This window comes from Triticum aestivum, chromosome 7D (assembly GCF_018294505.1).
Source record: "Triticum aestivum cultivar Chinese Spring chromosome 7D, IWGSC CS RefSeq v2.1, whole genome shotgun sequence".
Lineage (NCBI taxonomy): Eukaryota > Viridiplantae > Streptophyta > Magnoliopsida > Poales > Poaceae > Triticum > Triticum aestivum.
This window is the reverse complement of record NC_057814.1, coordinates 520,627,405-520,698,929: the sequence shown is the minus strand read 5'-3', so window position 1 is coordinate 520,698,929 and position 71,525 is coordinate 520,627,405. Positions and strand designations below refer to the sequence as shown.

The window sequence follows — 71,525 nt, the reverse complement described above, 5'->3', positions numbered from 1 at the left end:
CTGTACCCCCAGGATATTTTTAATGTCCGCTCTAGTTGCCCCCGGGCAAGCCTCACTGAAGAGAATTGAGCATTTGCTCTCACTTAGAAGTTGTCCCGTACACTTCTGAAAAGTGGTCAACACTCTTTTGATGGTTTCGGCTTGCTCGGTCGTGGCCTTGAAGAAAATCAAACTATCATCCGCGAAGAGGAGGTTTGATATGCTCGGGCTGTTTCTCGCAGTCTTAATGGGTGTCAAATTGTTTCCAGTGATTTCCTTCTTAAGCAAGTGCACTAGGCCATCCGCAACAAACAGGAACAGGTAGGGGCTTAGGGGGTCCCCTTGTCTCAGCCCTCTAGATGGGATAAACGGGTCCAAGAGTCCTCCATTGCATCTCACTGAGTACCTCACGGTTCGCACACACTGCATAACCCAGTCCGTCCATTTCCTGCATAAACCAAACTTCCAGAGCACTCCTTCCAAGGAATCCCAATCCACTCTATCGTAGGCTTTGGCAAGGTCCAGCTTATATGCGCAGTAATTATCTCTGACATTCTTGGAGTGTTTGATTTTGTGGAAGCATTCGAACGCAATGATGGCGTTGTCTGTGATCATTCTACCTGGGATAAAGGCACTCTGCGTTTCGGAAATAATCTAATCTAAGATGGTCGTAGTCTATTGATAAGGCATTTTGACACCACCTTATAAATGACGTTGCACAGACTGATCGGCCTATAGTCCTTGATCGACTGCGGCTCACTTCCTTTGGGGATGAGAACGATCACTGTATCATTGATTCCATCCGGTAGAACCCCCCTCTCAAAAAACTCAAGGACTGCTCTGATTACATCATCTTTCAGCTCCCCCCTAGTTCCTTTGGAAAAAATTACCCAGAAAGCCGTTAGAGCCGGGGGCTTTCAGAGGCCCTATTTGAAAAAGGGCGTTACTTATTTACTTCGACGTGAACTGCTTTGTCAACACGTCGTTCATGTCCCCGCTCACTCGGTTTCCTATTAGGTCCAGAATTTCCTTGGGGTCGACCGCCTCTTCCTTCTTATATAGCTTCTTGAAAAAGACGTTTGTTATTTCATGTATTCCTTTGTCATCCTCGACCCACTTACCTGAATCATCTTTCAACCTGCTAATGGTATTTTTCTTCCGTCTCCATGTGGCTTTTTATTGGAACCATTTGGTGTTCTTGTCTCCCTCTCTGAGATATGTAGCACGTGACCGCTGCCTCCACATAAGCTCCTCTCTCAGAAGCAATTCATCCAATTCCCGGGCTAGAACATCTGCTCTTTTTGCGTCTCGGGTGTGCTGGTCGAGTTCCAGATTCTGCTCAGTTTCGATCTAATATCCGTTGTTTGTTTGATGACCGAGCCAAAGTCACGGTTTGCCCAGCTTCGCAGCTCCCCTTTCATTTGATTCAGCTTTGAACACACATCCTTCAGGTTCACCGCAGGCCCTTTTCCTTTCTAGGTTGCTGTAATGGTTGGCTGAAGGGACTCCACTCTTTCGCACATCTGCTCGTATCTGAATGTTGGCGTAGACCCCTTCTCTTTTGGCCTCCATTCCTTTCTCCCTCCTACTCTCAGTAGGATAGGCAGGTGATACGTCTCCAACATATCTATAATTTTTGATTGCTCCATGCTATATTATCTTCTGTTTTGGACATTATTGGGCTTTATTATTCACTTCTATATTATTTTTGGGACTAACCTATTAACCGGAGGCCCAGCCCAGAATTGTTTTTTTGCCTATTTCAGAGTTTCGCAGAAAAAGAATATCAAACGGAGTCCAAACGGAATGAAACCTTTGGGAACATGATTTTCGGAACGCACGTGATCCAGAGGACTTGGACCCTATGTCAAGAAAGCTACCAGGAAGCCACGAGGTAGGGGGCGCGCCTACCCCCCTAGGCGCGCCCTCCAGCCTCGTGGGCCCCATGTTGCTCCACCGACGTACTCGTTCCTCCTATATATACCTACGTACCCCCAAACTACCAGATACGGAGCCAAAAACCTAATTCCACCGCCGCAACCTTCTGTACCCGTGAGATCCCATCTTGGGGCCTGTTCCGGAGCTCCGCCGGAGGGGGCATCGATCACGGAGGGCTTCTACATCAACACCATAGCCTCTCCGATGAAGTGTGAGTAGTTTACCTCAGACCTTCGGGTCCATAGTTATTAGCTAGATTGCTTCTTCTCTCTTTTTGGATCTCAATACAATGTTCTCCCCCTCTCTTGTGGAGATCTATTTGATGTAATCTTCTTTTGCGGTGTGTTTGTTGAGACCGATGAATTGTGGGTTTATGATCAAGTTTATCTATGAACAATATTTGAGTCTTCTGAATTCTTTTATGTATGATTGGTTATCTTTGCAAGTCTCTTCGAATTATCAGTTTGGCTTGGCCTACTAGATTGATCTTTCTTGCAATGGGAGAAGTGCTTAGCTTTGGGTTCAATCTTGCGCTGTCCTTTCCCAGTGACAGTAGGGGCAGCAAGGCACGTATAGTATTGTTGCCATCGAGGATAACAAGATGGGTTTTATATCATATTGCATGAGTTTATCCCTCTACATCATGTCATCTTGCTTAAGGCGTTACTCTGTTCTTATGAACTTAATACTCTAGATGCATGCTGGATAGCGGTCGATGTGTGGAGTAATAGTAGTAGATGCAGGCAGGAGTCGGTCTACTTGTCTCGGACGTGATGCCTATATACATGATCATACCTAGATATTCTCATAACTATGCTCAATTCTGTCAATTGCTCAACAGTAATTTGTTCACCCACCGTAAAATACTTATGCTCTTGAGAGAAGCCACTAGTGAAACCTATGGCCCCCGAGTCTATTTTCCATCATATTAATCTCCCGACAACAAGCTATTTCTGGCGCCGTTTTTATTTTACTTTGCATCTTTATCATAAAAATACCAAAAATATTATCCTATCATATCTATCAGATCTCACTCTCGTAAGTGACCGTGTAGGGATTGACAACCCCTTATCGCGTTGGTTGCGAGGATTTATTTGTTTGTGTAGGTGCAAGGGACTCGCGCGTAGCCTCCTACTGGATTGATACCTTGGTTCTCAAAAACTGAGGGAAATACTTAGGCTACTTTGCTGCATCACCCTTTCCTCTTCAAGAGAAAACCAACGCAGTGCTCAAGAGGTAGCAAGAAGGATTTCTGGGCCGTTGCCGGGGAGGTCTACGCAAAAGTCAACATACCAAGTACCCATCACAAACCCTTATCTCCCCCATTACATTATTTGCCATTTTCCTCTTGTTTTCCTCTCCCCCACTTCACCCTTGCCATTTTATTCGCCCTCTTTTTTCCGTTCGCCTCTTTTTCGCTTGCTTCTTGTTTGCTCGTGTGTTGGATTGCTTGCTTGTCATGATGGCTCAAGATAATACCAAATTATGTGACTTTACCAATACCAACAATAATGATTTCCTTAGCACTCCGATTGCTCCTCTTACCGATACTGAATCTTGTGAAATTAATGCTTCCTTGTTGAATCTTGTTATGAAAGATCAATTCGCCGGCCTTCCTAGTGAAGATGCCGCTACTCATCTAAATAGCTTCGTTGATTTGTGTGATATGCAAAAGAAGAAAGATGTTGACAATGATATTGTTAAATTGAAGCTATTTCCTTTTTCGCTTAGAGATTGTGCTAAAGCTTGGTTTTCGTCTTTGCCTAAAAATAGTATTGATTCTTGGAACAAGTGCAAGGATGCTTTTATCTCTAAGTATTTTCCTCCCACTAAGATTATCTCTCTTAGAAACGATATTATGAATTTTAAGCAACTTGATCATGAACATGTTGCACAAGCTTGGGAGAGGATGAAATTAATGATACGTAATTGCCCCACTCATGGTTTGAATTTGTGGATGATTATACAAAAAATTTATGCCGGATTGAATTTTGCTTCTACAAATCTTTTAGATTCGGCCGCGGGAGGCACTTTTATGGAAATCACTTTAGGAGAAGCTACTAAACTCCTAGGTAATATTATGGTTAATTATTCTCAATGGCACACTAAAGATCTACTAATAAAAAAGTGCATGCGATAGAAGAAATTAATGTTTTGAGTGGAAAGATGGATGAACTTATGAAATTATTTGCTACTAAGAGTGTTTCTTCTGATCCTAATGATATGCCTTTGTCTACTTTGATTGAGAATAATAATGAATCTATGGATGTGAATTTTGTTGGTAGGAATAATTTTGGTAACAACGTGTATAGAGGAAACTTTAATCCTAGGCCTTATCCTAGCAATTCCTCTAATAATTATGGTAATTCCTACAACAATTCTTATGGAAATTTTGATAAGATGCCCTCTGAATTTGAGACTAGTGTTAAAGAGTTTATGAATTCACAAAAGAATTTCAATGCTTTGCTTGAAGAGAAATTGCTTAAAGTTGATGAATTGGCTAGGAACGTTGATAGAATTTCTCTTGATGTTGATTATTTGAAACTGAGATCTATTCCTCCTAAGCATGATATCAATGAGTCTCTCAAATCCATGAGAATTTCCATTGATGAGTGCAAAGAAAGAACCGCTAGGATGCGTGCTAAGAAAGATTGCTTTATGAAAGCGTGTTCTTCAAATTTCTATGAAAATAAAGATGAAGATCTAAAAGTTATTGATGTGTCCCCTATTAAATCTTTGTTTTGCAATATGAATCTTTATATTGATGGGACTGAATATGATCCACCTTTACCTAGAAGGCGTTCCAAAAATTCGGAGTTTTTTAGATCTTGATGCTAAAATTGATAAAAGTGGGATTGAAGAAATCAAAACATTAGATGTTAATAAACCCATTATTTTGGATTTCAGGGAATTTAATTATGATAATTGCTCTTTGATAGATTGTATTTCCTTGTTGCAATTCGTGCTAAATTCTCCTCATGCTTATAGTCAAAATAAAGCTTTTACCAAACATATCGTTGATGCTTTGATGCAATCTTATGAAGAAAAGCTTGAGTTGGAAGTATCTATCCCTAGAAAACTTTATGATGAGTGGGAACCTACTATTAAAATTAAGATTAAAGATCATGAATGCTATGCTTTATGTGATTTGGGTGCTAGTGTTTCCACGATTCCAAAAACTTTGTGCGATTTGTTAGGTTTCCGTGATTTTGATGATTGCTCTTTAAACTTGCACCTTGCGGATTCCACCATTAAGAAACCTATGGGAAGAATTAATGATGTTCTTATTGTTGCAAATAGGAACTATGTGCCCGTAGATTTTATTGTTCTTGATATAGATTGAAATCCTTCATGTCCTATTATTCTTGGTAGACCTTTCCTTAGAACGATTGGTGCAATTATTGATATGAAGGAAGGGAATATTAGATTCCAATTTCCATTAAAGAAAGGCATGAAACACTTCCCTAGGAAGAAAATAAAATTACCATATGAATCTATCATGAGAGCCACTTATGGATTGCCCACCAAAGATGGCAATACCTAGATCTATCCTTGCTATTATGCCTAGCTAGGGGCGTTAAACGATAGCGCTTATTGGGAGGCAACCCAATTTTATTTTTAGTTTTTTGCCTTTTGCTTCTGTTTAGGAATAAATATTTGTTCTAGCCTCTGGTTAGATGTGTTTTTATGTTTTAATTAGTGTTTGTGCCAAGTTAAACCGATAGGATCTTCTTGGATGATAGTTATTTGATCTTGCAGAAAATTCCAGAAACTTTCTGTTCACGAAAATAATTGTTAAAAATCACCAGAACGTGATAAAATATTGATTCCAATTGCTGCTGATCAATAAACAAATTTTCTAGGTCGTCCTATTTTGGCTGATTTTTTGGAGTTCCAGAAGTTTGCGTTAGTTACAGATTACTACAGATTGTTCTGTTTTTGACAGATTCTGTTTTTCGTGTGTTGGTTGCTTATTTTGATGAATCTATGGCTAGTAAAATAGTTTATAAACCATAGAGAAGTTGGAATACAGTAGGTTTAAAACCAATATAAATAAATAATGTGTTCATTACAGTATCTTGAAGTGGTCTTTTGTTTTCTTTCGCTAACGGAGCTCACGAGATTTTCTGCTGAGTTTTGTGTTGTGAAGTTTTCAAGTTTTGGGTGAAAGATTTGATGGATTATGGAACAAGGAGTGGCAAGAGCCTAAGCTTGGGGATGCTCATGGCACCCCCAAGATAATCTAAGGACACCTAAAAGCCAAAGCTTCGGGATGCCCCGGAAGGCATCCCCTCTTTCGTCTACTTCCATCGGTAACTTTACTTGGAGCTATACTTTTATTCACCACATGATATGTGTTTTGCTTGGAGCGTCTTGTATGATTTGAGTCTTTGCTTTTTAGTTTACCACAATCATCTTTGCTGTACACACCTTTTGAGAGAGACACACATGATTCGGAAATTATTAGAATACTCTATGCGCTTCACTTATATCTTTTGAGTTATATAGTTTTTGCTCTGGTACTTCACTTATATCTTTTAGAGGACGGTGGTGGATTTGTTTTATAGAAACTATTGATCTCTCATGCTTCACTTAGATTATTTTGAGAGTCTTAAATAGCATGGTAATTTGCTTAAAAAATCCTAATATGCTAGATATTCAAGATTAGTAAAAACGTTCTTATGAGTGTTTTGAATACTAAGAGAAGTTTGATGCTTGATGATTGTTTTGAGACATGGAGGTAGTGATATTAAAGTTGTGCTAGTTAAGTAGTTGTGAATTTGAAAAATACTTGTGTTGAAGTTTGCAAGTCCCGTAGCATGCACGTATGGTAAACGTTATGTAACAAATTTGAAACATGAGGTGTTCTTTGATTGTCCTCCTTATGAGTGGCGGTCGGGGACGAGCGATGGTCTTTTCCTACCAATCTATCCCCCTAGGAGCATGCGCGTAGTGCTTGGTTTTTTATGACTTGTAGATTTTTGCAATAAGTATGTGAGTTCTTTATGACTAATGTTGAGTCCATGGATTATACGCACTCTCACCTTTCCACCATTGCTAGCCTCTTCGGTACTGTGCATTGCCCTTTCTCACATTGAGAGTTGGTGCAAACTTCGCCGGTGCATCCAAACCCCGTGATATGATACGCTCTTTCACACATAAACCTCCTTATATCTTCCTCAAAACAGCCACCATACCTACCTATCATGGCATTTCCATAGTCATTCTGAGATATATTGCCATGCAACTTTCCACCATTCAGTTTATCATGACACATTCATCATTGTCATATTGCTTTGCATGATCATGTAGTTGACATAGTATTTGTGGCAAAGCCACCATTCATAATTCTTTCATACATGTCACTCTTGGTTCATTACATATCCCGGTACACCGCCGGAGGCATTCATATAGAGTCATACTTTGTTCTAGTATCGAGTTGTAATCATTGAGTTGTAAATAAATAGAAGTGTGATGATCATCATTTTCTAGAGCATTGTCCCAAGTGAGGAATTAAAAAAAGAGAAAGCCATAAAAAAGAGAAGGCCCAAAAAAAGAGAGAAGGGACAATGTTACTATCCTTTTACCACACTTGTGCTTCAAAGTAGCACCATGATCTTCATAATAGAGAGTCTCTTGTTTTGTCACTTTCATATACTAGTGGGAATTTTTCATTATAGAACTTGGCTTGTATATTCCAACAATGGGCCTCCTCAAGTGCCCTAGGTCTTCGTGAGCAAGCAAGTTGGATGCACACCCACTTAGTTTCTTTTGTTGAGCTTTCATATATTTATAGCTCTAGTGCATCCGTTGCATGGCAATCCCTACTCCTTGCATTAACATCAATCGATGGGCATCTCCATAGCTCATTGATTAGCCTCATTGATGTGAGACTTTCTCCTTTTTATCTTCTCCACATAACCCCCATCATCATATTCTATTCCACCCAAAGTGTTATGTCCATGGCTCACGCTCATGTATTGCGTGAAGGTTGAAAAAGTTTGAGATTACTAAAGTATGAAACAATTGCTTGGCTTGTCAACGGGGTTGTGCATGATGAGAGCATTCTTGTGTGACGAAAATGGAGCATGACTAAACTATATGATTTTGTAGGGATGAACTTTCTTTGGCCATGTTATTTTGAGAGGACATAATTGCTTAGTTAGTATGCTTGAAGTATTATTATTTTTATGTCAATATGAACTTTTATCTTGAATCTTTCGGATCTGAATATTCATACCACAATTAAGAAGAATTACATTGAAATTATGCCAAGTAGCATTCCATATCAAAAATTCTGTTTTTATCATTTACCTACTCGAGGACGAGCACGAATTAAGCTTGGGGATGCTTGATACGTCTCCAACGTATCTATAATTTTTGATTGCTCCATGCTATATTATCTTCTGTTTTGGACATTATTGGGCTTTATTATTTACTTTTATATTATTTTTGGGACTAACCTATTAACCGGAGGCCCAACCCAGAATTGTTGTTTTTTGCCTATTTCAGAGTTTCGCGGAAAAAGAATATCAAATGGAGTCTGTCGTGGAATTAACACGTCAGATGTCCTAGGTGTAAGGACTTAGTCGTGAGGCCAGCGCATCTATGTAGTAGCTTGAGAGGGGTTGATTGGGATGAGAGACGCAGGGCGGGTCAACGCACAAGACAAGGGTTTAGACAGCTTCGGGCCCCGGGAAACATCATCCGGTAACAACCCTACATGCTGTTTGAGGCTAGGTCTCATTATGATCATGGGAGAGTCGCCGGGAACCGGCTTTCGGTGTCTAGCCCTAGAGATTGATTCTTGTTTCTTGTCCCTCTTGGGGAGCCCTGCCCCTCTTTATATAAGTTAGAGGGGCGGGTTACATGTGGAGTCCTAGTAGGACTAGGACTAGTCTATCTTCTCTTACAAGTTAATTACAAGTCCGGGTTTTGCTTCCTCGTGAAGGAAATATTCGTCATCCCTTTCTTCTTAAGCCGGCCCATCATCACATGAGCCGGCCTTCTGGGCCTTGGGCCTAGTCTTCTATCTGACCCGCCGTAGGGGTCATCCGTGAGTCGTCAGGCTCGTGAGTCGTCTGACAGTGAGCCGCCAGACCCGTGAGTTGCCAGTCCTCCGGCGGGTCACGGTGAAGCGCCAAGTCCGACCGGGTCACACCTCCGGCCGGGTCATACCGCGGGGTATATCCCCGACATTAGCCCCCAGTTTAATTTGGATTTATCCATGTTAAACTAATCTGCAATATAAACATAAGAACAAATTTGATAGGTTGTGTTCCGGGTTAAATATTCTTTGTAAGCCGGCACTTGATCATCCTTAAGTCCTTGTCATCTTCCTTCTTGATATGTATCCATAATCTCATAGCAAATCTCTTTAGCAGATATGTTCAATTTTTGCCAATGCAAAAAATCCAGATACTTCCTTTGAAAAATCCGAGTCAACAGGCCAGCTTCAGTGTCAATTTGCTGACATTGGTCTCTTGTTGAGAAATATTGTAAGAGATAATCCACTTGAGTCGGCTTTCAATGCTCTGACTTGACAAAAATATTGGTCTTCAAATATTCAACTTATATTCAGTCGGCTTAAAGATATAAAACTTGCCGGTTTATGAGTACCAAAATTGCCGGGTTATAAATAGATGATGCCAAGTCATAATTGTCGCCGACTCCGGTTTATGATTTTTGCAGACACCAGGTCAATCTGATTTACTCAAAACTGAGAATTTGAAGATTTTTCTCCCTTATATCCATATTACCTGTAGCCCCCAAGGGCCGGTTTAATCAGCATGAATAAGCCGGGACTTATCACCATGGCTTTAAATAAAATCCAGTTGTGTAGCCCCCATGAGTCGGCTATAGTCATAGTAGTGTAGCCGGGTCATCCTAGAATTGTCTTGAATTTTCGACAGGAGCAATTGGTAGCCCCTAAGGGCCGGCTCATTAGGATGTGATGATTCGGGTCTTCAATGAAGTAAGCAAAAAATGACTTTGCATTAGCCCCCAAGTGCCATGGTGCATGCTGGCAGTGACATGGGACTTGCATATTTGATGTAATCTCAACTTGAATAATGTAGCCCCCAAGTGCCGGGTTGTAAGCCTGCAGCGACTCAGGACTATTCCTTTCATTGTAGAATCATATCCATTGATAAAATAATAGCCATTGCGCCAAAGCGACTTTGAAAACCTCAATCATAATATTATAGTGAAAATCCAGCCAAGTTTGGCTATTTAAAGATTCAAATATCTTATCTGTTGACAAGTAAATCCGGAGTTTAAATACCCGGCGACTCTTGGCCGATGGCGATTTATTACGCCTCCATTGTAAGCCGGAAATTTTATAACCCGGCGGCTTATAGCCTTTGAGAAAACCAAGAATTGACAACCCTTTTGAGACACCAATTTCAATCTTTGATGACGGTCTTGAACTTAATCATTTATGTAAGTCATAGCCCTGTAAATCCTGCACAGAGTTTAAACAACATATGCCCTGGCGACTTAACGTTAAAAACCAGAGTGGGTAATCACCCAAATGTAGTCTTATCCTGCATACAAGTAGATCACAAGATCCCTTGGCGGTTTACCGCAAGTCGGGTCATAATATCTCACATATAACCACTGTGATATTGATTTTGTACTGCCGGTTTACATGACCTGTGCAGTAAGGGTGATAACCCAATCCTTTAGAAGCCAATGCTTCCACATAAATGATGATTGTTATAACCTGGCGATTTACCATTGAAAATCAAACCGGGTTAAATAACAACCACTCATATACACTTTAGATATGAAAAAGAGCTTCAAATGAAATCCAAAAATTGTTGGCAAAAAGAGACTTCAAAATTTTTAAGGCTTCTGATTCGAATACGATCAGAAAACCGTCCCAAAGGGGTTAAGCTAAGATTCGAATACGATCATATAGCCCCCGGTGGCTTTGGCGTTGCCGATCAAGAGGGTACCGACAGCTATGTTCTCTTTGGTTCGAATACGACCTATGTTTGAACAGGAAGCCCCCAAATGACCTTGAGAGTTGTTTAACGACGCTGATTCGAATACGATCCACGTCGGTTCCCAAAGGGGGTTGAGCTATGGTTCAAATATGACCAAGAAACTCCCCAATGAGCTCGGCAGTGTGCCGATCAAAAGGGTATCGACAGCTATGTTCTCTTTGGTTCGAATACGACCTATGTTTGAACAGGAAGCCCCCTAGTGATCATAAGAATATTTAATGACTCTGATTCGAATACGATCAGGGTCACACCAAAAAGGTTAAGCTAAATCCGAATACGATCAGCTCCCAATGGTCATTAAAGCAGGGTACCTATGTTTGGGTTGTGCTTTGTAAAGACTCTCTTTGGTCCCTTTAATTTTTCCTGAGAACTCGAACTTTGCGAGAGATAACCTCTTTTTGAACCGGAAATTTGTAAACCGGATATTAAGAGCTTCAAAGTTTTATATGATATAAATTTACCTTGAGCCGGACGTTTGAACCGGATTTGAGAGCTTCAAAACTTTGCGGGAGAAAAATATCTCTTGAACCGGATTTTAAACCGGAATCTTTATTTGAACCGGCAATTTTCTGACGGCCTTTAAAGTTTCATCAATATGGTAGCAGCCTCCGAAACCGGGTTATGATTCCCTCCAACGACCCGGGGTTCCCGAGTCATGTCACTGTAGCCCCCGAGTCTCAAGATGACTCGAGGAGTTGGCTTGAGATTCTCCATATTTAACCGTGATATAAACCGGCATAACTTATATATCATTGGTGTCGATAACACGATGTGTATCCACAGAAGGTTGAGGTGACTGCGGCGGGTTACAAATGATCCCGTATGAGCCGTGTCAGCAACTCGGCCAATGGTTCCTTCCAACCGGTTGTTTGAAACCAAACTGTAGTGATGGCGACTTATAGACCGACGAAGCGGCTTACAGCAGGGGCTTGATCCGGCGGCGGTTCAAGGGAGCATGCGGCCGGAGTGGAGGTGGCGACGGGGAAGCCGGAGCCGGCCAATCAGGGGCGCGAGCCAGTGCGGTGATCCGGCGATGCGAAGATGGCAAATTAGCGGCGACGCGGCTGACAGGTGACGCAGGGCGTGCGGTGGCTGCAGCAACACCTCGCCTCCTCGCCCGGCAGCGCAACACGGCGGGTTAGTACGCCGGTGAAGGGGACTCTTGGTGCGGCACGAGGCCTTGGCGAATCGAAGACGGGTTGAGCTTTTGAACCAGCGGGTGCGGTTGACGGAGTGAGGCGGCGCTTGGCAGCTCGTCTCACAGTGGTAATTGCAGTAGAGGGCCGGCTCGGGGCACAACGGCCGGCGGCGACGATGGAGGCGACTCTCCGGCGGTGGCGACTCGCGTCCAAAACCGAGGCGGTGACTCGGCGAAGGCAGGCGAGCGGCGGAAGGCCATGGCGGCTCAACCGCGGTGGAGATCAGGCGGCGACTCAATGGAGGCGGACGAGACGGAGATGGCGGAGATGAGCCGATGCGACGGCTCATAGTAGTTCTGCGAGGCCGGCGACTTGAGGCCGGCGGTCCGAGGTTGTGGCGACTTGCGACACAAGTAGGCGGGTCGTGGCACTTGGCGGTTTGGGGACGCATCCAGGATGGCCCGACGCCGGTTCATTGGCAGCGAGACGAGCAGGGCCGGCTCACGGGGCTCGGGAGCCGGGTCGCCTGAATGGAGGCGCGGCGCAGAGGACCACGGCGGTCTGGGCGTCGAGGGTTGAGAAGCCAGTGCCGAGCAAACCGGCGCCGTGGCAGAACAACAGAGGTCGGCGGCTCACGGGCGGTTCGTCCGGCTTGCAGGTGACGGCCGGGGCACGAGCATGACCCTCCGGTGTGGTGAAGCGGAGGCGATTCAAGCGCGGAGACCCGGCAGGGTGCTGGAGGTCGAGCGCGGAGGCGGAGGCGCGAGGCCAGCCGCGGCCAGAGATGGCTGCGCGACCGGGCGGCTCACCGGCGGAACGGCTCAGGCGCGGAGACCCGGCGACTCACGGCGGCTCACTTGCGGTGGAGACAAGGCCGTCCGACGGCGGGCGGGTCAAGGCGACCCCAGCAGAGGCAAAGCCGGCGGCGCAGCAACGACCCGGCGGGTTGGATGCGCGAACCGGCGACAGCGGGGGCGCAGTGGGTCGATGAGCCTGATGTTGGAGGAGTCCGAGCCCGTGGATCACCCGGGTCCGGGTCGCTGACTGCTTTCCCTCTTGGGGTTGACTCTGGATTGATTCTGGAGATCCTGTGGTTGGCCCGGTTTCCGAGTCGTGGCAGGCTTGACCGCCCACGTCCGGGTCTTCCTTCAGGTTTCCATGCTGGATTTACTCGTTTGGTGACAGTAGATGATCCTGCTGAGAAACATGGCGGCTTATGCCAAATTTTCGGGGGCTTCTCTGATGATTTTGTTAATAGAGATGATGGTTACTGCCCATAAAATTTCTGATCTCAATCCAGTGAACTCGAAGTTGATGCAGATCCCTCCAAAAAATTGGTCTTTTCTTTATCCAGACACGAACTTCTCAATCCCTAGATGAAATCCCTTCAAGGACTCAACACCACCGTGCGCGGGCCCCACGGTGGGCGCCAACTGTCGTGGAATTAACACGTCAGATGTCCTAGGTGTAAGGACTTAGTCGTGAGGCCAGCGCATCTATGTAGTAGCTTGAGAGGGGTTGATTGGGATGAGAGACACAGGGCGGGTCAACGCACAAGACAAGGGTTTAGACAGCTTCAGGCCCCGGGAAACATCATCCGGTAACAACCCTACATGCTGTTTGAGGCTAGGTCTCATTATGATCATGGGAGAGTCACCGGGAACCGGCTTTCGGTGTCTAGCCCTAGAGATTGATTCTTGTTTCTTGTCCCTCTTGGGGAGCCCTGCCCCTCTTTATATAAGTTAGAGGGGCGGGTTACATGTGGAGTCCTAGTAGGACTAGGACTAGTCTATCTTCTCTTACAAGTTAATTACAAGTCCGGGTTTTGCTTCCTCGTGAAGGAAATATTCGTCATCCCTTTCTTCTTAAGCCGGCCCATCATCACATGAGCCGGCCTTCTGGGCCTTGGGCCTAGTCTTCTATCTGACCCGCCGTAGGGGTCATCCGTGAGTCGTCAGGCTCGTGAGTCGTCTGACAGTGAGCCGCCAGACCCGTGAGTTGCCAGTCCTCCGGCGGGTCACGGTGAAGCGCCAAGTCCGACCGGGTCACACCTCCGGCCGGGTCATACCGCGGGGTATATCCCCGACAGAGTCCAAACGGAATGAAACCTTCGGGAACGTGATTTTCGGAACGAACGTGATCCAAAGGACTTGGACCCTACGTCAAGAAAGCTACCAGGAAACCACGAGGTAGGGGCGCGCCTACCCCCTGGGCGCGCCCTCCACCCTCGTGGGCCCCATGTTGCTCCACCGACATACTCCTTCCTCCTATATATACCTATGTACCCCGAAACTACCAGATACGGAGCCAAAAAACTAATTCCACCGTCGCAACCTTCTGTACCCATGAGATCCCATCTTAGGGACTGTTCCGGAGCTCCGCCGGAGGGGGCATCGATCACGGAGGGCTTCTACATCAACACCATAGCCTCTCCGATGAAGTGTGAGTAGTTTACCTCAGACCTTCGGGTCCATAGTTATTAGCTAGATGGCTTCTTCTCTCTTTGTATCTCAATACAATGTTCTCCCCCTCTCTTGTGGAGATCTATTCGATGTAATCTTCTTTTGCGGTGTGTTTGTTGAGACCGATGAATTGTGGGTTTATGATCAAGTTTATCTATGAACAATATTTGAATCTTCTGAATTCTTTTATGTATGATTGGTTATCTTTGCAAGTCTCTTCGAATTATCAGTTTGGTTTGGCCTACTAGATTGATCTTTCTTGCAATGGGAGAAGTGCTTAGCTTTGGGTTCAATCTTGCGGTGTCCTTTCCCAGTGACAGTAGGGGCAGCAAGGCACGTATAGTATTGTTGCCATCGAGGATAACAAGATGGGGTTTATATCATATTGCATGAGTTTTTTCCTCTACATCATGTCATCTTGCTTAAGGTGTTACTCTGTTCTTATGAACTTAATACTCTAGATGCATGCTGGATAGCGGTCGATGTGTGGAGTAATAGTAGTAGATGCAGGCAGGAGTCGGTCTACTTGTCTCAGACGTGATGCCTATATACATGATCATACCTAGATATTCTCATAGCTATGCTCAATTCTGTCAATTACTCAACAGTAATTTGTTCAACCACCGTAAAATACTTATGCTCTTGAGAGAAGCCACTAGTGAAACCTATGGCCCCCGGGTCTATTTTCCATCATATTAATCTCCCGACAACAAGCTATTTCTGGCGCCGTTTTTATTTTACTTTGCATCTTTATCATAAAAATACCAAAAATATTATCCTATCATATCTATCAGATCTCACTCTCGTAAGTGACCGTATAGGGATTGACAACCCCTTATCGCGTTGGTTGCGAGGATTTATTTGTTTGTGTAGGTGCGAGGGACTCGCGCGTAGCCTCCTACTGGATTGATACCTTGGTTCTCAAAAACTGAGGGAAATACTTACGCTACTTTGCTGCATCACCCTTTCCTCTTCAAGGGAAAACCAACGCAGTGCTCAAGAGGTAGCAGTAGGTGATCCGATCTCGAGGAGTAGATGTGCTCAACAGTAGCTTGGTTGAAGTAGTCAGACCATTCACCAGAAGCCACACATCTATCCAGGCGTGCCCTCATGTTGGTGTTTCCATCTTGTTTATTGTTGTACGTCCAGCCCGGTCCCTTTAAGCCCAGGTCATACAGTTTGCAATCGGACAGCACCAAACGAAAGTTTTCCATGTTTCTTTCAGATCTCTTTGCTTTCGAGTAGTGTTCTGATTGCCACATGGTTTCGTTGAAGTCACCCATCATCAACCTAGGTAAAGTGCTTGTGTCCTTTATCCTTCTCAGCAAAGTCCACATATGGTGTCGTTCGTGTGCTTTAGGTTCACCATAAACAAAGGTTCATCTCCATTGTATGCCTTGCAGATTCAAACGGATCAACACGTCGATGTACCTCGCCCCCACGGCAATCTTCTTTATTTCAACACTCTCATCATAAAATAGCGCAATGCCGACACCTTTTCCAGTACCGGGTTGCGTGATACAGTGACATATATTGCATATGGAGTAGCTCAAAGTTCAACTCCATCTCCTTCCATTTACAGTTTAGTTGATTTGTTTGTTTTACTTATCACTCGCGATCGAGTTGTGGTGCGAAGAGCAGCTTCATAACAGAGGCGCACATCATTAAGATGTAGCACAATATCAACATGTAATTTGGTGAAATGTCTGTGATCCAATGAGATTTGTCGGTTCTGAAACCCTCGCCGGAACATTGTGCTAAAAATTTACTGTATTTTTCTCAAAATTGAGCTGCCACTACTACGGAAAAGCCTAGCAGTAGCGCGGGTTTTAGGTATATCAGTAGTGCGGGTGCACGCCCTACTGATACGGCGCTACAGCTAACTAGTAGTAGTAGCGCGGGTGCCACCCGCGCTACTACTACGTCCATTAGTAGTAGCGTGGATACCACCGGCGCTACTACTAACCAGTAGTAGCATTGGTCTGGACCCTCCCTACTGCTAACTAATTAGGAATTAAAAAAAATTCCAGCCATGGCTGCTGCTGCTAGCTAGGCGTCATCGTCCTCTTCATCCATAGTCGATGCTGATCCTAGAGGGGATGAAGTCGTCCATGGTGATACACCTCTCCTTTGCTGCTGCAACAAAAAAAGAGACAAGGATTAGAAGAGGAAGAGAGAGATAGAGAGGAGTAGGTGTAGCAACTCACCAGTGGCCGCCGGAGCTGGAGCCTAAACCCTAGATGACGCCATGGATGGTGCTCTGCTCGATTTGGAAGATGAAGAGAGAGAGAGAGAGAGAGAGAGAGAGAGAGAGAGAGATTGAGAGGAGTAGGAAGAACAACTCACATGTGGTTGTGTCCATGGCGGATCTAGCTGCCTCCATGGATGGCGCTCTGCTGGATCTCCCTCTCCTTCCAACATTGGAGAAGGAGGAGGAAGGAGGGGGAGGGGGCTGCGGCGTGGGTGTGGAGGTCGCCGGATTTGGGGGAGGCATGAGGTGCGAGGCCGGCGGTGGTCGTGGATGAGGAAGGGAATCGTGGGTGGGAGGGAGAAGCGGAATGGGAGAGCCCATGGAGAGAGGGGGGAGAATGAGGGAGAGAGGAGGGATTCGACCGAGGATATGGAGACTTCACCTACCTTGTACTTAGTAGTAGCGAGGGGTATAAACCCGCGCTACTACTATCAACTTAGTAGTAGCGCGGGTTCATACACCTCGCTACTACTATGGCATGTCCCGGGGGGGCACGGTAGAGACTGCTTAGTAGTAGCGAGGGTTAAAAACCCGTGCTACTACTATCAACTTAGTAGCAGCGAGGGGTAAAAAACGCGCTACTAGTAAGTAGCAGCAGCGAGGCGTATAAACCCGCGCTACTAGTAAGCGCCTGTCTATAAGCTTTTCCCTAGTAGTGTGCATGTGTAAAAAGAATTTATATTTTGCAGGAAAAAGCTCTACTCATATAAAATAAATGTTCTTTTATGTTTTTGTAGAATTTGTACAAAAACAATGGTACATAAAAGAGCTCCACATAGCTTGAAAAACTGTTTGTATGTTTGAAAAAGAGTGTTCACATAATTAAAAAAATAAGTGATTATGTATATGAAAAAAATATTAGTGTATTTTACTCAAAGAACAGAGAAAAAAGAAGCAAAAAAATAAGGGAAAACAAGAATGAAAACGAAAGAAAAGAAAATTTACTGCACTGCTAGACCCAGCCCATGTGTTTGAGTATAGGGGTTCCCTCATTTTTGCCTCTCTGAACAAGCATGTTCAAATTGCGACGTTAGAATTTGGCCCGCGGGGCGTGGCCCAACTGTTGGGGAACGTAGTAATTTCAAAAAAATTCCTACGCACACACAGGATCATGGTGATGCATAGCAACGAGAGGGGAGAGTGTTGTCCACGTACCCTCGTAGACCGAAAGCGGAAGTGTTAGCACAACGCGGTTGATGTAGTCGTATGTCTTCACGATCCGACCGATCCAAGTACCGAACGTACGGCACCTCCGAGTTTAGCACACGTTCAGCTCGATGACGTCCCGCGAACTCTGATCCAGTAGAGCTTCACGGGAGAGTTCCGTCAGCACGACGGCGTGGTGACGGTGATGATGATGATGCTACCGACGCAGGGCTTCGCCTAAGCACCGCTACGATATGATCGAGGTGAATATGGTGGAGGGGGGCACCGCACACGGCTAAGATATCAAGAGATCAAGTGTTGTGTCTCCAAGGGGTGCCCCCCTCCCCGTATATAAAGGAGTGGAGGAGGGGGAGGGGGCCGGCCACCCTAGGCACGCCCCATGAGGAGTCCTACTCCCACCGGGAGTAGGACTCCCCCCTTCCAAGTGGGAGTAGGAGAGGAGAGGGAAGGAGAGAGGGGGGGAAAGGAAAGGGGGGCGCCGCCCCCCTCCTTGTCCAATTCGGACTGGGGGGGAGGGGGCGCGCGGCTGCCCTTGGCCGCCCCTCCTCTTCTCCACTAGGGCCCAATAGGCCCATTAGTCTCCCCGGGGGGGTTCCGGTAACCCCCCGGTACTCCGGTATGTGTCCGAAACTCCCCGAAACCATTCCGGTGTCCGAACATAGTCGTCCAATATATCAATCTTTATGTCTCAACCATTTCGAGACTCCTCTTCATGTCCATATCCGGGACTCCGAACTACCTTCGGTACATCAAAACACAAAACTCATAATACCGATCGTCATCTAACTTTAAGCGTGCGGACCCTACGGGTTCGAGAACTATGTAGACATGACCGAGACACGTCTCCGGTCAATAACCAATAGCGGGACCTGGATGCTCATATTGGCTCCTACATATTCTATGAAGATCTTTATCAGTCAAACCGCATAACAACATACGTTGTTCCCTTTGTCATCGGTATGTTACGTGCCCGAGATTCGATCGTCGGTATCTCAATACCTAGTTCAATCTCGTTACCGGCAAGTCTCTTTACTCGTTCCGTAATACATCATCTCGCAACTAACTCATTAGTCACAATGCTTGCAAGGCTTATAGTGATGTGCATTACCGAGAGGGCCCAGAGATACCTCTCCGACAATCGGAGTGACAAATCCTAATCTCGAAATATGCCAACCCAACAAGTACCTTCAGAGACACCTGTAGAGTACCTTTATAATCACCCAGTTACGTTGTGATGTTTGGTAGCACACAAAGTGTTCCTCCGGTAAACGGGAGTTGCATAATCTCATAGTCATAGGAACATGTATAAGTCATGAAGAAACCAATAGCAACATACTAAACGATCAAGTGCTAAGCTAACGGAATGGGTCAAGTCAATCACATCATTACCCTAATGATGTGATCCCGTTAATCAAATGACAACTCATGTCTATGGCCAGGAAACATAACCATCTTTGATTAACGAGCTAGTCTAGTAGAGGCATACTAGTGACACTCTGTTTGTCTACGTATTCACACATGTATCATGTTTCCGGTTAATACAATTCTAGCATGAATAATAAACATTTATCATGATATAAGGAAATAAATAATAACTTTATTATTGCCTCTAGGGCATATTTCCTTCAGTCTCCCACTTGCACTAGAGTCAATAATCTAGATTACACAGTAATGATTCTAACACCAATGGAGCCTTGGTGTTGATCATGTTTTGCTCGTGGAAGAGGCTTAGTCAACGGGTCTGCAACATTCAGATCCGTATATATCTTGCAAATATCTATGTCTCCCACCTGGACTTGGTCCCGGATGGAATTGAAGCCTCTTTTGATGTGCTTGGTCCTCTTGTGAAATCTGGATTCCTTTGCCAAGGCAATTGCACCAGTATTGTCACAGAAGATTTTCGTTGGACCCGATGCACTAGGTATGACACCTAGATCGGATATGAACTCCTTCATCCAGACTCCTTCATTTGCTGCTTCCAAAGCAGCTATGTACTCCACTTCACACGTAGATCCCGCCACGACGCTTTGTTTAGAACTACACCAACTGACAGCTCCACCGTTCAATATAAACACGTATCCGGTTTGCGATTTAGAATCGTCCGGATCAGTGTCAAAGCTTGCATCAACGTAACCATTTACGATGAGCTCTTTGTCACCTCCATAAACGAGAAACATATCCTTAGTCCTTTTCAGGTATTTCAGGATGTTCTTGACCGTTGTCCAGTGATCCACTCCTGGATTACTTTGGTACCTCCCTGCTAAACTTATAGCAAGGCACACATCAGGTCTGGTACACAGCATTACATACATGATAGAGCCTATGGCTGAAGCATAGGGAACATCTTTCATTTTCTCTCTATCTTCTGCAGTGGTCGAGCATTGAGTCTTACTCAACTTCAGACCTTGTAACATAGGCAAGAACCCTTTCTTTGCTTGATCCATTTTGAACTTCTTCAAAACTTTGTCAAGGTATGTGCTTTGTGAAAGTCCAATTAAGTGTCTTGATCTATCTCTATAGATCTTGATGCCCAATATGTAAGCAGCTTCACCGAGGTCCTTCATTGAAAAACTCTTATTCAAGTATCCTTTTATGCTATCCAAAAATTCTATATCATTTCCAATCTACAATATGTCATCCACATATAAGATTAGAAATGCTACAGAGCTCCCACTCACTTTCTTGCAAATACAAGCTTCTCCAAAAGTCTGTATAAAACCATATGCTTTGATCACACTATCAAAGCGTTTATTCCAACTCCGAGAGGCTTGCACCAGTCCATAAATGGATCGCTGGAGCTTGCACACTTTGTTAGCTCCCTTTGGATCGATAAAACCTTCAGGTTGCATCATATACAACTCTTCTTCCAAAAATCCATTCAGGAATGCAGTCTTTACATCCATTTGCCAAATTTCATAATCATAAAATGTGGCAATTGCTAACATGATTCGGACGGACTTAAGCATCGCTACGGGTGAGAAGGTCTCATCGTAGTCAATCCCTTGAACTTGTCAAAAACCTTCCGCAACAAGTCGAGCTTTATAGATAGTAACATTACCGTCAGCGTCTGTCTTCTTCTTGAAGATCCATTTATTCTCAATTGCTTGCCGATCATCGGGTAAGTCAACCAAAGTCCACACTTTGTTCTCATACATGGATCCCATCTCAGATATCATGGCCTCAAGCCATTTTGCGGAATCCGGGCTCACCATCGCTTCTTCATAGTTCGTAGGTTCGCCATGGTCTAGTAACATGACCTCTAGAACAGGATTACCGTACCACTCTGGTGCGGATCTCACTCTGGTTGACCTACGAGGTTCGGTAGTAACTTGATCTGAAGCTTCATGATCATCATCATTAGCTTCCTCACTAATTGGTGTAGGTGTCACAGGAACCGGTTTCTATGATGAACTACTTTCCAATAAGGGAGCAGGTACAGTTACCTCATCAAGTTCTACTTTCCTCCCACTCACTTCTTTCGAGAGAAACTCCTTCTCTAGAAAGGATCCATTTTTAGCAACGAATGTTTTGCCTTCGGATCTGTGATAGAAGGTGTACCCAACAGTTTCCTTTGGGTATCCTATGAAGACACATTTCTCCGATTTGGGTTCGAGCTTATCAGGTTGAAGCTTTTTCACATAAGCATCGCAGCTCCAAACTTTAAGAAACGACAACTTTGGTTTCTTACCAAACCACAGTTCATAAGGTGTCGTCTCAACGGATGTTGATGGTGCCCTATTTAACGTGAATGCAGCTGTCTCTAGAGCATAACCCCAAAACGATAGCGGTAAATCAGTAAGAGACATCATAGATCGCACCATATCTAGTAAAGTACGATTACGACGTTCAGACACACCATTACGCTGTGGTGTTCCGGGTGGCGTGCGTTGCGAAACTATTCCGCATTGTTAAAATGTAGACCAAACTCGTAACTCAAATATTCTCCTCCACGATCAGATTGTAGAAACTTTATTTCCTTGTTACGATGATTTTCAACTTCACTCTGAAATTCTTTGAACTTTTCAAATGTTTCAGACTTATGTTTCATTAAGTAGATATACCCATATCTGCTTAAATCATCTGTGAAGGTGAGAAAATAACGATACCCGCCGCGAGCCTCAACATTCATTGGACCACATACATCAGTATGTATGATCTCCAACAAATCAGTTGCTCGCTCCATAGTTCCGGAGAACGGCGTTTTAGTCATCTTGCCCATGAGGCACGGTTCACAAGTACCAAGTGATTCATAATCAAGTGATTCCAAAAGTCCATCAGTATGGAGTTTCTTCATGCGCTTTACACCAATATGACCCAAACGGCAGTGCCACAAATAAGTTGCACTATCATTATCAACTCTGCATCTTTTGGCTTCAACATTATGAATATGTGTATCACTACTTTTGAGATTCAACAAAAATAGACCACTCTTCAAGGGTGCATGACCATAAAAGATATTACTCATAAAAATAGAACAACCATTATTCTCAGATTTAAATGAATAACCATCTCGCATCAAACAAGATACAGATATAATGTTCATGCTCAACGCTGGCACCAAATAACAATTATTCAGGTCTAAAACTAATCCCGAAGGTATATGTAGAGGTAGCGTGCCGACGGCGATCACGTCGACTTTGGAACCATTTCCCACGCGCATCGTCACCTCGTCCTTATCCAGTCTTCGCTTTATCCGTAGTCCCTGTTTTGAGTTGCAAATATTAGCAACAGAACCAGTATCAAATACCCAGGTGCTACTGCGAGCTCTGGTAAGGTACACATCAATAACATGTATATCACATATACCTTTGTTCACCTTGTCATCCTTCTTATCCTCCAAATGCTTGGGGCAGTTCCGCTTCCAGTGACCAGTCTGCTTGCAGTAGAAGCACTCAGTCTCAGGCTTAGGTCCAGACTTGGGTTTCTTCTCTTGAGCAGCAACTTGTTTGTTGTTCTTCTTGAAGTTCCCCTTCTTCTTCCCTTTACCCTTTTTCTTGAAACTGGTGGTCTTATTGACCATCAACACTTGATGCTCCTTCTTGATTTCTACCTCCGCAGCCTTTAGCATTGCGAAGAGCTCGGGAATTGTCTTATCCATCCCTTGCATATTATAGTTCATCATGAAGCTCTTGTAGCTTGGTGGCAGTGATTGAAGAATTCTGTCAATGACACTATCATCCGGAAGATTAACTCCCAGTTGAATCAAGTGATTGTTATACCCAAACATTTTGAGTATATGTTCACTGACAGAACTATTCTCCTCCATCTTGCAGCTGTAGAACTTATTGGAGACTTCATATCTCTCAATCCGGGCATTTGCTTGAAATATTAACTTCAACTCCTGGAACATCTCATATGCTCCATGACGTTCAAAATGTCGTTGAAGCCCCGGTTCTAAGCCTTAAAGCATGGCACACTGAACTATCGAGTAGTCATCAGCTTTGCTCTGCCAGACGTTCTTAACGTCGTCAGTTGCATCTGCAGCAGGCCTAGCACCCAGTGGTGCTTCCAGGACGTAATTCTTCTGTGCAGCAATGAGGATAATCCTCAAGTTACGGACCCAGTCCGTGTAATTGCTACCATCATCTTTCAACTTTGCTTTCTCAAGGAACGCATTAAAATTCAACGGAACAACAGCACGGGCCGTCTATCTACAATCAACATAGACAAGCAAAATACTATCAGGTACTAAGTTCATGATAAATTTAAGTTCAATTAATCATATTATTTAAGAACTCCCACTTAGATAAATATCTCTCTGATCATCTAAGTGATCACGTGATCCAAATCAACTAAACCATGTCCGATCATCACGTGAGATGGAGTAGTTTTCAATGGTGAAAATCACTATGTTGATCATATCTACTATATGATTCACGCTCGACCTTTCGGTCTCAGTGTTCCGAGGCCATATCTGCATATGCTAGGCTCGTCAAGTTTAACCCGAGTATTTTGCGTGTGCAAAACTGGCTTGCACCCGTTGTAGATGAACATAGAGCTTATCACACCCGATCATCACGTGGTATCTCGGCACGACGAATTTGGCAACGGTGCATACTCAGGGAGAACACTTTTATCTTGAAATTTAGTGAGAGATCATCTTATAATGCTACCGTCAATCAAAGCAAAATAAGATGCATAAAGGATAAACATCACATGCAATCAATATAAGTGATATGATATGGCCATCATCATCTTGTGCTTGTGATCTCCATCTCCGAAGCATCGTCATGATCACCATCGTCACCGGCGCGACACCTTGATCTCCATCGTAGCATCGTTGTCGTCTCGCCAACTATTGCTTCTACGATTATCGCTACCGCTTAGTGATAAAGTAAAGCATTACAGGGCGATTGCATTGCATACAATAAAGCAACAACCATATGGCTCCTGCCAGTTGCCGATAACTCGATTACAAAACATGATCATCTCATACAATAAAATATAGCATCATGTCTTGACCATATCACATCACAACATGCCCTGCAAAAACAAGTTAGACGTCCTCTACTTTGTTGTTGCAAGTTTTACGTGGCTGCTACGGGCTGAGCAAGAACCGTTCTTACCTACGCATCAAAACCACAACGATAGTTCGTCAAGTTAGTGTTGTTTTAACCTTCTCAAGGACCGGGCATAGCCACACTCGGTTCAACTAAAGTTGGAGAAATTGACACCCGCCAGCCACTGTGTGCAAAGCACGTTGGTAGAACCAGTCTCGCGTAAGCGTACGCGTAATGTCGGTCCGGGCCGCTTCATCCAACAATACCGCCGAACCAAAGTATGACATGCTGGTAAGCAGTATGACTTGTATCGCCCACAACTTACTTGTGTTCTACTCGTGCATATAACATCTATGCATAAAACCAGGCTCGGATGCCACTGTTGGGGAACGTAGTAATTTCAAAAAAAAATCCTACGCACACACAGGATCATGGTGATGCATAGCAACGAGAGGGGAGAGTGTTGTCCACGTACCCTCGTAGACCAAAAGCGGAAGCGTTAGCACAACGCGGTTGATGTAGTCGTATGTCTTCACGATCCGACCGATCCAAGTACCGAACGTACGGCACCTCCGAGTTCAGCACACGTTCAGCTCGATGACGTCCCGTGAACTCCGATCTAGCAGAGCTTCACGGGAGAGTTCCGTCAGCACAACGGTGTGGTGACGGTGATGATGATGATGCTACCGACGCAGGGCTTCGCCTAAGCACCGCTACGATATGATCGAGGTGGACTATGGTGGAGGGGGCACCACACACGGCTAAGAGATCAAGAGGTCAATTGTTGTGTCTCCAAGGGGTGCCCCCCTCCCTATATATAAAGGAGTGGAGGAGGGGGAGGGGGCCGGCCACCCTAGGCGCGCCCCATGAGGAGTCCTACTCCCACCAGGAGTAGGACTCCCCCCTTCCAAGTGGGAGTAGGAGAGGAGAGGGAAGGAGAGAGGGGGGAAAGGAAAGGGGGGCGCCGCCCCCCTCCTTGTCCAATTCGGACTGGGGGGAAGGGGGCGCGCGGCTGCCCTTGGCCGCCCCTCCTCTTCTCCACTATGGCCCAATAGGCCCATTAGTCTCCCGGGGGGTTCCGGTAACCCCCCGGTACTCCGGTATGTGTCCGAAACTCCCCGAAACCATTCCGGTGTCCGAACATAGTCGTCCAATATATCAATCTTTATGTCTCGACCATTTAGAGACTCCTCGTCATGTCCGTGATCATATCCGGGACTCCGAACTACCTTCAGTACATCAAAACACAAAACTCATAATACCGATCGTCATCTAACTTTAAGCGTGCGGACCCTACGGGTTCGAGAACTATGTAGACATGACCGAGACACGTCTCCGGTCAATAACCAATAGCGGAACCTGGATGCTCATATTGGCTCCTACATATTCTACGAAGATCTTTATCGGTCAAACCGCATGACAACATACGTTGTTCCCTTTGTCATCGGTATGTTACTTGCCCGAGATTCGATCGTCGGTATCTCAATACCTAGTTCAATCTCGTTACCGGCAAGTCTCTTTACTCGTTCCGTAATACATCACCTCGCAACTAACTCATTAGTCACAATGCTTGCAAGGCTTATAGTGATGTGCATTACCGAGAGGGCCCAAAGATACCTCTCCGACAATCGGAGTGACAAATCCTAATCTCGAAATACGCCAACCCAACAAGTACCTTCGGAGACACCTGTAGAGTACCTTTATAATCACCCAGTTACGTTGTGACGTTTGGTAGCACACAAAGTGTTCCTCCGGTAAACGGGAGTTGCATAATCTTATAGTCATAGGAACATGTATAAGTCGTGAAGAAAGCAATAGCAACATACTAAACGATCAAGTGCTAAGCTAACGGAATGGGTCAAGTCAATCACATCATTCTCCTAATGATGTGATCCCGTTAATCAAATGACAACTCATGTCTATGGCCAGGAAACATAACCATCTTTGATTAACGAGCTAGTCTAGTAGAGGCATACTAGTGACACTCTGTTTGTCTATGTATTCACACATGTATCATGTTTCCGGTTAATACAATTCTAGCATGAATAATAAACATTTATCATGATATAAGGAAATAAATAATAACTTTATTATTGCCTCTAGGGCATATTTCCTTCACCAACAAACCAACCGGTCAGAAGCTTCCAGAAAAAGAACTCGCAAGTCACGACGTGAGCCATGCGCTCCTGTGGCCGAGGCTCACCGGGGAAGACGACGACGACACGAGGACGCCAGATCATCGGCCCGAGCGTGGAAGTATCTCCGTCCCTTTCACCAACCGGCCAGCTGGGATGCACGACGCGGGAAAGGGGGGACTCTCCTCCTCGTCGGCCTGCAACCCGGTGAGCGAGCCGTCGCCGTCGCCCACCGCGTCCGCACCCAACACGGTATGCCAAACGTGGCGCCCAACTTGTGGGGCTCCCTCGCTCACCGCTGCCTACTTAGCCAACAGCTCCGCGCCAGTGAAAGGCTGAATCAGAGCGGCAGTCATGATGAGGCCCCGATCAACATGTAATTTGGTGAAATGTCTCTGTGATCCAATGTCTTTGTTGAAGGGCAAGGAGTTGAGTGTGAGCCTGAGTGGATATCGGAGTATGCAAATTATGCATTACATTTTCCTCACTCAGCATGCTTTGAACAGTGACCTGGTTGTATGAGTGTAATTCAGGGAATTGGATGTCCAGAGGTGGTCCTTGCCAATTGTCTTCCCATTGTAAAATAGAGTTGCCTTGATGAGGACTGCAACTAGCCACCTCCTTGAACATAGGAATAAGTTTGAGATGGGAGAAATCACCTATTTGCAGCAAATTCTGTATACCACTCTTTGCAAGCAATAGCACGCGGTCGCATAGGCACACTCCGCCCTTGGTCCTCCCGGTAGTGTCGGGTTTCTTCCTTTCCCTTTCTTTTCATTTTTCCTATTTTCATCTGTTGTTATAATAGATTTTCTTTTTTCTTTTGCATTCTTTTCTGTTTTATTTTATTTATTATTGTTCGTTTGTTTTCCCTTGTTGCTACTTTTTCCTTTTTGTGTACTTTCCGTTTTAATTTTTTAATTTTTGTATGAGTAATGCACGTATATTATTTTATTTTGCGAATAGCATGTATATTGTTTTAGAGATACATTAACACTGTTTTTGCAACATGTTAATATTTCAGAAAATATAATCATATCTTTCAAGATACATATGAACATTTTTCACACATAAAAACACCTTTTTGAAAAGACATTAAATATTTTCCTACCGCTCTAAAAATGCTAAACAAAGCTCATTTTTTTCTTACATGTGCTAAAATTTTACTTTTTTTTCTCAAAATTGATCTGCATGTGTAAAACTAGTTTATATTTTGAAGGAGAAATTCCACTCATATAAAATAAATGTTCTTTTTATATCTTTATAACAATTTGTACAAAAACAATTGTACATAAAAGAGCTCCATATAGCTTGAAAAACTGTTCATATGTTTGAAAAAGAGTGTTCACATAATTAAAAAGTAAGTGCTCATGTATATGGAAAAAATATTAGTGTGTTTTACTCAAAAGAACAGAAAAAAGAAACAAAAAAAGTAAGGTAAAAAAGAGAACGAAAACGAAAGAAAAGAAAAATTACTGCAACCTCTTACATTTGTCTATGGTTTGCAAGAAAAATCGCGTCCGGCTCGCTCCGCGGATCGATATAGGACCGCGTTGGATGACTTTCACATTCCGGACAACGCGGTCTAGACAGTTGCGGGAGGTTTACGGGTCTATCTTGGAGAGGCCCTTACTCCCTTAGATGAGACCCGGGCGGTGTTCCACTGGAACTAAAAAAAATTAAGGAAATACATTCTAGGTTGACTTTATTTAGAACAATGGCATTGGACTTCTCGGCCCAATTTTTTGGCACCTTGATCGGATTTGTATTTTTTTCACAATCATGCGTTAAGTAACAAATTGACTGTTCTATTTGAGTCGGTCCGAGGTTTAGAAAAAATGATCTAGAAAAGTAAAATATAAAGTCCTTTTCTCCGTGAATTAGATGGTGCACACGTTTGATGTATTATCCCTAACACGATTATGACCCGTAACTCAGTGAGCTATAGTCGTCTCCTTTTTTTTAAAGAGTTCTTGTCAACTTACCACCAATGTTACCGGCAAAATACATTAACAGAAATGTTACCTATAAAAAGAACTTACCACCAATGTTTATGCAAAAAAAAAAACTTAGCGCCAACGTCACTCTTGTTGCAAAAAAAAAACAGTTTTTTTAGGCAAAAATAAATAAATCCGGAGTGACCATCGGCCCCAATCACACAATAGCGTCGAGCCCAATCAACCATTAATGCGAGCCCACATCCCCCTTGCGGCAAGCAGGTGTAGGAACTGGGCCCTTGTATGATTCAGCCCATCAAGCCGCGTTCTGGTGGCTCACGTGACGCATCGTCCAACCGCACCAATATCTCCAGGGTAAGGGAGGAGCGGCGATCCGTCGGTGGCGAGGTGGACGGCGAAGAGGAGGACGAGCATGGCCGACGGGAAGGACCTGGGCGCCGCGGCGGCCGCGGAACCCGACCACGATGAAGGGCAGCCGGATCTGGAAGAGGAAGGTGAGCTCGAAGCCGCCGCCGCCGGCGGCGGCGAGGAAGAAGAGGACGTCGACGTCGACGGCCTCGCTAGCTTCCTCGAATTCGAGATCCTCTCCGGATCCAGCGAGGAAGATCCTCTCGACGTAAGTGCGCTCGGTCTCTCTTTCCCTCCTAATTTCCTTATCGAATATTGTCGTGATTGGGGATTCGATTGCAGCAGCTGGAGGAGGGCGAGGAGGAGAAGGAGACGAGGGTGAATGATGAAGCGAAGAACGGTAAGAGGAAGCAAGATTCGCTGTCGGACGGAGACGGCAGCGGCAGCGAGGACGAGCATCAGAAGAGGGCGAGGAAGGAGAAGGGAAAAGGAAAGGTTTTGGCAGAGGGGCCGCCTCAGATTGACACGGGCATGTTCACCAACGTCCCCCCGGAGCTGTTCCTGCAGATCTTCAAGTTCCTCTCCTCGGAGGACCTCATCTCGTGTGCCCTTGTGTGCCGCTTCATGAACGCCGCCGCATCTGACGAGACCCTTTGGCGCCGCTTGTAAGCTAGTACTAGCTAAATATTGCCCTACTGTTCCAATTTGTGAATTTGGCTAACGTTTTTTCATCCCTTTCTGATTTTGCAAGGTATTGTATGAGGTGGGGCCTGTCCTCTAATGCTACCTCTAACGCGAAACTCAGGGAGTGCGCTTGGAAGAGCCTCTACATTCAGGTAGTCCCACCTTTTTTTCCATTAATACTTCTAGTTTGATCTCGTTGAAGCTGTGGGCATTGACGATCAAATCGCACAAATTAGTCTTGTTATAGTTTTTTTTTTGTTGAGCCTCCTAGCGAGCTCATCTCTCTCATATTAAGTGATGTGATGCTGGTTGAATCGTAAGTAAGTATAGAGAGGTATATGGTAATTTTTTTAAAGCTTCCAAGTTCATAAGCCATATCCATCTAGTTTAATGTGAACAGTCCATAGAATTTGAACTAGTACCTTTTTTCCAGAATAAGTGCATGTACACAAGCAGTTGAGTGTACAGAACTACTGTTCTGTTTTGATAAGAGCTAAATATTTCATTTTCACGTTGCAACATATGCATTTTCTAATGATGTTATTATTGTTCTTAACCCCAGCAAGATAGAGAAGATATGGTTGAATTCGTGAGATATACCCCTACAGAATTCAAAGAGTACTATATCCAGATGCAGGCTGCAAAAAGGAGTCAGGCACCCCTTCCCTCAGAAGTAATCACTGATTTATTGGCTTTATTATCTCTTTTTTCTGTGTAAATTTCACGAAACTACATGTTCAGTGTACAAACATTGGAGAGGAACGATTTCACTATGCTACATATATAATGGCTGTTTTTATCGCAAAAGTACAGATTTTATGGTGGACTGAAATTCTTCTGAACGTCCCTGATGTCCCAGGCCCATAAGCAAACCTCCTCAAAATGGTTTTCTCAATCTACTTGCTGAAGTTCTCATTTTCTTGAGTGGGCTGGCAATTTGGCACAACCATTTTGATGTGGGTACAAGAAAGGAAGTTAGGCCCCAAAAACCTGTCCTGCACAAGAAGCCGTGAAAGTTAGGGCGACAGGAAACCTGTAGTTCTGTGACAAAATGCCCCGTAAATCTGTAGTATATGAAAAAATTCCTTAAATATGTAGTTCCATCATAGTAGTTTGAATCTCTAGTTTTGCGAAATTTACTCTTCATCGATCTATCTTGCAGTCTCACATTCCAAAGAATTATCTTTTGTTGGCCTAAACTTAAACCTTTCTTGTCTGAATTTTAAAGGTTAACGACGACAAGATTGTTCTTGATAAGACAGTAGCTGATCAGGTGTCTAGTTGGAAAAGCCGCAGAGGCCTTACCGATGATGCAGTCAAGGGGCATTCTTGTTCTGGAAGTACTTGCTACTATAAGCAGATTGGTGATGCTTATATCTGTGAGAAGACTGGTCGTGTACATGGTATATTTATATTTCCTCACTCACTTGTCACATATAATTGTTCATGCCTGACAACGTTATTTTCTGCTGTTTTCAGTCTGCGATGATGCCTGTCGTGAATTTGTCTTGGACCAAGCTAGCGGGTTACTTGTCTGTACGATATCTGGGCACTGTTTTGAGCGATTTTTATGTCCTGATGACGAGTGGGACACTTGTGATGCTGTAAGTCCCAATGCATGGCATATCCTCTTTTATCCATAAAAACTTTGCAATGGCCATATATTGTAAGAATGTACCTGATATGGGTTTGAATGATCTTACCTGAGCGAATTCGTCTTTATAATCCTTAATTGATGATGCCAAAAGTTCATTATTTCTATTTGAATTTCTTTGTCTGATCCCGTACTTATCACAGCTTTACTTTTTGGCAATTTTAGGATCAGCAGCAAGGTGGCGTGACTGATGAAGCAGAGCCATTCATGGGATCTGGACGATTTGGTACTAATTCGAGTTTTATTTACTGAGAATATTCTTCCATCATGCATGTTGCGTTTTATTCTTAGAGCAAATTTAAATATTGTGGAGTTGCTATGTCAGATTATGAACGAAGTAGATTTGGGCATTTTTCATGTTACAGGGATGTCACACATCAAGCTGTCGATTTATAAATCGGACTAGTTACTTATTAGAAATATGAATGCGCGCTTCTGCTGCTATGGAGTGTTTGATCATGTTGCAGAAGGTGGTGTAGTTTTTTTTTTTAGGGGGAGAAGGTGGTGTAGTTGCTAGGTGATATTTGGTTATCTAAAATGTGCATACCCAAGTAGGCCGGCCATGGCCAAAGAATAGCACTATGGAAGTGAAAGAGTTGCAATTCCTTTATCCTATATATTACTCCCTCTGTAAAGAAATATAAGACGTTTATATTTCTTTACAGAGGGAGTACTATTGCTATATAACCTACTAATGCTGGTACTCTGGTAGTGTGGTAGATAGTCCTCTATTGTAAATGAAAATTCATTGTTTGTGTTTGATAAGGTTGTTGATTCGTTACAGTGCTTTGAGTTACTGATCCATGTTTTGCTTCTGTGAACAGCACGAGCTTATCAGTTGGGCTACAGCTGTGCCGACGAGAAGGAACTTGAGCACGCTTTGCGGTTCTGCTGATATTCTCCCGGGGATTTGATCCTTCAGACCTTCACTCCTCGTGCTCGCTACACGAGAGCAAGTTTTTGGTTGGCAAGGGAAATAAGCTGCAGGAAGCTCTATACTATACGCTTTACTTGATCTCGACCTCCGTGGATATGCCTATGAATGCAAAATCAGCAGAAATGCTGGTATGCTTTTCGATCAGTCGAGGGAGCTAATATGCTGTTGTATAGTTTCCTAAATTATGAGCGATGTATCCTAGTAATAAAATAAATGCCTGACCACTTGTAATCCCCACAACAGTGCCTATTTGTGGCACTGTAACCTATTCACTGAAGTGGTCGAGGCATGTACTTCCTCCGTTCCCAAATATAAGTCTTTCTAGAGATTCAACAAGTGACTACATACGAAGCAAAATGAGTGAATCTACACTCTAAAATATGTCTACATACATTCGTATGTTGTAGTTCATTTGAAATGTCTAAAAAGACTTATATTTAGGAACGGAGGGAGTATGAGGTTGCTGTTTTTTTAGCATATACAGATCAGCAAGTTTTTCACCTTCTGGTTTATCTTTCTGTTCTATGTTTGGTGTGTACCACCGTACTGGCGTAACAATGGATTGGATGGCGTGCTGGTAGGTTTGTTGATCGCTGCAGCTGGATGGAGCTAGCTAAGCTCCATCCAAAGTGTTTTTTTTTTTGGTAACGATCGTGTGTCATAGAGGCACACGAGTAGATGGTGGGCCAAAAGAAAACCAGCAGGCTTAGGTTAGGCTTTTGAATGCATTCTCTATCCAATTTTATCGGGAAAAGCTTCCCCTCGTCTGGCTGATTACAGCTTGTGCATCAACCGTTTGGGCTGTTTGACGCGTGTCCCCGTGAGCCACGCATCTTGTTGCTGAATCTTATCCCCTCATGCCTTCATTACCAGGAAATCTCAGCAAGCGCCATCAACCTTTCGTCCTTCACTCTCTCCCTCCCAACTCCCATCTAGCACCGTCGGAGAACGCAACCGCCAGCCCCTTTCTCCTTTCCTCCTCTCTCCTTAACTCTCTCTCTCTCCCAGCTAAGCTCCCATGGCACTCCGCCGCCAGCCCCTTTCTCCTTCCCACCTCTCTCCTTACCCCTTTCTCTCTCTCTCTCAACAAATGAGCTCTCACGGCGCTCTCTTCTCGGGTGCTTTTCTGCAAAAAGAGCTATGTTGCGGAATATATCTGCAACAAGAGTTATGTTGCGAAAATTTTATAAAAAAAGTTTTGCAACAAAGCCTCTGTTACAAAAAATATTCTACAACAAGACCTATGTTGCGAAAAAAATTGCAACAACATCTCTGTCGCAAAACTTTTCTGCAACTGGACTATTGTTACAAAAACAAATTCTGCAACAAGACTTGTGTTGCAATGATGGAGGCGCCGCTCATCCGCTCGATGCGCTAGATCTGACGGCTCACGGCCGGCTGATCTTTACCACGGCCCAAAAGAAAAAGATATTGCGTGTGATGATCTTAAGTCCTGTCACGTCCAGCGAAGGAATAACCCGCGTTTCGCTCATCCAACTTTTCCGTCATTCGTCCGTCGTGCTGTTTTGTGTTTTGGCCCCTCGTAAAAGTGGCATATAAAAAAAACGAGACCAACTCAAGGGCTAACCCTTGTTGGCATTTTTTTATAGGAGAAACTCCGCGAGCACTGCGCGTCCGAGTTGGGACTCGAACTTGGGTGGGCTGGCAGCAACCCCAGCTACCCAGCCAACGAGTCGACGCCACGTCCTAAAAAAAAGTGGCATATCAACCCGCAATTTTAGATGGGAATGGACCGACCCGGACCTGGCCTTAGACCTGGCACTGTGGCCCCAAGGCCAATATGTGAGGCCATGGTTCGGCCCATTTCATCATAAATTTATGGCCTCACTGGCCCCCGTTGGGTACATGAGTCCGACCCAAAATTCAGCGAAGTAACACTTAGAAATCTGTTTTTACAAATAAATAGCTGGGCAGGCCAGCCCAATGGATGATCAAAAAAGTATTTGAACCATAGTAGTCCAATACTACCAGGCATTAATCAATACGAAGTTATTTTGAATAGATATACGGTGTTGGATGTGAGGTGTGTAGGTCCTGTCTTGTCTTCCCGTGAATTAGGCTGCAGTAGGCTGGGCATTCAGACTGCAAACACTAAATACCTAGTGCATTCATACAAGCTAAGCATAGAAATAATCTCTCGTGCATTTTATAAAGAAAAAGCTTATGCATTCAGCTGGCTGCTCACGGATTGGACTAAAGTTTCTTTAGACACGGTGGGCCACGGGCACACTTCTACCCCAACATACCCCTCACGGATTGGAGTAGCTCGGTCGATGAACGCACAAATAACTTCACAGTACGTCTCTATAGTTTTTTTTTAGGTGAAACTAGGGACTTTATTCAAAGTTCAGCAGAGAAGGAATACAAATGATATCCGGTAGGATCCCTAGCCACATGTGGCGCCCCGACGGGAGCGACGACGCTGCCTTTGCCAAAGCATGCGCCTCAACGTTCGACTCCCTACTCTCAAAACAGAAACTAATCTTAACAAAATCCTTCATCCTATCATTAATCTCTCTAAGCAGAAAAGCATACGAGGAACTAGAGCCTCGCTTGATATCTGTAACGACTTGCATGCAATCCGATGCAACTATCGCATGTGATATATTGAGGTCCCTTGCCAAAGCCAGAGCTTCATTGCATGCGTGGGCTTCTAAACTTGGTGCATCGACCAGTCCATCAATAACAATTGCCGAGGCGCCCAAATAATTGCCAAGACTATCTCTGCAAACTGCCGCTGCCGCCCCTGTGGTTCCTCGACGAGATATAGCGCCGTCCACATTAACCTTCACACACACCTCATCGTGCGGTGGCCGCCATCTTCCTGGCATCCGCTGGACAGCCGGACTTGTAATCGTTCTTCCAAGATTTGCCACTTCAAGTTCATCAAGGTATCGATTAACAAAACAGAAAGTTGAAAGCGGACTTTGAAACTCATTGTCATGGATAGCTTTCCGCCGCGCCCACCATATAGCCCACATCATAACTAGGATCTTGGCTAGATCATGTTGGTTTGTGGTTTCAAACAGCCAGAAGATCCATAGCCTCGCATCCTCAGTTCTGTTGGATAACATATGCTCAAGGACATCTTCATCACTCAGAGCCCAAACACATCTGGCCATGCGACAATCGAACAAAGAATGCCGCCAAGAGTCCACTTCTTCATTGCATATTGAACATGCTGGTGAGTTCACCATCTTCCTGCTATGGCGCACCGTCCCCGTTGGCAATGACATCTGGGCCAATCTCCAAACAAATACTCTGACCTTTGACGGGATTTTCACTTTCCAAATCTTTGTCCATGATCTCCTCTCTACCTCCTTGTTGGAGTTGCTTGCGCGATGTTCAAGCCACTCCTCTCGCTGATGTTTTATGCCTGAAATCATCTTGTAAGCAGACCGAACAGAAAAAACTCCCCTCTTGTCATAGTGCCAAGCCCAAAAATCTTGCTGCACTCGAAAGCTAAGTGGGATACTCATAATGACATCAACATCAGGCTTCACAAAGTGCTGCATAAGAACTGGCCTGTTCCATGTCCGTGATGTTGGGTCGATAAGCTCCGAGACAGTTTGAGGAGGATCAGTGGAAATCGAACACATAGGTTTTAACATGTAGTCCCTCGGCAACCAATTCTCGTGGAAAATACTAGTGTTCTCCCCCGAGCCGATCCTCTTTATTAGGCCCAAAGCTAGCACATCTCGCCCTTCTAACAATGATCGCCATACCTGGGAGGGATGAGCTCCCAAGGTCGCATCAAGAATGGATCCATCCGGGAAGTATCTCGCCTTCAGTACTCTAGCACTCAGAGAATTTGGATCTTGAAGAATCCTCCACACCTGGCGTGCCAGCAGTGCAAGATTAAAGAGCTCAATATCACGAAAGCCCATTCCTCCCATGAATTTTGGTTTGCACATTGTTTCCTATGATACCCAAGCCGGCTTCCTCTGTCCTTGCTTGCTGCCCCACCAGAACTTCCTAAGCTGATTGTTTATATGCTCGCATAGACCGCGTGGTAACTTGAAGCACGACATAGAATACGTTGGTATTGCTTGTGCGACCGATTTAATAAGGACTTCCTTCCCCCCCGCAGACAAGCACTTCTCCATCCAACCTTGAACATGTTTCCAGATTCTGTCCTTGAGATATTTAAAGCACCCTTCCTTGGCTCTACCAACATCACTTGGTAAGCCCAAGTATTTGTCCGTCAATGCCTCATTATGAACATCTAGCACGGTCTTAACTTCCATACGGATAGCCTCAGAAACTCCCTTACTAAAATAAATAGATGACTTATCCATATTTACTCGTTGTCCTGAAGCATCACAATATACTTTCAGCAGCTCATTCACCTTGGCAGCACTTCCCGTGGTTGCTTCAAAAAACAATAGGCTATCATCGGCAAACAATAAATGATTTACAGCAGGTGCAGAAGCCGCTACTGACAGGCCCCTCACGCAACCTCCGTGGGCTTTCAACAAGCATGAAAGTCCTTCTGCCGCCAAGAGAAATAGATATGGGGATATTGGGTCCCCCTGACGAACTCCCCGGGAGGGCCTGAAATCATCTAACCTTCCACCATTAAACAGAACGGAGAAAGAAACTGACGAAACGCACCTCATGACCGTTTCCGTGAACGCTGGACTGATACCCAGTTTGAGCATTACAGCTTTAAGATAAGGCCATTCTAGCCTGTCGTACGCCTTCATCATATCAAGCTTCAGCGCACAAAACCGATTGTACTTGATCTTCCGTGATTTCATGTAGTGCAGGCACTCGTATGCCGTTATGAAGTTGTCAGTTATTAGACGGCCAGGAACGAAAGCGGATTGCTCTTCGGAGATCACCTCGGGGAGGATTACTTTCAGCCTATTGGCTAAGACCTTTGACGCTATCTTGTAGATGACGTTGCAAAGACTTATAGGCCGAAATTGTCCTAGAAGTTTCGGACTTGCAATCTTGGGAATTAGAACGATGAACGTATTGTTAATATCCTCCGGTGAGTCCTCTCCATTCAGCACCCTCTTGATCAAGCCTGTTATCTCATCTCCACAAAGCTCCCAGTGCCTTTGGAAAAAATGTGCAGGGAAACCGTCAGGACCGGGAGCCTTGGTCGGGAACATCTAAAAAAGTGTCTCCTTTATCTCCTCATTCATATAAGGTGCATTGAGCTTATTGTTCATATCTCCATTAACTCTCACAGGGATGTGAGATAGCACCTCCTCCATGCCAATTGTACCTTCCGATGTATATAGATTCTTATAAAAATCCGTAGCCATCCCTGCCATTTCCTCCGGATCTGAGCTCATCGAGCCATCCAGTCGCTGGAGCTGAACTATTCTGTTCCTTGCCCTCCTTGCACTTGCTTTTTTCTGAAAATATTGCGTGTTGTTATCTCCGTGCGAAAGCCATGTTATACGTGAACGCTGTCTCATCATGATCTCTTCTCGGTATGACAGCTCCACCATCCTATCTTGGACTTCCTTCTCCTCAATGCTTGGCCCGATCCGGTCCGGTGCAGCTCTCAAGGCTGCAAGCTTCGTCCGAAGCTCCCTCATCTCTTGGCGAACAGACCCAAAGGTCCTGCGCCCCCAATGTTTCAGTTGATTTGCCACCGCATTAAGCTTTGCCGAGAGCATAGTAGTTGTGGTAGCTGGCTGCTGCTCCGTCCACATTTGCTCAATCTGAGTTTTAAAGCTCGGCTCCCTCTCCCACATGCATTCATATCTGAAGGGTTTCCTCAAAACCAGTCGTACCTCGCTTGTGTCAAGCTCGGTGCTCAACAAAATAGGGCTATGATCTGACTTCGCCGCCGTCAAGTGCTCCAACGTTGCAAACGGGAACATTGCTGACCATGTAGGGCTTGCCAAAGCTCGATCCAGCCGAACACGGCAATAATCACCTCCCACAATCCGTTTCTCAAAAGTCCAATCTAGTCCCTTATATCCTAGATCTGCTAGCTCACACACATCAACCGCTTCTCTAAAGCCAGCAATCTGAGCAGCATCTCGCTCGTTTGGACCAAATTGCTCCTCCGGCCTTAAGATCTCATTGAAGTCGCCAATGCAAACCCAAGGCAGTGAGCTCTCACCACGTAGAATTTTCATAGTGTCCCATGTTTTATATCGTAAACTCCTATTAGCAGCCCCATAGAAGCATGAGAGCCTCCAAGGATCTTTCCCTGGTTCTGTCACCACCGAGTCGATGTGATACTGCGAGAAAGTTTTTATTTCAACATTGACATTATTCTTCCAGTACAAGCATAAACCTCCACTCCTACCACTACTACCTACTCCAAAGCTACTATCAAAACCTAGTCTACCCACCAAGCCTTCCACCCGGTACTTTGCAATTTGCGTCTCCACAATACATAGCACCATCGGCGCACACGCCTCCACAAGATCGTGGAGCTCACGAACCGTCGCGGGGTCACCAATTCCACGACAGTTCCAACATAAGGTCTTCATTGGGCTCGGCGGTCCTCCTCGCGGGAGGCCGCCATTGCAACATCCATGTCATCCGTCTCCTTCCCTTCGTCCTGCTTCCTCCTCTTGATCACTTGGATCTTCTCCGGAGTAGACACCGTCTTATTTACTTCTGACGTAGATCCTTCAATCATAAGCACACTCCCCGCCACCCTACCGACAAGATGAGGCACCGGCTGACCCCTGATCATGAGTGTGCCATCTGCAGCAACCAGTCGCTTGCGTGCCCCTTTCTCCTCTCCTTCATTCCCTGCCTGGTCCCTCACTTCCACCCCTGTGCTAGCCATGCCATCCTCCCGTCCTGCTGTCGGCCCTCCCCTACCTCCTGCTCCTCCCGTACCTCTCCCGCCTCTGCCTCCTCTTTCACCTCTTCCCCCCGTCCGTCCACGCCCCCCCCGTCATCACCAGCCCTACCGTTCCAAGGGCGATCTGTTGGATTCTCAGCATCCCATAACAGCCAATCACCCCACTCAAAGGTCCTTGGATCATGAACTCCATCACCACACTCCTCGGCCAAGTGACCCACCCGGCCACACGCAAAGCAAAAATCAGGTAGTTTCTCATAGTAGACGCTAAACTTCTTGTGTTCTTTCAGCGTAATAGGCACAAAACGGACCAGGGGTGTATTGACATCAAGAAACACCCGTGCCCGCAAAGTGCTCGCGGGGTTTATCCTTCCCTCGTTGACAATAACATTAAACGGCGGCTCCCCAATCTTCGCTGCCACTCTTTCTGCAAGCTCCTTCCTTCTCGTTAGCCCATCCAGCAGTCCTTTAACTCGAGCCCATACTGGAAACTTGTTCAATCTGTACTTTGTGACATCTGAAAAGCCATCATACTCCTGCAGCACCACCGGAGCCCTCCTAAACAGCCATGGCCCTCCTTCCATGATCTTCTTCCAATCACCTAAGCAATGGCACTGAACGAGAAAAAGGTTTGGTCCCTTAACATTGAAAGTGACCCCCTGGGCTGCCATCCATGCATTCCTCATCTGAGTCTATAGAGCCCCATGGCTAAACGGCTTCGTGGTATGCACACGAAACAGAGCCAGCCAGCGTACATCTTTCACCAGATCCTCTACCTCCTCCGAGAAATCGAGATCCTGTTCCTCCTCTCCGTGCAGCCTCATGCCAGCAAATTGATCCTCCAGGTCAGGTTGGGGTCCTAAGAACTCGCCAACAACTTCCTCCTCCTGTTCCGATCTACCTCCTCCCCCCAAGCCACCTCCCGGCCTGCTCCTGTCCTCCATGCTCCTCCCACCTCGCGCCACCCTTCCTGTCTCTCCCCCGATCGCCTTGCCATCGATTCCAGATCCCATCTCTCCCCTTTGATCGCCATCTAACCCTAGCCCCTTCTCTATCCTCCCTTCAGCCTCATTCATCTTCGGATCAGCCATGCAGATCACTCCGCACAGTCGCAGGTGGTAGCCCTCGTTGGCCCGATCGAGTCGACCGGACACTGGCGAGGTTTGTCGTAGACTCTGGCTAGATCGCCAGAGGAGAAGGTGGAACCCTAAGAAACCCTAGGGGAAGCGCCAATATAATCATGCAGACTGTCTCTATAGTATCTACTGCCAGTATATAAATGGGTCGACCCGTGTGACCCATCGGGCTCCACTGGCTCGTATATCATCTAGGGCCAACCCACTTGACCATTGGCCCTGACTTTTTGTACCGGGTCAGTGACCCAGCGGGTCGACCCGGCCCATTCCCATCTTGACCCGCAGTATTGGCCCCGTCGTCGCCCGTGCTCCCGACCCCCATCTCTCGCTCCCTCTCCCGACCCAGCTCTTTTGTCTCGCGCAAACTAGGGTTGAGCGCCGCCGCCGTCTTCCTGGTCGACGGCGAGCTCCCGCCTGTCCGCCGGCCGCACCCATCCCCGCCTCCCTATATCTCCACGGGAACTCGACCCCATCGCCCTCTCCCTCCGCGGGAGCTCAGCCACAACGACCGGCCGTCGCAGGACACTGGTCCTATCCCATGCCGCCGCCTGGACGCCGCGCTGGAGGCTCTCGCGGCCGCCGGGAGCCGGGACGCGTTCCTCCACAACGCCGTGATCCGGGGCTTCGCTGACTCGGGCCTCCCGGGCAGCGCTCTGTCCGCCTACCGCTCCATGCTGGCCGCCGTCGCGCGCCTGACCGCTTCACCTTCCCCGTCCTCCTCAAGTGCTGCGCGCGCCCAGGCTCCTCGACGATGGCCGCGCCGCCGAGTACCAGGCTCGGCATAACTGTCTGATCACGTTCTACGCCAGGCTGAACGCTGTCTCAGCATTGTCGGGGACGCTGAGAGGGTGTTCGACGGAATGCCGGCCAGGGGCATCGTCACGTGGAACTCGATCGTGGACGGATACGTGTCCACCAGGGCACTAGGCTCTCGCGCCGCTGGCCTGCTTCAGGAGATGCACGAGGTGCGGCATGACAGAGTCGGGATTATCCACCACTCTTGCCGTTTGCTTCCTGAAATAGGCGTTGATGGAAGGGCATGGGCTTGGAGGAAGACGCCAAGGTTGGCACCTCTCTTCTTGACATGTACTGCAAGTGTGGTGCCATTGCTTCTGACGAAGGTGGCCGCGATGATTGAGGAGGTAGAGGGGATGCTCGGCATGCCAATGGAGCATCTCTGATGCGCTCCTTGAGCTGGATCATTGTCTGCACAGAGACATCCGCTCCAAGCTCAAGATGCTCGTCAGCTACGTCGACAACCTCCCTCTAGGGTAAAGGATGCCATTTCCGATTTTATCCGTTCCGATCTTTATGGTACTTCCAACACTTGTGTTCTTAGATTTTTTGGATGAAACAACATGGTACCGCAAGTGATGTGGGAGTTTGATGACTTAGTGGGGATTCTCATTTGTCAAGCCTAAGTAACAGGCCATTAGTGCGATGTACTAGACAATTTATGATAGTGGATAGTTCACTCTGGATTACTCCTATTTGTCCATTGTCGAACTCATCCTTTCAAAGTACAATCAGTAGAAGTTTGTCTCTGTTTTTCCTTTACCGCTGAACTTTATTTTCTAGATACTTTTTTCTCTGTCTTGACTTAGGATCCTTATGATGCATTCAAAAATATTCCATCAGTGAGATGATATTTTTAGCGAAAACATGTATGAGACAAAGAGTAGGGTTGAGAAGCTTGAGAAATTGTATGCAAACATGGCCTTGCAAAAAGAACCGAAGGTGTGCTTTGCCGCTTTCTATGGCAAATTGAAATATATCTTTCTTGAGTGAAGTCTATAGTATTTTTTGTTACTGAACCATAGATGTTATGTTTATTGTAAAAATAATTTAACCAGTTCACATTTTGTGAGTAACCAAAGTCTCAAGAAACCTAAATTTGTAATCTTTAAATGAACTGGTTAGACTGTTATGAAACGTTGCCCAAGAGTGTGACTATATATGCTTTTCAGATGCTGTGGTTGACAGGAACTGCTTCTCTTCTATAGCCGCAGTGTAGAAAGAGGGAACCCAGGAACCCCATGCCGACAGGAGTTATGTCTTCCCCACATCAAAATCCTTTTGGTTACTGTTAGTTGTGTGAGAAGTGTTTCAAATCCTGTCAGTTAGTTCCAGCAGCATGATTGTTTCTAACTCATGGTCTGTAAATTGTGGGACTATTGTTTATTTTTGTGACTTGGTAGTATACAATTGGAATGTGAGTCTAGATCAGGGACTGCCCCTTGACTGCATCATCCGTAAGGCCGGAGAATTCAGACTGCCTTTTTTTTCTTCTTATCTGCAGGTGAAGAAGTCCGGCAAGAATGAGAAGGCCGACATGTCAGAGTTCACAGCGCAGTTGGATTCCATTGGGTTTAAGATAGTCGAGGTCACTGTGGATGGCAACTGCTTCCTCAGATTTTGTTCAAATACTCATCATCTTGACAAAATAGGGGGATTTTGTAGCTATCTTTGTTTCACTGTAACCATTACATGATTCAAGAATCTTCTTTTCTAAACAATTGTCCATGGAGATAATCATGAGTGTAATCAAATGCAATGTTTCCACTCTCTATTTCTACTTTTAGTGTTTTGGAAGACCCTAAGTGGTCGTAGCAAGTCATTTTATAGGGGCATGTATCGGTCAAAAAGTAAAAGAGTAGTAGTAACTAAATTGTTGTAGGGTTTAACCTTCAAATTTTAAGATGGAAACCCTAAGGAAAAGTCTATTTTGGTGCCTCAACTATTATTGTCTCAGTTTAATTTGCACCGCAGACTCCAAAACCATCTAATGTGCACTCTCAGATATGAACCCTTTCTGATTATATCTCAGGGAAGTATTTGTGCATGGTGGAGAAAGAATATTTGCCAGAGGTTTCCATTTTCCCCCAATATCTAATATGTGGGGCCTACTGCTCAGTGGAGAAAGAATATTTGCCAGCTATCTCGCCAAGTAACGCTCGTGAAGCCAAATTTGGAACATCCCCATTCTAAGGAAAAGGCGACAAACTAGTGTGTACTGTAAGCAATAAACTTTGTAATTTTGCGCTGAGCAATAGTTGTCATTGGCGTTACAACCTTGCTATATAATAGTCACATCCATCTCCTTCTGCGACACCAGTCCGGAAGGAAGCCATACTTCAAACCTGGTCACCATGGAGTTGGTCTTCGATGGAGGAGGTGCTGGCGGTGCCAACAACTGGAGGTCCCAAATCAGGGAAGAGGTTCGCGTGTCTCGTGTCTCAGTACTGTGAGCAGACTCTATCCCCCCCGGCGTGCGTTTCGTTTGATTTGCTAGTTGTTTGCTATTTCTGTAATTATAGATAATAGATGTATGTGGATGTGATGGGTTGCTTATTCGGCTCATATCATATATATTATTACACTATTTTGAGTGTTACTGTTCTAACTTGAAAGTGCACGAGATGTATCACATATCTCATTACTTTTTAATGTTATCTATACAGATCAGAGGCTCTGATGCAAGCACTGTCACCAGACAAGCCCGAGACATTGACTGATCTTCTGAATGTTGCTGTCAGATTAGAGAGTCTAATTTTCGGAGTAGCTGTTAGCGAGGTATATTCCATTTCTGTCATATTTCATTGACTTTTTACGGATCTTGATATGCTGATTGGTATGTTTAAGCTTAGAACAGGAGTGCTTCGGGCTACTAGTCTATCGAAGTCTCAAGCTCACCAGCTTATCATATGATCTGGGCTTCGCAGCTTATCCAGGGAAATCTCGGATATCAATAGAGTATTTACGTAATAACCTAGGGTATAACTACCACGAACCAATGGTGATGAGGCATTCTCAGCCTAGTTGGCGGCCTTGGTCTGGGAAGGTCCTGAGGGACACCACACTTGATTAATATTGATGGTTGTGGCAATAATGGAACAACTGCACCTTCAGTGGTTGTTCCCAGCCATTCATCCTCCAGTGCAGACTATCAACGACAATGCCCAGGCATGGAGCAGACTGGGGGTGAAAGGGGTGTGCACAGTCCTCCCTGGGGTTTAGTGTGTGCGTGCTACTGCTTGGACGAGCGATCATATGTGCATTTGTGTGCGCTGATTGTTCTTTATCAACCCTACATAGCAATGAAACGATACACAAGCCTTTTGCATTTATACGAAAAATATTTTGAGTACTCGTTGTAAGTACAGCTCATTCTTCAGTCAACTTTCATTCCATTATGTCTTGTGAATCATAGTATTTAGTATGTTTGCTGCATACCTCGTGAATACTGGTACTGTATTTCACAGGATGGAGGAAGGTTTATTTCTTTTAATGTTCTTTTCCCTTGAGCTTTAGAAGGAATGTCTATTTAAACTTCAAGCTAAAAGATTTGGTGTGTGTTTTTATTCTCAGGTTGATTATAAGTATAAGCTGTATACGAGATTGGATCATTTAGAGGGCATATCATCAGATAATCATTTAGAGGACATTTCATCAGATGATCATTTTGAGGACATCTCATCGGATGATCATTTTGAGGAAATTTCATCAGATTATCAAATGCTTGAACCCTCAACTGCGACACTTCTGCGAGGAATTTTTAGTGATCCACAGAGTCAAAGCATTCAGGTACAGAGCAACCTCCACAGGGTGCTATCTGGTGGTAACACAAAAGCAACAGGTATGCCCCTTCATGATTTTAGCTGTCATTAGGTCCTTCAAATGCATTTTAAAAAGGATATTTGTTTCTTGGAGTTGCATGTCGCATCATTCATGCAGCTAATAGCAAACTTGTGATTCACGTCTAATCTACCCTTTTGTTTGATCAAGCGCCTATAGGAAATGAAGAGAAGCCTTGCTGTGATGACAATGATAGGATTAGCGTCCTTCATGAGAGCATACTCCATTGTATCATGTCCTTCATGCCAGCACAGGACGTCGTACGCACAAGCATGCTATTCCGAAGATCACCCCCATTATGGACTTCAGCGCCATGCCTTGATATCGATATTGATCACTTTGATATGGACAGAGTAAAGTTCAACAAGTTTGCAAAAAGTTTGTTTGAGGGGCGGGGTAATGCTAATACATTGGACAAACTCCGCCTTCACTCTTTTGCCATTGATGCAGCCAAGTATTGGATCGGTGATGCTATCAGACTTCATAAAGTTAAATCGATTGATTTCACTGAAAATACAAGATGGGAAGCTTTTTACTTAGATCCTGAAGCTATCAGCTTTAGCTCTAAATATCTGCAAACTGTGAAGCTCACTAATGTTATAATAGTCACATCTGTCTTTGATCAGCTCAGCCGTGAATGCGAATCTTTGGAAAATCTGCAGTTGGCAGACAGCACTCTTTGTTCTCCTGAGATTTCATCAAGTTCATTGAAGACTCTGGAAATAATAAACTGCTTAGTTTTGAATCATCTTCTGATTCGTACTGGCAAGCTGGTCTCGCTATGCTTCAAGGACACTCGATGCGGGTGCACTCCAAAATACATAGTTCGAACTACATCAGCAGTAATCCTATGTGATCTTTCAAACGCCAAGAGCATAGAACTGCCAACACCAGTGAGACATGTATGGGTCCTTCTTAATTTTTGTACATGTCTGAAATATTTGTTTCTTTAGAATCTGTTCTTATTTTGTTTGACATATGTGAAGGTTGCGTTCGATAGAATGACTCCAGGGTGCCCAATGTTCATCAGTCTGACAAGTCTCATTCTTGGTGAATGGTGTCTTTCCAACAAATTTGCTCCTCTAGCTTGCTTCCTCAAGCACTCTCCTATGCTTGAGAATCTTGATCTGAAGCTCAAGGTGGTTGAAGACACTCAGTGTTTCTCCTTGTCTATTTTCTTAGCTGAAGACAGGAATTCCTATTAACATGTTCCACTCTTATATAAAATTTCAGTTTGACTGTGAAGCGCAAAAGCAGCCGCTTCAAATGGCTGAGGGAATATTATTCCAAGCCAAAAGCCTTAAGAAGGTAACGATCCACTGCGCCGAAGAGGAGGACAGGCTTCCCGTGTTGAAGGCTATACTGCTTGCCAATGCAAGATGTGTCAAGCACATCGATGTCAAGACGTACTAGGATGCTACGCCAAGCGTTCTTCTGCATATGGAATGCATCTTTGCATAGCGCTTTCGCTGTGTGACATGTGTGAGACCCGATGTAGCTAGAGATTTGGTTGTTGAATGTTGTGTTACATGGACCTGTAAACATTTACCGCTGTGCGACTTGTGGGAAACTTGCTTGCTACCAGTTATCTAAGTTGATTGATGAACATTACAGCTCATATGATATGTTCCTTTTGTTTTTGTGTTGGGGGAGATTTATTATGTTAGCTGAACTGCAGGGTTGCAGGGCGTTCGTGTTGCAGTTGGAGGAATGTGGTTAAGCCAAACCTGTGCTGGCTGTGCATCAGGTAGATGCTTTCCTACAGTTGCCAACCGCCATGATCGCCTCTCAGCCTCATAGAGCAGATCTCGGAATCTTTTTTCCAAAGTAATGTGAGTCCTCAGTCGTAAGATGCATGTTGCCAGTATCTTGGAATCTGAGTGCACTGACGCATGTTGCCAGTATCTTGGAATCTGAGTGCACTGACGCTTATGGGCCTTTGGATGAGAAAGGGAGGGACATGATTTTGCTACAAGGTGATCCGATGGAACATTTACAACCTTGCACTTGATCAGAATCAACCTATCAATCAGCCAAGAACCAAGATCAACACACGCATACACACGAAATTCTGACAAAGAAGTTTAAAATGCAGTTTCTGCCGGGTTACCAGGCTGGCTGGTGCTATTTCACCTGTGAGCTGGTTGTTCGACAGATCAAGAATTTGCAGGTTTGTGAGGTTGCAGATTTCTTGTGGTATTTCACCAGTTAAGCTATTGGAGCTTAAATTCAGGATGTCGAGCATTTGTAGCTGACCAATCTCAGGGGGAATTACACCAGTAAAATTATTGTTGTCCAGACACAATTTGCTGGGAAAAGCACCGACCGTCCGGTATTGACGTGATGGCGTCCAAAATACAGGCAACTCAAGGAACCTTGTGTCCAACTTGGCAGCATTTCTCTCTGATAGTAACATTGGCATCTTTGTCAATGCAGCTGGTATGTGAGAACTGCTACACGTACGACGAATTTCGTACGATGTACGTACGACAATCGTCAACAGCCGTTTGATCAATTGGATGGACGAGTTAGATCATGTCGTACGAAAATCGTACACACTATTCATCGTACGCTCAGCAATTTCGCTGGTATATCCCCTGTAAGTTTGTTGCTTGATATATCTAGAAAGAACAGGAAGCCCAGTTCATCAATCCAGGATGGTATTTGTCCAGTGAGTTGATTTAATGATAAATCTAGCATCTCCAATTTTGCAAGCTTTGATATCCAAAGAGGTATTTGTCCGGTCAATGGGCAATCGTCTATGGTCAATACCTGAAGATTCCCAAAACTATCAAATGTTTCATCATGTGGTATGGTTTCACCCTTGAAATTGCTTCCCATCATCAGGGAGGTGAGATCCTTGCATCTCTTGAGCATCTGAAGTGTATTTGTGATATTTGTAAAAGAGTTGCCGGTAATTGAGAAGGAGAGGGACCTGAGATTTCCAATGCTTGGTGAGAACTGGCCATGAAATTTATTGAAAGCCAGGCGTAACACAACTAGGTTGGTGCATGAGTAGATACTTTCAGGAATTGTACCAGTGAAGTTGTTCAATGAAAAATCAGCTGTCCTCAGATCCAACATGGTGAAATTGACTTTGCTAAGATCCCTGGTAAAACTGTTGTTTCTGAGGGTAATGTATCCGAGATTTGAGCAGTTACCTAGGGCCGATGGCAGTTCACCAGACATATTGTTGTGATCCAAGTAGAGTTTCTTTAATCTTCTTAGCTGGCCGACAGAAGCTGGAATCGTGCCACTGAGACCAGCCGATCCAAGATCAAGGACAGTCAGACTGCTTAATTTGAATATATGGGAACCACCAAGAACTCCTTGCAAACCATTGTTGGCTAAAGAGATGTGCTCCAGTGAGGTAGCATTGATGAGTCCGTCAGGGAGAGCTCCAACAAGGTTGTTGTGGCCAACTTTGAGCACTGTCAGCATAGAGCAACTGCCAAGCCCCAGAGAAATATTGCCGCTGAATTGGTTATATGAGAGATCAAGCATGGCAAATGATGGGGCATTGATGTAGATAGAAGATGGTATTTGTCCTGTAAAGCTGTTATTGCTTGCATTAAGAGCAACCAGATTCTTCGTCACCTTCCATGTTGTTAATGGGAACTGTCCTGTGAAGGAATTGCTTGAGATATTCAGTACCTGGAGAGGAAGGCTGGGGTTTGAGGATTGCATCTCTTGTAGATGACCTTTGAGGCGGTTGAAGCTGACGTCGAGGCCAATAATGCTTCTGGAGAAAACTAATTCTATTGGTAGACTGCCTTCAAGCGAATTATGGGACAGGTTTAGGTGCAACAAGCCTGTAAGATTGACGAGGGATGGCGAGATGCCCCCTTTAAGACCTCTGGCGGCCAGCAAGACATCTGTGACTGTCCCATCGCTGCTGCAGAGGATGCCTTCCCATTTGCAGCAGTTTGTGCCATTCACCCATGAATCGTTGAGATCACCGTTGCCATCTGGCATGAGCCCATCTAGGAAGTTGATGAGAGAGCTACTCTCCTGCTCCGTGCAGGAGCTGGTAGGAGAGGCAAAGAAGAGCAGGAGGCCAGCAGCAAGTTCAAGGAAAGGCATGGATAAACTTTTGCTGTTTCTGGGCGAGGAAGGGAGCTCTTGCATGGTGTTCTCATGAATCTCGCCTGAAAACCATCTGGCTAGTTGTACTGCTCTGAACAATACTAAAAGCCGCCTGAGGTTTTTAGTACTGAAGCCATGAGGAAAACAGGAATAGGATGATGGTGTGGCACTCAATGGCTTGGCACCTTATGTAAACTGGACGAACATGTGCAAATAGGTAGCTAAGATTTCCTCTTGTTTTGAGGAAAGCTATACTTTTGGAAGCTGAAGACTGAAGAGGAGCAGTGACTTAGTCTGAAGCCGTGCAAATGGATGCAATCAACTAATTTGAAATTTCTGCAAGTAGTTGAAACTGGGCGTGTACAACTGCAATTGATAAAATTATAAGTCAACTCTTGAGAGAAGGATACCTACAAGAATATGCGGGTTGCTGGGTAAGTATGGTTGGTCATGTTGTATTACCACCAGTATGTATTCAAGTACAAGTTTCTCTGCTGTTATAGCAGTCACTGTCAGAAAATAAACAATTTTGGCCATTTTGATTGGAACCACATGTGGAGAGAGCCCTGGTGACATGGACACACTTCAATCTGGGAATGGGGCGGGTTGAACTGGATGTTTTGGTGTGGGTACATGGTCTCGTTTGGATGGGCTGAAATGGTTGCTAAATTTATAATGGGCTGGAGCGGGGTGGACTGAGGAGTTAAGTGGACTGAATCGGGGCGGTTTGGTTTGAGGAGAAAAAAAAAGGAAAATGGATTGAAACCGTGGGTTCAACCTGCACCAGGCACCACTCGACCACACGATGCTCCACCACCCGAAGGGTTCCAAAGTTCGATAAACGCTGGCACTCCGCCCCGACAATAGGAGAAGTAGTGCGCTTGCTTCTGCGATGTTAACGGGTCTGGGAGGCAATTGAGATTGTGGAGTTCAGAAACTGTCTCTGCCCAAGAATGCTATATCTTTCATTAATCCTATGATAAACATGTCTTATCTCTAATTGCATAAGTAACTGGAAAACAAACCAGCATGGCCAGCAGTTATTTCACCTTTAAGGCTGTCTCTCATCTGAAAGCTTAGTGATATCAACTGAATGTACGCGTCAAAAAAAAAAAATCAACTGAATGTGTGTACTTTACAACTTTATCCTATATGAACTCTTGAGCTGTTGATCTTTTAATGCTTCTATTCTTTTGCTTGGATTGGATGGCTCATTTTCTAGAATAATATTTGGACTTGCATCTGTGTGACTAAATGACTTCCTGTCTTTTCACATGCAGGAACAATGAATGCTAGATGAAAACGAGCATCCAAAACATCAAATGAGTGAATGCTAGACTTGAAGGACTGGCCATAGTGAGTACCTGTAGTCTGTTGACTTCTTGAGCATGGTGAAATGATATTATTGTCCAAAACTCCAAGTGGAGCTCCTCCAGTCTCCCTAGCTGACCTACAAAACCGGCGATCCTGCCGCGAGCTGAAATTCTCCTATAAAGTTGCTGTGCCAGGCTCTGACCGTGACCGGATTGTTCATCACCTCCCACGTTGTACAGGGAAGGTACTCCATAGCCTCTAAAGAAGGTAGTCCCGGTTTGACGTGCAGTGTGCGGGCTGTCATAGGGTAAAGAACTATTATCAGTAGCGTCACACCGACCGCGATGGCTAGTATTTTGAATGTCTTGCTGGAAGTTTTGGAGTATTGATCGGCAAAATGCAATGGATAAAAACCATGGGTAAGCCCTTTCTCTTTTGTTTCAATTATTGATTCTTCTCCTCCGTGCCACTTTGAAGTATTGATTATTCTCCTCCTTGGTCATGTCATTTCCCAGCGTGTCAAAAATGGGCACTCCTGATTTCCCTGCAGGAGGAAGGGAGCCGAGAAGCTGCGGATGACGCTTGAAGGTGCCGAGGAAGAGGAAGAACTGCAACACCTGTGAATGTTGCCAAAATTTCCCCTTGTAATTGATTGAAGTTGTTACTATAATTTCAGATTATGTATCAGGCATTGTAAATTCCCTTCTAATCCAGTGGGTTTATGTCAGTGAATATGTGAATTCAGATATTACCATTGTCGTCAAGTATGCATTTCCTTTGTGACGTGACATGTGGTTTGATGTGATACTGGCACCATTTGTGTGGAACGAAATTTGCATCAGTTGCCAAATTTGGCAAGTACACATGAGTTGCGGCAAGTATTGATTTGCTCTGCAGTGTGACATGAAACTGTTCTGGCATATACAGCAATTGTACTGAACGAAATTTGCAGCAGTTGCAAATTTCAGACAGCAAGTATACATGAGCTGTTGGTAACAATGATGCATGTATGATTCAGGAAACATGCATTTTGGCGCCTTCTTGACGCGACAAATAAATTATGCATTGTTGAGGTGTATACTTTTCTCGAGGGAGTAGAGCACACATATCTGTTCCTCTCCTGAAATACAGTCACTTGGAATAGTTCACAAAAGAATTTCTTGGTGGAATCGTGTGCATGCTACTATTATTCATGGTAATGTTAATAGGAGGAACATACATCAGATGGAAACATAGAAAGAGATCCAGTGGCAAATGCTTGCATACATCAGACTGATCAGATCCAATGTTTTTACATGAAACAAAACCCTTGCATTAATTGATCAATTGTGATCATAATGAACACTAATTGATGGCCAAACTAAGAATCTCACTGGCACTACTGAAAAACATGCCAGTGAAATACTCACACTTGCAACCAAGACTACACTAGCACTAGCTCTAGCGAGTCTGCTTCCTCTGCTTTGCTCCGCTAAGCAACGCCTAGCACTGCAGAGTGCAGACTCTGCTTCATCTGCTTTGCTCAGCTATGTAAGACTACCAACAAGGCTGCACTGCTGATGATTTCTTGCTCTGATTCGATCACCTGGCATGTTAGAGAATATCTGTATCCCGTAGTAATCTCAAACTCCCTTCCTATTCCTTGTTCTACTCGATCTCCTGTAACCTCTCTTGTACGCCAAGGCAAGGCTTCTGCCCACATCAATATATATGAGACGCGTCTCCCCTCGAGGGAGTAGGAACGCTTCCACGAAACCTTACGTGGTAATCAGAGCCACCTCTTCCCATACATCTAGCCATATACCAAAACCCTAGATCACACATCATCGTCTCCAATGTCTTCCTTAGCCGGCGTCGCCCTCAACCTCGGTTCGCCGCCATCTGAGAAGCTTACAAGAGGAAATTATATCCTCTGGAAGACGCAGGTTCTCCCGGCCCTGCGAGGCGCGCAGGTCACGGGGCTCCTGGACAATTCTGACGCTGCTCCGCCCAGGATGGTGGAGATCACGAAGGCAGACAAGACCACGGCCCTTGAGCCGAACCCTCTGTACGGGCCCTGGATCGCCAAAGACCAGCAGGTCCTGTCATACCTCCTCAACTCTATGTCTCCAGAGATTCTAGCGCAAGTCGTCGGGAAGGACTCCACCTTCGAACTCTGGACAACAGTCACAAATCTCTTCACCTCGCAGTCGCAGTCCCGAATCACCAATCTGAGAATTGCAATCACCAATACCAAGAAGGGCACCATGTCAAGCTCGGCGTACATGGCAAAGATGAAAAGCCTCGGGGATGAACTAGCTGCTGCTGGGCGTCCCGTATCTGATCCGGAGATGGTGGATTATATCCTTGCAGGGCTGGACCGCGACTACGATTCTGTGGTGGCGGCAATCGGCGATGTCAAGGGCACTATTACTGCAGATGATCTGTTCGCCCAAATTTCGGCTTTTGACCAAAGGATGGAGATGCTAGGCGACTCGTCCTCACGCGGTTTTCACTCATCTGCAAACGCCGTCTACAGAGGACGTGTTCAGCCCCGCGGCAGGTCTCATGGGCGAGGAGGCAAGGGGCGCGGCCGTGGTGATCGCGGTGACCGCCAGCCCTCTCCTGCCAATAGAGGCGGCGGCTCCAGAGGACGCACTCGACAACAACAACAACAACAGGTGCATGAGCAGCAACATGACTATCCTGAATGTCAGATTTGCTACAAACATCATCCAGGAGGTGCACGTGTCTGCTGGTGGCGCTATGAGGAGAACGATCAAGAAGAGAAGGAGGCGCATGCCGTCTCCTACGGCGTGGATACCAACTGGTACGCTGACAGTGCAGCAACAAATCATATCACAGGAGAACTTGACAAGTTAACAATGCGGGAGAAATACAACAGAGGCGACCAAATTCGCACGGCAAGCGGTTCTGGTATGAATATCACACATATTGGTAGTTCAATTGTTAAAAACCCCATGAAAAATTTGCACTTGAAAGATGTCTTGCATGTTCCTCAAACATCCAAAAATCTTGTTTCCGTTCATAGATTCAGTCTTGATAACAATGTTCTTATAGAATTATATCCTTATTTTTTCTTGGTTAAGGATTTGAGAACAAGAAGAGTCATTCTTAGAGGACGGTGCGTGGGAGGCCTCTACCCACTCATATCATCATCATCATCTTCCTGGTCCAACAAGCAAGCAAACATCGTCACCAAGCCATCATCATCAAGGTGGCATAGTCGTTTAGGTCATCCATCTTCAGTCATAGTTAAGTATGTTCTTAGCAAAAATAAACTCTCTTATGAGAATAGTGTTGAGTCAGTTTGTGATCCGTGTCAACAAGCAAAAAGTCATCAATTACCTTACCCCATCTCTACTAGTGTGTCTACTGCTCCCCTTCAACTTATATTTTCAGATGTATGGGGGCCAGCTCCTACCTCAGTTGGTAGATTTTCTTACTATGTAAGCTTTATTGATGACTATAGTAAATTTACTTGGATTTACTTGTTAAAGAAACGGTCTGATGTATTCCAAGTCTTTATCAATTTCCAAAATCTTGTTGAACGCAAACTGAACTCCAAGATCATTGCCATGCAAAGTGACTGGGGTGGTGAGTATGAAAAATTGAATTATTTCTTCCAAAAACTTGGTATATCACATCATGTTTCTTGCCCTCATGCTCACCAACAAAATGGATCCACTGAAAGAAAGCATCGTCACATAGTTGATATGGGGCTGGCATTGCTAGCAAATGCATCTATGCCACTCAAATTCTGGGATGAAGCATTCTTAACTGCCACATATCTCATCAACTTGCTTCCAAGTAAAGTCATCAAACTTGAAACACCCATTACACGACTCCTTGGTGTTACACCCAACTACACATCTCTTCGTGTTTTCGGTTGTGCATGTTGCCCAACCTTAGACCCTACAACACACGCAAACTCGCTTTTCGCTCAAAAAAATGTGTCTTCTTAGGCTATAGTCCCATGCATAAAGGGGTTAAATGCCTTGATGTTCCTACTGGTAGGGTCTACATATCCAGAGATGTTGTCTTTGATGAGTCCGTGTTTCCGTTTGCTTCTCTTCATCCCAATGCCGGTGCACTTCTCCGCAAGGAAATTCTCCTTCTTCCTCCACATCTTCGGTCTTTTGATCATGGGGGCGACAGTTGTACTAATCAAAGTGATGATATTCCTGCTGGTATTGGTTCTTCTTTGTTGCCTGTGCATGTCCCTGGTGAAAACGGTGCTCAAAATGATCAAAATTTCGAAAATATAGCTCAAGATGATCTTATATTTCATGCTGAGGAAGAAGACGAACCTGGCACAGATAGCGAAGCTGATCCGGCGGCTCCTGCAACTCCTGTACGCCTGCAAACCTCGGATCACGCGAGCAAATCAGCCTCGGATCGCGCCCCCACCAGCCGCAGCGCTGATTCGAGGGAGGGCCACTCCCGCGCTGCCACATCAGCGGCAGGCGGGACCAGCCGCGGGGCCGGATCCCCCTCGCCAAGCGTGCGCCTGCAACCGCGGTCGGGCGAGGGATCCACTATGCCGGCTCGGGCGGTTGGCACCCGTGTGCACTCAGAGGAGGCGGCCACACCAGCGGCTACATCAGATACTATGGGATCTTCTGCGCAGGAGGCGACAAATTCATCTGTGTCAGCGCATGCAGCAGATTCTTCAGGATCTTCTGCGGCAAGTGTTCCTATGATCCAGCCAGCTTCCTCATGAGTTATGACTCGGCTACAGAAAGGTATACAAAATCCTAAAATAAGAAAAGATGGAACTATACCATATGGAATGTTGTGTATTTCAGGAGAACCAACAACATTGCGTAGTGCACTTGATGATCCTAAGTGGAAGAAGGCAATGGATGAGGAATACTCTGCACTTATGAGGAACAAGACATGGCATCTTGTACCAAATCAGAAAGGTAAAAATATCATCGATTGCAAATGGGTATACAGAATTAAAAAGAAGGCAGATGGCTCCATTGACAGGTACAAGGCACGTCTAGTTGCAAAGGGCTTTAAACAACGTTATGGTATTGATTATGAAGACACTTTTAGTCCTGTTGTGAAAGCTGCAACTATCAGACTTGTGCTAGCCATTGCTGTATCCAGGGGTTGGAGCCTACGACAACTAGATGTACAGAATGCGTTTTTGCATGATATTCTGGAAGAGGAAGTATTTATGAGACAACCACATGGTTATGAGGATAAGAAGTTACCACAGCATGTTTGCAAGCTTGATAAAGCACTCTATGGTTTGAAACAAGCACCCAGAGCATGGTATTCCAGATTGAGCTTACAGTTGAAATATATTGGCTTCATTGCCTCCAAGGCTGATACATCTTTGTTTATTTATAACAAGGCTGGAGTGGTCATTTTTGTGCTTATATATGTGGATGATATCATAGTTGCAAGTTCTTCACAAAATGCTACTAATGCACTCCTGCATGATTTGAGCTCAGAGTTTGCCTTGAAGGATCTAGGTGACTTACATTTCTTCCTAGGTAACTCAAGATGGTATTGTGTTAAATCAGGAGAAACATATCATTGAGCTTCTGTCTCGCATGGGAATGAAAAATTGTAAGCCAGTTCCTACACCTTTATCTTCCTCAGAAAAACTCTCAGCATATGAAGGTGTGCCACTTCAGGAGGAGGAGAGCACAAGGTATAGGAGTACTGTGGGAGCATTACAATATCTAACTCTCACACGTTCAGATATCTCGTTTGCTGTCAACAAGGTTTGTCAATATCTACATGCACCTACTTCTGCACATTGGTCAGCTGTTAAGAGAATTGTAAGATATGTGAAGCATACTATGGGAATAGGACTTCATTTCAAACGTTCTAATTCCTCTCTTGTGAGTGCATTCTCTGATGCTGACTGGGCAAGCTGCAGTGATGATAGAAGATCAACTGGAGGTTTTGCAGTATTCTTTGGGCCTAATCTTGTTTCTTGGAGTGCTAGAAAGCAAGCCACTGTGTCACGGTCAAGCACAGAAGCTGAATACAAGTCCTTGGCGAATGCAACTGCTGAGATCATTTGGGTTGAGTCACTTCTTGAGGAATTGGGAATCAAGAAGAATCGTATCTCATGTTTATGGTGTGATAACTTGGGAGCAACATATTTGTCTGCAAATCCAGTGTTTCATGCAAGAACAAAGCACATAGAAATTGACTTTCACTTTGTGCGAGAAAGAGTTGCAGCAAAGAAACTTGAGATACGGTTTATTCTCTCCAAAGATCAAGTAGCAGACGGTTTTACAAAGGCATTATCAGCAAGACCATTTGAGGAGTTTAAGAGTAATCTTAATTTAGGATAGTTGAGATTAAGGGAGGGTGTTAGAGAATATCTGTATCCCATAGTAATCTCAAACTCCCTTCCTATTCCTTGTTCTACTCGATCTCCTGTAACCTCTCTTGTACGCCAAGGCAAGGCTTCTGCCCACATCAATATATATGAGACGCGGCTCCCCTCGAGGGAGTAGGAACGCTTCCACGAAACCTTACATGGCACACATCCGTGGATTTACATCGCTTGAGCATAGTCCCGTCGACGAGCCATCTCGATGAGGTGAGCTTGATAACGCCATGCTTGCTGTCTTGCTTGGAGCAGCTCCTCAGGGGACTTGGTCACGTCGGAGTGATGGATCCAGGGGTCGTTGAACTGCACGGTGTCCGCCATCTGCTCCACCTTTCGCCAGGCCTCCCCTCGGCTGCGCTGGATGTCGCGCCGACGGGTGGCCTCTTCTTCGGAGGCAAAGCGAGCCTTGTCGAGGAGAGCCATGGTGAGGCGAACTTTCTCGATCAGTTCGCGCATGCTGATCTGCGGCTTCGATTGCGTCGCGCTCGCCGGAGATTCGGCGACCTGGTTCTTGATCCCGGAAGGGTGGAGGCACGTCGGACTCTTCGGATCCTTGCCGCTGCTGGGACACGGAAGCTTGTTGTTCTTGATGTTGGCGGTGGCGGGGACCGCGGCATGGAGCTCGCCTCCCGAGCAGGCACCGCGTACGCGCTTCGCCGGCGGTTGCTCGTCGCGCATGGATCCAGGGCGCTTTGGCTTCTTGGCAACCGCGGGGTTCGCCATCAAGGCGGGATTCACGCGCACGTGGGAGGAGCAGGAGTGCAGGTCGGTGGCGGCGGCGCTACGGCACGGGAGCAGAGACGACGGGAGCACCGTGGTGCCGCCCATGGTCGCGGCCGTGCAATCGCGAGAGCAACGATCCGACGTTGGGAGGGAGAGGAAAATGGATCGAGGGAGGCTGGTCGGAGGGCGGGGTGAGATGGATCGGGGATTCGGGAAACGCGGCGAGCAAGAAAATAAAGGACGCGGGAGAAAGAGAAGTGGCGGCAAGCAATTTGAATCCGAGTCAGCCTAGGGAGAGCTAAAACGCGCACTTTCGTTTTTGAATCCGAGTCCATGACATGTTGGAATCTCAGGGATAATGGCTTCCGATTTCTATGTGTAGTCGCTTGCTCTGTTAACTTTCTACCTTCGATTCAGAGTTAAGCATCTTAACCAGTAGGGCGCGGCATACTTGATACTTGAGACATCATACTTGAGACGAATCTGTTTTATTCTCAGGGATAATGGTTTTCCTTTTTCCAGGTTTTTTGTTTTTTTTTTCTAAACCGGGTTTTGTTCTGTTTTATTCTATTTTTTCTTTTTATTTTTTCTGTTTTTTCAAATGCGTGAACTTTTTACAATAAAAAAAAAATCAAATTCGTGAATTTTATCTTAAATTTGAGAATCCTTTTCAATTTCTCAAACTATTTTTTGTAGCTTTTTCATGAATATTTTTTAAAAATGTGTGAATTTTTTCAAATCCATGAACATATTTTTTCAAAACCGATAAACTTTTTTTAGTCTGTGAACACTTTGGCCGGCCCCACAGGCGCCCGCCATGAGCGATGTTGTCGCCTAATTCAGGCAAGGCCTAAGCATTTTTTTTCTTTTCTATTGTTTTGTTTTTCTTCTCTGTTTTTGTTAATTCATTTTTCTCCTTTTTAACACTTATTATTATTTTTAAACCTGTTCAAAATGTTCTTGTTTTCAAATATTATTTATAATTTAAAAAATATTCTAGAATTTCATAAATGTTCATGTTTCCATTTTTTCCCACCAAACTGAGGAATGTTTGCATTTATAAAATTATTTTTGAAGTACATTGTTTGCAATTTTTGTTTGAAATTTTCACGGATTGATGAGAATTTGTTAGCAATTTTGAAAAGAATGTTCAAGATTGTAAAATTTGCATACGCAATTTAAAAAAACCGTTGACAAATTTCAAAAAATTGTTAGGACATAAGAAAATGTTCATGTTGATTGATAATGACGAAAATTACAAATAACAGAAGCATTCAAATTAGGAAAAACTACAAGCTCACATATGCACATATCTAGCACACTCTTCTCAACTAGTGTTTTTTTTGGACTATGGATAAATAAATGACCCCAACTTCTTGCAATAGTCTGGCACGGACATATCATCCATGACAGATTTAAACAACTTCCGCCGTGACACGCCCGACCATCTATCTGCCCTTTTTCACCAAAAAAAACTACAGACAATGCAAAACTTATCAAAAATCTAAACAACTTAATATGATGTCTTGAAGTGGTCATATAAGCTGGTGGAAAAAATTGAAGGCCATCTAACGGATGTCGAAAAACAACGAGTTTTCAAGTGGACCCTTCTGGCCTATCCAAACACCCTCTGTTGAACATGGTATATTTTTGGACATTCTTGAAATGACTTCAACTTTTGCAACTAATCAGATCCAATGCTATTAAATTTACCAAAATCCCTTGCATTAATGGATCAACTGTTATTAGGAGGGAACATACTCCTACAACAGATGAAAACATAGAAATAGAGCTGGTGGCAGATGCTTGCATACATCAGATCCAATGCTTTTACTATCCCTTGCATTAATTGATCAATTGTGATCATAATGCACACTAATTAATGGCCAAATTCAGAATCTCACTCGCACTACTGGAAAACCTGTAGCTACACACTTGCGACTAGATTACATAGTCGACAACTTGTATCTTATCCATCCCTTCCTTTGCTTCCTCTGATTTTCTCAGCTACTGGAAAACTGCTGACTCTGCTTCCTCTGATGTAAGACTACCACCAAGAAGCTTGCACTGCTGATGATTTCTTCCTCTACTTCGATCACCTGAGCACTCATCCGTGGATTTGCATCGCTTGAGCAAAGTCCCGTCGACAAGCCATCTCCATGAGCTGAGCTTGAGCACCCATGCTTCTTGTCTTACTTGGAGCAGCTCCTCAGGGGACTTGGTCACGTCCGAAGGATCAATGTATGGGTCGTTGAACTGCACCGTGTCCACCATCATCTCCACCTTTCGCCGGGCCTCCGCTCTGCTGCGCTCGATGTCCCGCCGACGGCTGGCCTCTTCTTCGGCGGCAGGGTGAGCCCAATCCATGTCCACCATCCTCTCTTCGGCGGAAGCGCGAGCCATGGCGAGGCGAGCGTTCTCGATCAGTTGGCGCTTGCTGATGGGCGGCTTCGATTGCGTCGCGCTCGCTGGAGATTTGGCGACCTGGTTCTTGATCACGGAGGCGTGGAGGCACGTCGGACTCCTCGGATCGTTGCCGCTACTCGGACACGGAATCTTGATGTTGTTCTTGATGTTGGCGGGGGCTGTCACATGGAGCTCGTCCCCGGAGCTGGCACCGCATACGCGCTTCGGCGCCGGCGGCTGCCCGTCGCGCACGGACACGGGCCACTTCGGTGTCTTGGCAGCAATGGGGTTGGCCATCGAGGCAGGGTTTAGGCGCACGCAGGAGCAACTGGAGTCCAGGCCAGCAGCGGCGGCGGCGCTACAGCGCGGGAGCGGAGACGGGGGAACCATCGTGGTGCTGCCCATGGTCGCGGCCGCGGAGTCGCGAGAGCAACGATCCGGCGGCGGGAGGGAGGAAGAGATTGCGATGGACGCCGATCAGAATCAGAGGGATCGGGAATTTGGAAGACGGGGCGAGCGAAAAGAAGATACGCGGGATACGGGGCAACTGGCGGCAACCAGGATTTTTTGAATTCTCCTGGTTGCTGCCATTGAATCCGAGTATAGCTCGAACGCGCTGGGATTTGGACATTTACTGTGATGACGCTATCTTTTCAGCTTGTTTCAGCAAGAAGCCTTGCAAGCAAAGTGATTAATGAGTTAGTTAAGGGATGATGTATTACGGAACGAGTAAAGAGACTTGCCGGTAACGAGATTGAACTAGGTATGAAGATACCGACGATCGAATCCCGGGTAAGTAACATACCAATGGACAAAGTGAATTACTTATGTTGTCATAACGGTTCGACCGATAAAGATCTTCGTAAAATATGCATGAGCCAATATGGGCATCCAGGTTCCGCTATTGGTTATTGACTGAAGAGGTGTCTCGGTCATGTCTACATAGTTCTCGAACCCGTAGGGTCCGCATGCTTAATGTTCGTTGACGATATAATATTATATGAGTTATGTGATTTGATGACCGAACGTTGTTCGAAGTCCCGGATGAGATCACGGACATGATGAGTAGTCTCGAAATGGTCGAGAGGTAAAGATTGATATATAGGACGATGGTATTCGGACGCCAGAAGTGTTCCGGAGGGTACCGGGTACTTATCGGGTCATCAGAAAGGAGTTTCGAGGACCCCCGGCAAAGATATGGGCCTTATGGGCCAAGTGAGGGAACACACCAGCCCCGGTGCGCCCCTATAGAGGCCAACCCTATGAGAAGGAGAATGAAAAAGGTGAGGGCAAGGAAAGTGTGGATTAGGATTCCTACTTCCTTCCCTCTCCCGCCTCTTTCCTTCCCCCTCGGATATATATGGCAGGGGGGCGCGCAGCTTGGGAGGGACTCCAAGTAGGATTCCTCTCCTCCTACTTGGGCGCCTCCTATGGCTGCTCCTCCCTCCCTCCCACCTATATATATATATATATATATATATATATATATATATATATATATATATATATATATATATATATATATATATATATATATATATATATATATATATGAGGAGGGAGCGCCTAGCACACACCAGACAATTGCCTAGTCGTGTGCGGCGCCCCCCTCCACCGTTTACTATCCCGACCATATTTTCGTAGTGCTTAGGTGAAGCCCTGCGGAGATCACTTCACCATCACTGTCACCAAGTCGTCGTGCTGACGGAACTCATCTACTACTGATACGTCCATTTTGCATCATGTTTACCTACTGTTATTTATAGTGTTTTTATGCATAATAAAGCTTTTGGGGTAATTCTAATGCCTTTTCTCTCATAATATGCAAGGTACACACAAAGAAGGAGAATTCTGGCAGCTGGAAATCTGGACCTGGAAAAGCTACATCAGGCCACCCACTGGTACGCGTCGGTCCTAAACAAATGGTTTTTAACCCCTTTCCGCGACGGCATTTGGAACCGTCGCCAAGTGAGTGTGTGCGATAGGGTGTCCTTCCCACACGACCCAGAAATCATCGGGGATAGGCCCTCCTGGGACCCAGGCTGGGGCCGTGTGCGATCGGGCAAGGCATCGAAACCCAATCATTTCCGTAGGTATGTACATCCCACACGGCAATCCGAGAAAATCATTTTCGTAGGTATGTACATCCCACACGGTGAATCCTAGAAAAACATTTCCGTTCGTATGTATATCACACACAGTCAATCCAAGGAATACGTTTCCGTTCTTATGTACATCCCACACAGTCAATCCAGGGAAAACGTTTCCGTTCGGATGTACATCCCACACGGTTTTATGTATACGCTCGTGTGTGAAAGGTGTAACTATCACACACGCTCTGCCTTGGTTAACTGTTTACTTTCATTAACTACATCACACATGATTTGATGTAGACAACTGTGTGGCATTGGGCTATCCATCACAAGTGCTTTTACTGCCAGAACCGTTTGCAAAGTTCCATGGCCATCTGTTCTCTTTTTATTTTTGCCTGTAATTTATTATTCTAATTGGAAATTTTGAAATACGAAATGTGCAATTCAAATTCTTAGCACAATGGTTCAACAACGAATCCATAAATAAAACTGCCGGTACAATATGTTCAGTAATTACAAGATTAGGCAGCAATTAACTATGATGAACCACAGTATTTAAAGGCGGTAAAGGTGAAGAGACAAGTGTAAATTATTTTGACTGCCGACGATGTTGAAGAAGGGGAATGCCCATAATATGCCTTCCTGCATGCCATAGGCACGAACCACTTTTGTCCAACCCCTTGTGATGATCACCCGCCCATCCTTCACCGCCTTCAGGAAGACTTCTAGAGCATTATCATGGTAGCATGAATTATATACTTTAACTTTAGTTGCCTCCACTCCGGTCATGTAGTTTGCAAGGTAATCATCAGTAAATAGCTTCGGAAAGCACTGACAAGAGAAAAATATCAGATACTGAGGTCTAATAGTGTAACTTTTTGTGGGCAGGGGGAAAAGGCAACACATTACTTACCATCCTAAAGTTCACTGCTGTCTTCGACAAAGTGTAAATAAAGAGCTTAATTCCAATCACCCGTTTCTTTCGCCTAACAATCTTTCTTAGTTTCCTCACTTGACGCTTGTTCATGAATATCTCATTGCCCCATACGCAAAAGGGATCGAAGCGTGGATCAGTACCCCTCATATATGTACCTACAAGCAACCAGTAAATGTTAGAAGCTAAACTGAGATTGCACAAATGATGTAAAATACAACTACCTATGTTCCTAAGTACAAGTATTTTTTTTAGATTTCAATATGAACTACATACAGATGTATATAGAATTATAGATATAGTTTAGATTAGAATCTAGATTCACTCATTTTGCTCCTTATGTAGTCTATATTGGAATCTATAAAAATACTTATATTTAGGAATAGATGGCGTATAAGACATGGGATGCAGCTAACCTCGACGGCAAACAACAGCATCGCCCATTGTAGCCCTGTGTAAGTACATGGAAAGCCAATGTTAACTACAACAGGGTTAACATCCACCAAAAATAGCAAATGGTAATAAAACGGCAGCATCTGTAGTGATATCTTCATTTCGAATGAGTAGCACGGTAGCAAAGGGACGGATTAAAAATGGATACAACTGTTAATTGCAACAGGCTTAACAACATCCTAATTCATGTTTTGTAAGTTTGTAGCCATTGAAATACAACTCTTTAAAAATGGATACAACTGTTAATTGCAACAGGCTTAATGGCCATTGAAACCGGTACTGATAAAAATGCAATTGGCAGAGTTAAACATCACAGGGCAGGTGCTGCCAGAGCAGATAATGGCCCAGTTGTCTATAAAAAGGTAGGGAAAATAGCTCAAACGTGTTAGGCATACTTACTACAACATGCTTAATACATCGACAGTACAAAACATAGCCATTAATTGCAACTGGTATTGGTAAGATTAAACTGGTGGGTACATACTTGGTAAGTCCTGAGAGGTAGTTGCTGGGGCACTTCATCTTGGCCAGAGCCCGCCCAAAGTCAGCGGCAGCGGAGGCGAGCTGTTCCTCCGGGTCGAAGCGTGGATCAGTGCCACTGACATGTGTACCTACAGGCAACCAGTAAATGGTAGAAGTTAAACTGCAATTGCACAAATAATGTGAAATACTGTAAGACATGGGATGTAGCTAACCTTGACGGCAAACAACAGCATCGGACGTTATGACCCTGCGTAAGTACATGGACAAGCATGTTAAGTACAACAGGGTTAGCATCCACCAAAAATAGCAAATGGGGCAACATCTCTAGTATATCTTCATTGCGGAGAGTAGCATGGTAGCAAATGGACTGATTAAAAAATGGATATAATTGTTAATTGCAACAGGCTTAACAACATCCTAAGTCATGTTTTGTAAGTTTGTAGCCATTGAAATGCAACTGTTTAAAAATGGATTCAACTGTTAATTGCAACAGGCTTAATAGACATTGAAACCGGTACTAATAAAAATGCAATTGGCATAGTTAAACATCACAAGGCAGGTGTTGCCAGAGCAGAGAATGGCCCAGATGTCTATAAAAAGGTAGGGAAAGTAGCAAAACGTGTTAGGCATGTTTACTAGAACATGCTTAATACATCGACCGTACAGAACATAGCCATTAATTGCAACTGGTATTGGTAAGATTGAACTGGTGAGTACATACTTGGTAAGTCCTGAGAGGTAGTTGCTGGGGCCCTTCATCTTGGCCAGAGCTCGCCCAAAGTCAGCGACGGGGGAGGCGAGCTGTTCCTGCGGGTCGAAGCATGGATCAGTGCCTCTGACATGTGTACCTACATGCAACCAGTAAATGGGTAGAAGTTAAACTGCAATTGCACAAATTATGTGAAATACTGTAAGACATGGGATGCAGCTCACCTCGACGGCAAACAAAAGCATCGGCCGTTATGACCCTGCGTAAGTACATGGACAGGCATGTTAAGGGCAACAGGGTTAGCATCCACTAAAAATAGCAAATGGGCAGCATCTCTAGTGATATCCTGAGTCATGTATTATAAGTTTGTTGCTGGTATTGGTGAAATTGAGCTGGACACGGTAATATTTGAACATCACACAGTGTGTAGTACTGAAATAAACAAGGCATGAACATGCTCAATACATCAATCGTACAAATCATAGCCGTTGCAAGTGGTATTGGTAAGATTTAGCTGGTCGGATCTTACCTGTTAAGTCCTGGGGGTAATCACTGGGGGACTTCACCTGGGCCAGAGCCTGCACCATGTCGGCGGCGGCGGCGGAGGCAAGGTGTTCCTCCGGGTCAACACGCACAGCGGCCATCGCGCCATGGACCGCCATCAGCTCCTGGCGGGGGGGGGATTTGTAGGCATGAGGATGTTTCGCAGGTGCCATTTAAGCAATCAAGCCGGGGACGTGATAGAGATCGGTGGGTTACCTGACTGGATCCGAGCAGAACGTAGATGTGGTTGAAGCTGTGGCTGCGGCGGCGGCGGTTTGAGATGCCGGTAGGGGGAGGCACGAGGGAGGGCGGCCGGGGGGGATACTGAGGGGAAGGGGATGTGGTTGGAGGAATAAATTCTAAAATCGCGCGCCTAATGAAAATTTCGGTGCGAAACGTGAAACTTGGGCGGCGAAAACACACAACACAAACGAAGCGCGTGAAATACTCGTGTGTGAGAAAAAAGAAAGTTGGCAGATCCCGTCTCCAAAAAAATGTACACGTGTACTTGATTTTTTTCGGTCAATGGTACGCCTGGTTTATTAGGAAATATCGCACAGGTAACTGACTTATGGGTCATTAACGCAAAAAACGCAGACGGGTATGGCATAGAAACCGTGTGTTTTGTGATCTTCTAACGATTAACGCAAAAAAACGCACACAGGCACATATGCTAATCAACGCTCAAAGCCCTCAAAGGATGCTCTTACCGACATTGTACGTTAATACTACAAACTTAAAGTACTACTGGTAATTTGCTCTAATACTACAAACTTAAACTACTTCTCACATGCTGCCATCAGGGCATGCTGGCCAGACGCCGGCGTTCTCCTTCCCGGCCTTGTAGGCAGCAGCCCACCGTGCTTCGATCTCCGCCAAGCTCTCCTCACCACGGCGTGCGGCTCCTTTTTTCTTGCGGCGGCGGAACCCTCTTTTCTTGACTGCTTTATGCCTTTTCCGCTCCTTCTCTGCGGCTTTGGCCGCCTCTAGATCCACCACCCATTCGGCCATGGCAACCTCAAAGTCCGCCCATGTAATTGTTTGGCCGCCGGCGGTGATGAACTCGGCGCGGTGAGATGCCATCGCTTCCTTACCATGTGTGCGGTCGCGGGCGGCGAGGTGGTAAGCCATCGCTTTCTTACCAGTTACTGTGCGCCGCGGTGCCATGGACGACGCTTGGAGAGAGCTTTGGGCCGGAGGGGCCGGGCAGCCGTACAGTGCGGTGGTATTCAAGAGCTCAACCACAAACGACAACAGAAATTTGGCTTCCCTTACAATTTTGCTCGTTCATTATCGCACACGGTTCATCTCCGTCGCTTCCGGAAACAGTGTGCGTTGAGCCTATTGTGTGTTGCGTTATGATTGGCCGGAACCCCAGCCATGCGGATCATGCGTGTGCACCGTTGGATGCGCCGTGATCGAACGGCAATCCACGTCCCTCACATCACACCCATGCACATGTAGCTAGATTGGATTTATATGCGCTAAATGCCTAGAAAATGCACATAATCCCCTAAATATGGTAAATGTGCCCGAAAAAATGCCAAATTTGAACATGGTGCTTTGCAGGGTGTATGTTCATCATAGAAAAAAACTCCAGAGCAAAGAACGAAGAAAATTTGGATTTCCCTTCAATCTTAAGGATTTCCCTTTCGAAAGCATGGACTTCCTCGGTGATGGTTCAATTTATGAAGGGCGTGCATGACAACATAAGCCAAACCTTCTCAAATTTTTAGTAGGGCATGGTGATGTCATACCACGGCACCATGCCAGGCGTCATGTTTTTTAAGCATTTATTTCATTTTTTCTATAGTTGAAAACCCAACAAACAAACATTTGTGGTTAACTATTGCCACACATTTCATCAAAATATCTGTCCATTCCTTGTAAAAGGCATGATAATTTACTAAATGGCACGAGCATGGTTTTCTAGGCCGTTCTTGTGGACCCTTTCATCCATCGATTGTTTGAACTTGAATTATGCGTATTAATGCCTAGGAAATGCACATAATCCCCTAAATACGGCAAATGAAACTGGAAAAGTGCCAAATTTGAACATGGTGATTTGCAGGTTGTATGTTCATCATAGAAAAAATCGTGGACAAAGGACAAAGGAAATTTGGACCCCCCTTCAATCTTGGTGATTTCCCCCTTGAAACCATGAAACTTCCTCGGTGATGGTTCGATTTATGAAAGGCGCGCATCACGACATAAGGAAAACATTCTCAATTTTTACCAGGGCATGGTGAGGCCATACCATGGCACCACACCAGGCGTCATGTTTTCCAACCATGTGTTTCATTTTTTGTATAGTTGTTAACCGAGTAAACGACGAGTTTATGGTTGACTATTGCCACACATTTCCTTGAAATATCTGCCCATTCCTTGTAAAAGGCATGAGAATGTGCTAAATAACACAAGCATGGTTTTCCAGACTGTTCTTGTGCACCTTTTCATGCACCGATTGTTCAAATTTGAATTATGTTCATTTAATGCCTAGAAAATGCACATAGTCCCCTAAATATGGTAAATGAGCCCGGAAAAATGCCAAATTTGAACACGTTGCATTTGAGGCGGTATGTTGATCGTTGGAAAAAAAACTGAATGACAAACTAGGACGGAAATTTGGATTCCCCTTCAATGTTGGTGATTTCCCTCTCGAAAGCATTGAACTTCATCGATGATGGTTCGATTTATGAAGGGCGTGCATGACGACATAAGCCAAACCTTCTCAAATTTTTACCAGGGCATGGTGAGGTCATACCATGGCACCATGCCAGGCGTCATGTTTTTTAAGCATTTATTTCATTTTTTCTATAGTTGAAAACCCAACAAACAAACATTTGTGGTTGACTATTGCCACACATTTCAACAAAATATCTATCCATTATTCCTTGTGAAAGGCATGGGAATTTACTAAATGGCACGAGCATGGTTTTCCAGGCCGTTCTTGTGGACCCTTTAATGCATCGACTATTTGAACTTGAATTATGCGCATTAATGCCTGGGAAATGCACATAATCCCCTAAATATGGCAAATGAACCCGGAAAAGTGCCAAATTTGAACACGGTGATTTGCAGGTTGTATGTTCATCATAGAAAAAAACTCGTGGACAAAGGACAAAGGAAATTTGGATCCCCCTTCAATCTTGGTGATTTCCCCCTCGAAACCATGAAACTTCCTCGGATGATGGTTCGTTTTATGAAAGGCGCGCATCACGAAATTTTTACCAGGGCACGGTGAGGTCATACCATGGCACCACACCAGGCGTCATGTTTTTCCAAGCATGTATTTCATTTTTGTATAGTTGTTAACCCAGTAAATATCTGCCCATTCCTTGGAAAAGGCATGAGAATGTACTAAATAGCACGAGCATGGTTTTCCAGACTGTTCTTGTGCACCTTTTCATGCACCGATTGTTCGAATTTGAATTATGTGCATAATTAATGCCTAAAAAATGCACACAATCCCCTAAATATGGTAAATGAGTTCGGAAAAATGTCAAATTTGAACATGTTTCATTTGAGGCGGTATGTTGATCGTTGGAAAAATACTGAATGACAAACTAGGGCGGAAATTTGGATTCCCCTTCAATCTTGGTGATTTCCCTCTCGAAAGTGTTGAACTTCCTCGGTGATGGTTCGATTTATGAAGGGCGTGCATGACGACATAAATCAAACCTTCTCAGCTTTTAACCAGGGCACGGTGAGGCCATACCATGGCACCATGCCAGGCCGTCATGTTTTTCAAGCACATATTTCATTGTTCTATAGTTGATAACCAGTAAATGACGCGTTTGTGGTTGACTATTGCCACGCATTCCATTGAAATCTCTGCCCATTCCTTGTAAAAGGCTTGAGAAATTACTAAATACTACGAGTATGGTTTTTCCAGACCGTTCTTGTGCACCCTTTCATGCACCGATTGTTTGAATTTGAATTACGTGCATTAATGCCTACAAAATGCACATAATCCCCTAAACATTGTGAATGAACCTGGAAAAGTGTCAAATTTGAACACGGTGATTAGCAGGGTTTATGTTCATCGTAGAAAAAACTCATGGACGAAGGAGAAAGGAAATTTGGATTCCCATTCAATCTCGGTGATTTACTATCGCACACGATTCATTTCCGTCGCCTCTATGAACCGTGTGTGTTCACTCACACATGCAAAAGGAAAAGAAAACCCTCGCCCACTTCGTCCCCACTCACTCACCGCGGACTCCTCCGCAACTCTGCACCCTAAGCTTGATGGCTGTTGGCGGCGGGCGTAGGTCGCGCTCCAAACGGCACCAGATTTCGCCTCCACCGCTTCCTGCCGCCTATCTGCACCGACATTCTAGACTCTGGTCGACTGGGGTTTTCTACGGGATTGGGCTGGGGATTTTTCTCATGGAGAAGGTAATAAACTTAATTAGCAAAATATTCACTCATCTCTTATCACAGTCCGTCCGTCGCTGTTAATCAACCGACGGAAATCGCCGTGGAATCATTTTTGTTCTAGCTGATTCGTGGGTGTTCATTCATGTGTGCACAATGCGAGCACAAATCGGGCAACTGTGGTCATGGCCAGTCGGAAACGAAGTTCTATCTCACCATTCCGGATGACTTCAGGGAGCGCTCGGTATGTTCAATCTCAACCTACCACGGTCGGCATGGCCTAAATTTGTGAACATATACCGTCTGTTGCTACATTATCTATATATTTGCATCAAATCTTTGTTACATTATCTATTTTTAATTCTATATTTTTGTACTTTGCTTGCATATATATATGGATATGTTCTATCAGTTACTCCCATATTTGCATCTTGCTCGGTTATTTCAATATATCTAATTTACGATCTTAATTTTCATTTCAAGCAGTACATCCCTTCCTTGGCAAGAACAGGAGTAGAAGGAAATCTTGGGCTTTACTTTGCTGATGACTCCCGGGATGTCATATTGACAACGCAACATGGATTTACAATGACGGTTAGCATAAAACTTGATAAAGATGGTCACTCCTATTTTAATGCGGACCTTTGGAGAAAAATGTCTAAGTCTTATGAACTGAAAGCTGGCAATAAAATTCTAGTGCGTGCACCACAGCCTGGTCTAATTAACATGGATGTTTACTTCCCCAACGTCATTAGCCGATCAAAGTCTGATCGAGGTTAGTGTCCTTTCAACTTTCTCCATGCTGTCATATTACTATTTAAGCAACCAATTGATTACTATTTAAGCAACTAATTATGATATCATATTCTGACTCCATTCCTAGGCAGTAACAAATTTTGTTTACCAATTTATGCGCACTATATATTCTTTTGCCATGTTCTGAATAAATAATACCTTTCCACCTTTTAAGCAGGATATGTTGGATGCATAGTGAACGATCTGTATGTTACTAAGCATACCAAATTTCACTGGAAGGACTTGAAGCATGTCATAAACTTTGTTGATAATCTGACAGAGATAGCACAGCGTATGAACGCTGGATTTTGGATGGGATTAATTAGACCTATGGTGCACACACTAAACAAGACCAATTGTGTGCACAAAGTGCTGGTAAAAGGTCTTATTTTAATGTTGATGCTCATAAACTATATATATCTTCAACGATATGTTACAATTGTTTTTATTCTACATGTCAACAGAAATTGCCCCCTGTAGCATTCCTGGATCGATTTCTCGGCGTGGTCGAATTACACTTGTGCCTGCTAATAACGCCAAAGTGATTGCAAGGTACTGCATTTCCCGCAAAAATGGAACCATTCAAATTAACAAGTTCTCGCTTCTCATGGCAATGCATCCATATTGGAAAATTGGAGACACTGTTCTACTCCTGCTCTACCAAGGCACAGGAGGGCTCTTCCTTTTCATTGACGAGATGTCGAGTCGCCGTGATCAAGCTGCTTCTAGTGGATAGTTGTGGCTGTTGGCCCTCAGCCTCTTAAAATGTGCTAGCTGTTACTATATATGTTAAGTATGTAGATATGGACCATATGGTTGTTGGCCCTTAGCCTCTTAAAATGTGATAGTTGTTACTATGTTAAGTATGTAGATATGGACCATATGGTTGTCAAAACTGTGTTACGAAGATCCTCCTTTTGTCGGAATAGTGTAACCAATATATATATATATATATGTTACTCAAATGCTGTTACCCAAGTTCATAAATTTTCATGGAAAGTATTAGTATCGTACACAGTTCATTGAGTTTAAGCGCGTGCCCGATGTCCAGAAGGCATTTGCGTATTAACTGTCCATATTGCAAATTCACACACATGTTCACATAAGGAAACGTATGTGTAACATAATAATCATCGCACACGAGTACTCGCAGACGCATCGTGTGCGATACTCCTAGCCACTGCAAGCAACTAATTTGCATTTTTCAAAGTTTTTTGTACACACAGAATCACACACGAAGTAACTGTATTGACCGTCTGTGTTGTAATTTCTCATCACAAACAGTTCATCCGAGTCGGCTGTTTGCCACGTATCACACACATCTTGTTTACACGACTCGTTTGTGTTCTTTTGGCTCATCACAAACAGTTCATCCATGTGAACTGTATGCTGCATATCACACACATCTTGTTAAGTTGAACCGTTTCTGTTGTGTTCCCCAATCGAAAACAGTTCGTCCGAGTTAACCATATGCCGTATATCGCAAACACATTGATATGG

General features: G+C 44.8%; 3 protein-coding genes across 10 annotated transcripts; 2 read left to right on the top strand and 1 right to left on the bottom strand.

The window, feature by feature from the left end:
- The first annotated feature begins 28,846 nt into the window (after positions 1–28,846).
- On the top strand, positions 28,847–32,663 carry LOC123165855 (F-box protein SKIP31). Of its 2 annotated transcripts, none has more exons than XM_044583595.1 (8): positions 28,847–29,156; positions 29,231–29,553; positions 29,640–29,724; positions 30,135–30,245; positions 30,801–30,975; positions 31,052–31,176; positions 31,392–31,452; positions 32,051–32,663. In XM_044583595.1, exons 1-8 carry the CDS (start codon positions 28,953–28,955, stop codon positions 32,119–32,121), a joined length of 1,155 nt encoding a protein of 384 aa, XP_044439530.1. In that variant the 5' UTR covers positions 28,847–28,952; the 3' UTR covers positions 32,122–32,663. The 2 variants fall into 2 exon arrangements, with proteins under 2 accessions (XP_044439530.1, XP_044439531.1); XM_044583596.1 differs by having other exon boundaries at positions 28,851–29,156; positions 29,234–29,553.
- Positions 32,664–40,378: 7,715 nt separating this feature from the next.
- Positions 40,379–46,367, top strand: LOC123164392 (F-box/FBD/LRR-repeat protein At5g22660). 7 transcript variants are annotated; one of them, XM_044581841.1, is made up of 9 exons: positions 40,380–41,378; positions 42,407–42,490; positions 42,935–43,113; positions 43,223–43,351; positions 43,569–43,680; positions 44,476–44,743; positions 44,893–45,644; positions 45,729–45,881; positions 45,976–46,367. In XM_044581841.1, the coding sequence occupies exons 4-9, from the start codon at positions 43,257–43,259 to the stop codon at positions 46,153–46,155; spliced, it is 1,560 nt and encodes a 519-aa protein (XP_044437776.1). In that variant the 5' UTR covers positions 40,380–41,378; positions 42,407–42,490; positions 42,935–43,113; positions 43,223–43,256; the 3' UTR covers positions 46,156–46,367. The 7 variants fall into 7 exon arrangements, with proteins under 7 accessions (XP_044437777.1, XP_044437776.1, XP_044437778.1 ...); XM_044581843.1 differs by having other exon boundaries at positions 42,935–43,122; positions 43,223–43,325; XM_044581839.1 differs by having other exon boundaries at positions 40,381–41,378; positions 42,935–43,122.
- A 304-nt stretch (positions 46,368–46,671) lies between these two features.
- LOC123171225 (receptor-like protein 2) lies at positions 46,672–49,186 on the bottom strand. The gene is made up of 3 exons (XM_044588822.1): positions 47,335–49,186; positions 46,853–47,185; positions 46,672–46,764 (listed from the first exon to the last, which is right to left on the bottom strand). The coding sequence occupies exons 1-3, from the start codon at positions 48,868–48,870 to the stop codon at positions 46,672–46,674; spliced, it is 1,962 nt and encodes a 653-aa protein (XP_044444757.1). The 5' UTR covers positions 48,871–49,186.
- Positions 49,187–71,525: the final 22,339 nt, after the last annotated feature.

Bases quoted from the DNA above. Each gene is read 5' to 3' on its own strand.
- LOC123165855 (XM_044583595.1), top strand. From the start codon at position 28,953: ATGGCCGACGGGAAGGACCTGGGCGCCGCGGCGGCCGCGGAACCCGAC. The intron at 29,157-29,230 runs GTAAGTGCGCTC...ATTCGATTGCAG, and splicing joins GCGAGGAAGATCCTCTCGAC to CAGCTGGAGGAGGGCGAGGA. The intron at 30,976-31,051 runs GTATATTTATAT...TGCTGTTTTCAG, and splicing joins GAAGACTGGTCGTGTACATG to TCTGCGATGATGCCTGTCGT.
- LOC123171225 (XM_044588822.1), bottom strand. From the start codon at position 48,870: ATGCAAGAGCTCCCTTCCTCGCCCAGAAACAGCAAAAGTTTATCCATG. The intron at 47,186-47,334 runs ATACCAGCGAAA...AGCAGTTCTCAC, and splicing joins GCAACAAACTTACAGGGGAT to ATACCAGCTGCATTGACAAA. The intron at 46,765-46,852 runs GTAACCCGGCAG...GCTGATTGATAG, and splicing joins AAATAGCACCAGCCAGCCTG to GTTGATTCTGATCAAGTGCA.
- LOC123164392 (XM_044581841.1), top strand. From the start codon at position 43,257: ATGGAGTTGGTCTTCGATGGAGGAGGTGCTGGCGGTGCCAACAACTGG. The intron at 43,681-44,475 runs GTATATTCCATT...TTTTATTCTCAG, and splicing joins TCGGAGTAGCTGTTAGCGAG to GTTGATTATAAGTATAAGCT. The intron at 45,882-45,975 runs GTGGTTGAAGAC...ATAAAATTTCAG, and splicing joins ATCTTGATCTGAAGCTCAAG to TTTGACTGTGAAGCGCAAAA.